The sequence below is a fragment of the Blastocystis hominis genome (assembly GCF_000151665.1).
Source record: "Blastocystis hominis, Singapore isolate B (sub-type 7) whole genome shotgun sequence assembly, scaffold_13".
NCBI lineage: Eukaryota > Bigyra > Opalinata > Blastocystidae > Blastocystis > Blastocystis hominis.
In genome coordinates, this window is record NW_013171820.1 from 433,152 (window position 1) to 486,799 (window position 53,648).

The 53,648-nt window shown below is 40.1% G+C and overlaps 8 protein-coding genes; 5 read left to right on the forward strand and 3 right to left on the reverse strand.

The window, feature by feature from the left end:
- Positions 1–1,527: 1,527 nt before the first annotated feature.
- On the forward strand, positions 1,528–17,881 carry GSBLH_T00001764001 (uncharacterized protein; the record flags this gene model as incomplete). XM_013040220.1 has 9 exons in its annotated part: positions 1,528–2,632; positions 16,093–16,205; positions 16,236–16,378; positions 16,409–16,553; positions 16,584–16,674; positions 16,703–16,914; positions 16,944–17,178; positions 17,208–17,661; positions 17,693–17,881. The coding sequence occupies 9 exons, from the start codon at positions 1,528–1,530 to the stop codon at positions 17,859–17,861; spliced, it is 2,667 nt and encodes an 888-aa protein (XP_012895674.1). The 3' UTR covers positions 17,862–17,881.
- Positions 17,882–18,240: 359 nt separating this feature from the next.
- Positions 18,241–19,001, forward strand: GSBLH_T00001765001 (uncharacterized protein; the record flags this gene model as incomplete). The annotated part of the gene is made up of 5 exons (XM_013040221.1): positions 18,241–18,398; positions 18,429–18,510; positions 18,546–18,639; positions 18,669–18,778; positions 18,810–19,001. 5 exons carry the CDS (start codon positions 18,241–18,243, stop codon positions 18,999–19,001), a joined length of 636 nt encoding a protein of 211 aa, XP_012895675.1.
- A 519-nt stretch (positions 19,002–19,520) lies between these two features.
- Positions 19,521–21,359, forward strand: GSBLH_T00007036001 (uncharacterized protein; the record flags this gene model as incomplete). Its single annotated transcript, XM_013040222.1, is given in 8 exon segments — positions 19,521–19,544; positions 19,562–19,684; positions 19,715–19,901; positions 19,933–20,068; positions 20,099–20,239; positions 20,244–20,659; positions 20,690–21,039; positions 21,069–21,359. Coding segments are annotated over 8 exon segments (1,668 nt in total).
- Positions 21,360–21,454: 95 nt separating this feature from the next.
- On the forward strand, positions 21,455–23,198 carry GSBLH_T00001766001 (uncharacterized protein; the record flags this gene model as incomplete). Its single annotated transcript, XM_013040223.1, has 3 exons — positions 21,455–21,479; positions 21,512–21,635; positions 21,668–23,198. 3 exons carry the CDS (start codon positions 21,455–21,457, stop codon positions 23,196–23,198), a joined length of 1,680 nt encoding a protein of 559 aa, XP_012895677.1.
- Positions 23,199–23,221: 23 nt separating this feature from the next.
- On the reverse strand, positions 23,222–24,753 carry GSBLH_T00001767001 (uncharacterized protein; the record flags this gene model as incomplete). XM_013040224.1 has 5 exons in its annotated part: positions 23,222–23,637; positions 23,668–23,744; positions 23,777–23,869; positions 23,900–24,232; positions 24,265–24,753. The coding sequence occupies 5 exons, from the start codon at positions 24,751–24,753 to the stop codon at positions 23,577–23,579; spliced, it is 1,053 nt and encodes a 350-aa protein (XP_012895678.1). The 3' UTR covers positions 23,222–23,576.
- A 321-nt stretch (positions 24,754–25,074) lies between these two features.
- GSBLH_T00006326001 (uncharacterized protein) lies at positions 25,075–25,593 on the reverse strand (the record flags this gene model as incomplete). The annotated part of the gene is made up of 1 exon (XM_013040225.1): positions 25,075–25,593. One exon carries the CDS (start codon positions 25,591–25,593, stop codon positions 25,075–25,077), a length of 519 nt encoding a protein of 172 aa, XP_012895679.1.
- A 358-nt stretch (positions 25,594–25,951) lies between these two features.
- On the forward strand, positions 25,952–26,542 carry GSBLH_T00006327001 (uncharacterized protein; the record flags this gene model as incomplete). Its single annotated transcript, XM_013040226.1, has 3 exons — positions 25,952–26,198; positions 26,247–26,374; positions 26,408–26,542. The coding sequence occupies 3 exons, from the start codon at positions 25,952–25,954 to the stop codon at positions 26,540–26,542; spliced, it is 510 nt and encodes a 169-aa protein (XP_012895680.1).
- Positions 26,543–39,719: 13,177 nt separating this feature from the next.
- Positions 39,720–41,765, reverse strand: GSBLH_T00001768001 (uncharacterized protein; the record flags this gene model as incomplete). Its single annotated transcript, XM_013040227.1, has 1 exon — positions 39,720–41,765. The coding sequence occupies one exon, from the start codon at positions 41,763–41,765 to the stop codon at positions 39,720–39,722; it is 2,046 nt and encodes a 681-aa protein (XP_012895681.1).
- Positions 41,766–53,648: the final 11,883 nt, after the last annotated feature.

Genomic DNA, 53,648 nt, shown 5'->3' on the forward strand with positions numbered 1-53,648 from the left:
GAACAATTGATGTCTCAACATGATGAAGTGAAAAGAATATTTAGGCAACACAGAAATCTGTTTTTGCTGTGTGTGAAAGGTAAAGATGATGAAGCACTGAATGTACTAAATCAACCTTCCCTTGAAATGTCGTTGAAAACTAATTTTGAAGATAATATGATGGTGATAGAAAGAATAGCTGACATAGAAAACCCTTATAATATTGTTCTAATTGATATGTTCTATGAAAAGCATGAATTGGAAATGAATAGTACAATGAATGCATGCTCTTCATCAATGAGTGATCACGTTTTTCACGATGACTTGAGAGTGAAATTTACGAAGAATGAGTCGATAATATCGATTAATAGAATATCAAGCACAAAACCAGTAAATCTGGTGAATATTACGGATAATGATCTATTAGTTGACCCCGATCCTATACACAACATGCAAGTTTTTGCTGAACTAAATCAAATAATACAAGGTGATAATCTATTTGAGGCGATGGATCGTTCATTTTTCGTTCCTAATAAGTCGACAGCTTTAATTGCATCCACTTCAGGAACATCGCTTAATATGACAAACTATATCAAAAATGTGATTGGCAAAACTGGAGATGGAAAGATATTTAATAGAACAGGAGGTGAAAAGATTCGAAATTACAATGCAAGTGTTGTGATTGATTGCTCTTCAATCGCGTTCAGTGAAACAAACCGAGTTCATTCATTGATCACTATTTTTTCCATCCTTCGAAATCTGAGTAATATGCAACTGCCTTGTATTGATGTGTGGGTGGCTTCTTCTAAAATCATTCGTATTGCTACAGGAATATCATCTATGGATTTGTGGGAAAACAATACTGTGGCTGGATTGTATTCAAGCTTGCAAACTTCTTGCCAAAATACTTGCTTGCCTGATTGTATTCGCTATGCTTGTAGCACTTGTAATGCTCGATCATTCCAGTCTATAATGATGATTCTAACAAATGGTGTTCTATGTAATGAATCCAGAGAAGAAATCAAATCGATTGTGAGTGGGATCGAAATGACCTATCTTGGGATTGGAATTGGCTTGTATTTGTGTGGATTTGAAGATTTGTTCCCCACAATGATTTGGAATTCAAATCCAATTCGATTATCCGAAACTTTAATGCATTTAACTAGTGCTTCAATCAGTGGAAAGCAGAATGCAGTCCCAGACAAAATAATCGATGATATAATGATGTTTGATACATTCGATAAAAAATATGATAAATTAACCCAGAAGTTATTCAATATTCCTAGTATTTATGAAACAACATTGAGGTATTTCCGATTCAAAGATGAGACAGAGGACACAATATCAGTTCCAATGATTAAAGACATAAACGACAATAGATATGATTTGGGTCTAGATGGAGCTTTTACAGAATATTCGATTCTGTTCATTATTCTATATTTGTGTCGAGGTATTAAGGATGAAAATGGAAAGGTAATTGATGAGTATATTACTGAGGATGTATTAATCAGTGGGAAAGATATTAATGGGAAAAGATATTCTCCCATAATGAAACTTGGAAAAAATAAGAATAGCGGAGGATTAATAGGAAAGGGATTTGACATCCATTATGCTTTTGATTACAAATCTGCAATTAAAGAGTTGATGAGTGGGAAATATAGAATGACTTTTATCACTTGTTCTCCTGGAGATGGAATCATGGCAAAGAAATGTGATAATAACAATGATCAATATGCAGATGCTTTTGTGAGTTGTGTTCATGAATTCAACCGGAGAGGAGGCGGTGTATTCTGGTTTCTGGAAAACTTTCCATTTACTTATGAAGCTGATTTGTACTTTAAGACATTCTATGGATTTGAAGCAGTAGGTGACAAAAACAAAACCATCCAAGGAGGTAAAAAAATGATCAGAGTGAAAAATGAAACACCGAGAGCAGGTCAGTTCATCACCATTGGAGGAAAGATTATGGATTATTACAATTTATCTCGACTGGATTTTGGAATAGTAAGCATTTTTGAGGGGAGAACACTTTGTACGTTAAATGAGAAGAGTTTTGTAGACAATGGCTTCCGTATATATGCAAGAGAAAGTGAAGGCAACGCTTCAATCATGGTGAGAGAAAAGCAGGAGGGAATGTTAGGAGGACGCATGATTATAGATACAGCTGCATCCAAACTGTTTTGGGAATTCACAGAAGAGGGCACAGCGAGATGGATAAGCAATGCTGCAGTGTGGTTGTGTAATACCGAGGAGTTCGAGGAATGTTTACTCTTTGATTTTAATGTGACATCTGGAATAAAAATGGAGGGATTCTCGCTGCCTAGATTAAAGCCTATGTCAAAACGAGAAAGTGATTATGGAAAAATAAGTCGCAAACAGATAAAATTTTGCTTGAGTATCGTAATGGATACGACAGGATCAATGAGTCCATATATTAAGGCTACAAAAGAAAACATTATAAAAATCTTACAAGAGATTAAAAAAGTTGAAAAAGAGCATCATCTTCTTGAAAGTGCAATTGTGGGACAAGTTGTGCAATATAAGGACTTTAGAGATAGTTTAACCGGTGAGCTAGAAGAATACATTACAAACGATTTTGACCGACTGAAACAAAAGCTTGCTTCTTTCAAAGCAAGTGGAGGAGGAGATACTTGTGAAGATATTCAAGGAGGATTGATTCGAGCCTTGGAACAGATAATGAGGCCGGAATACAAGGAATACAATCATCTGATTCTAATTGTAGCAGATGCTCATAACCATGAAGACGGAAAAGAAGATGATGGATGTGATTATTACAGAAACGTTACATACGAAAAGAGTTTTGCATCAGTTTGGGAAGATATATATGAGATGATAAGGCAGATTAATAGTATTCGCGTTATGTTTATGCCTGTATCAAACAGATTATTATTAAAAACTGCAGGTATTATGCAATCAGTGTTGGGCACTAAGTTGGTTGACAGTGTTCCTGTAACAACGGAAACGAATTTTGCAGAAATAATAACAAATACAACAGTAACGGAATATAAAAAGTTCATCGGTATTTCGTAAAATAGATTATTGAAGATGTTTGTTACAAATCTCAGGCAGAGAATATAAATCAAGATGTCATTCCACTGAAAAAAGAATTAATATATGAAAAAAGATGAGAATATTATGGATGATTGAAAATGTACGTAATACAAGAAGTGATTAGGAAAATGTTACGAGATCATGTACGTTGGGAATATTTGTTAATGAACTGATATATGTGATTCTATATGTATTTTCCTACACAGACGTATAAAGAAAATTTATATATTAAATATTGAAACTTCTTATTGTTTTTATGACATTTACTGATATAAAAGTGAATGAGACACGATTGAAAATACATGAATAGAGTTAATGCATATCATCTCAAGAACTAATTATGTGTTGAATCAGAATAAGAAAATATGGTTAGATTTTGTCAGGTTCAGCTCTGAATGAAACATTATGACATTCACAAGTGTTTAACTCAATAATCCATTTTGATTTGATTCAACTTTATAAGTGAATAAATAGGATAAACTGAAAACGTAGAATATATATATATAATATCACTGTATAACATGCATGTGTATCTTTTTATCAAGTATTACTTTATACGAACATTCAAAACTTAACCAAAAAACAGATAAAAAATGTTACATTGTAAAGTTTTATATTCTTCCATTTCATTCAGAAATAACTGAATGAACCTGACAAATCATCGCTTATTCCGCCAAGTGTGCATTGAGCCAGTCGAATGGATTGTAATGATGGAAGATCCATATCAATCATTTTACTCAAATTCATTCAATACTTTCAATTACTGTTAATTTTGAAATTCTTATCATTCAGGTGTTCAATATCAGATCAATATTTCCAGCCACAATGGTACTGTAAATTTACCCGAACAACTTCCATTTGTACCAGTTTAAGTGTATTATTATTATTGTAGAATAGTCTTCAATCCCAAGTCTCCTCCATAATCAATGAAACTGGATTGACCGATTTGAATCTATCCCAATGATTCACAATTCATAATGCAATATGATTTCGAGTGGTTCTTTGCTTCTTCGTTGTTTTAGTTTGATTCTTTCACTTGAATAGATGGATTTCTCCCGATTATCAATGTTTTCAATCGATTCATTTTTCAATATTGAGTGTTTTCACGAATCCGAAGCAATTATTACGAACATCAATTGATTCAGATCCAGTTTATTCTAATTGTGGCGATATTTCGAATAATCACACGATTCGTCACTTTTAAACTCATTATCTTCAAATCCATCGATTCATTGATCGTTCTGTAATATCAGGCATAGAACCAGGTGTATGACTCATGGCTGTTGCTAAATTGCACTTTAATACTGCATTGTGTCAATTATTACTCAGAATTATATAGCTTAATACCATTCATTTCCTCTCCATCTTTCCCTGTACCATCCCGTAAAGCAGTTTCAGTCTTTTCATCAATCAAATATCCTTTCCCTTCACAAACAAAGCGTTCATTGACTTCGTGATAGTTAAATCCACACGCATAGATCGGGATTCGTTTCATTGTATCTGAACGATCTGCTCTACTTGGCTTCACTTCACTTCACTTCAGTCCTTGTATCTTCACTGAAACATCGAATCACCTCTTTCAATGCTCCTTTGAATCAGATTCTTTCTACAACCGTGTTTCCATTTTCTTCGCCATATTCGATATTCCATTTTTCTTTCATCTCCTTTCGTTGTATTTCCCATAATACAGCATATGCCCCATTTTGGCATACCAGATTTCCATTTGAAGTCCTTATGTGTGATAAACAACGTTCTGACTGGATTTCCTTCCTTATCTATTTTCGAATCGATGACTGAAATCAACTCGACCATTCTTGAATCGAATAAACTCCTCTGCTTCCTTCCTTCCTTTCTTTCTCTCCAATGCTACTGTTATCCATTACTCTCATATAGAAATACCTCCCCAATTTTGCTATGCAATTCAAAGTCATTCCTTTGTATTTCCTCCGTATCGCTGAACAGTGTTTTGCTTATTATTCTTTTCTGGGATTTCAGAATGGCCTACTGAAGCATATCCATTGGATAGATGCTCTGCTCTGTGAATTTCAATTAACGAAGCTGTTCATAAGTGTAGAACATAGAAACACTCTTTTCATCCATTTTTATGAGATTAATAGTAAAACCCTATGGGATTAGCGTGTCAATCAATTTGCTTTGTTCTGTTCTATCCTAACATGATACTATACAATTCATTGATTTGTGATTGTATTCTATATTTATTCGCTGTGAATAATGAAAAGCAGAATGGGAGTGATGAATCTAGTATTTTGAGGCTTTGAATATTCCTTATTGTAACACATGTCAATTCAAATCGACTCGATTCTTCCAATAAATCGGATTCTATCCATATCATACTACGAATCGAATAGCAAAGCACTTAATTGATTACACATATCTGATTTCAAAATGTGGCTATTATTCTAATTACTATTGGTCAATAGGAATTCAAATTTGGGTTTCATTGAAAACACGATGACAATATTAATTCCCTGATCTCTGCAATCTTAATGTCTATTGTATAAACATGATGAAGTGAGTATTGGACGAAGATAGGAGAATGTTTGATATTTGAGTTGGCATACAAATAACATGTCTATTTTGTATAAACAGCTATATTAAAAGTGTTTTTTATACAGTCATACGTTATGCATCATATTGTCTATTTTCTGCCAAACAAGTAGATTCCTAAGTAGATTCTTAAATAACCAGAATTAGTGAGATGTTATGTATCATTGTAAATTCTCGATTCATTTAGAGGAGTATAATTGTGTTGAAATGAGAGTGTATTCCAAGCGATACTCATTATTCTATTCATGCTTCTCATAGTCACCTGTCAAATTACATTATTCAGTAAACGATATAGAGAATAACATTCACTTTATCGAATTCACTAAAACAACAATGAGATTGTAAAGCATTAAAACACAAAACATCGTTATTCTTCCACACATCTCCCCTAATACTTAGACCAATTCTAGTTATCCAAATACAATAGATCTGGGAATGGAACAATGTACTATGTTGCCATTTTCTCAGAAATCAATGAGTAACAGTGGATTGAATTTAATCGTCAAACTCTTAGCTAAAACAGTGAAATAGGCATAGCCAACGAAAACTATCAGTAGTGTGTTCGATAAAAGAAAGAGAATACAAGAAATGTGTTTATACTGTTACGTTACTAATGTTTATTACCTGAGAAATGAGTTAATAATGAACTGGAACAACTTCAACTCTAATCTCATTATCGACATCATTAGATTCATTATTGAGCGGTAGAACTTCAATATCAGAATCAGACATATCGAACATTCTTTCTTCATTCTCAACATTGACAACAATGGGTCCTCTTCTAGGTTCACTATTAAGTCGCATCACTTCATTATCTGAATCAGATCTGTTAAGTATATCGACTGCTGTATTCCGGCTTCTGTGTGAATGATGTCTTCTATGATGTGCATTGACTGGCAAACCTTTATTATGTGAATGAGATCTTTTATGTTTTTTCATTCTCTTATTCTCAGGATTGACAACAATGGGTTCTCTTCTAGGTTCCACATTAACTGGCATCACTTGAGGAAGAGAAGAAGATCTCTCAGATATTCTTTCTTCTCCCTTGTCAGCATTGAGATTAATAGGCTTTTTTATAGGTTCCACTCTGTGTTCCGGTTTCACACGAACAGGTTCTAGTTTACGCACAGTACGATTTAAGGAGAGATGATTTTGATTCTTTGTAGAATTTGGTTGTTTTGTTTTCAAATGCTTTTTCTCTTTTCTAGGATTCACTTTCTGATGTCTAGTTCTCGTTTTTTTAGGTCGTGTGCCGAATTTTATATATGCAACTATGCTATTTAATAGAACGGCAATAATTAAAACAATAACAGGGACCCAATAAGCAGACATGCAGAATCCATTGATTTCGCCCCATTCTCCATCCTTTTCTCCAAGTACACAAGCTCTGGTTATTTTACCCACATATAAGTCATCCAATGGGCATTGATAAACATAAACATCACCAACGTTTGTGGCTTCAAAGATTCCGTCAGATTCGCATCTTCCTTTTCTAACAGTCATTGTGATAGTTGTAGAAATATAACCGACCTGATTCTTTCCATAGATCGTGATCCTTCTTTCATAATACGTTTCAGTTGGCACTCCAGTGATTTCTCCATTCTTAGAATTCAATGATAATCCATCAGGAAGAACCATTTCATAACCCAAATAAAACTCTTCGATTATGTTACTATGAGTTGGAGCTTTAATACGAACTTCCTTATCTAAGATAAATTCATACACACTATTTTCATAATGTAAATTAGCGGGCGGCTTTAGTTTGCAATACTCAGAGTGAATTTCTCCCAATTGGCCGTTCGAGCAAATACGATATTTGTTTCCATAATATCCACCTCCACAATCACCCAAAGAATACTCTCCTTCTCTAGCAGAAGCATAACCATCAATTCCAGGACAAACGTCCGTTCCAGTAGGTTTGCAGTACAAGAGCATATACGAGCTCAAAATCACATTGTCCGATGCTGGAATATCCACTTGAAACTTGAATTGTCTGAATCCAAATGTTCCCCGAGGAATCGACCAACTATTTCGTCCCAGTTCCTTTACAGTTTCGTTGGTAACTACCAGTATATTATCAAAAATAGAAGAGGTAACCTTCATGGCAAACAGAGAAAATCCATAATGGTCTCTATTATACACAGTCTGCATACCAAAAGCATTGAATCGAGTTCCTTCCAAATTATCTACTTTCCAATCAAGAATTGTTCCCACAGAATTTATCTGGAATCCATAGGTTGTAGGATTCAAATCAAGCAAAGTATCGAAGGTTCCCATAGAAGGAATCGTTCCAATAATTGATGAATAACTATCCAACACAATCGAACATTCATTTACTCCAAATACTCCACTGGCATCAAACACAACATCATGAGAACATGAACTACTCAAACAATAGACTTCAAATGCTATTATGTTCTTTCCGTTCACTCCTCCAACAATGCTTAGAATCACATGAAACTTTGAGAATTTTGTTCCACTATATTGAGAAATGGATAATGCTTCTAAATCGAAATTCTCATTCAGATTAAATCGAGCGACCACCCTGCCATTGAAATAGGCAACGATGCCTCCTTCATACTTCACAAGAATATTCAACACTTGATAAATATCAATATCAGGAAGATCCACTTCTTTGCGAAGGTAGGTTATGATTCTTTCGTTTTTTCCAATCGCAGCCGCTTTCTTCGACGCCCATTCAGAATCATCAAAACTTACTGTATTCCAATTCCTTTCATATTCGTAACTGATCTTCCATTCAGTATATTCCATCTGGAATGGCAAATAGGAAGAGAACATCGTACTTACAGAAGCCACCCCGCTGGGAACCTGACCCATTTCAAAGATCATGTCACCCTTTTCAACAGTGAGATAATAACCAGCAGGATTCGACCAACCATCACCAGCAGAATCGAATAGTTCTAGAGTGTAGATTCCATTCTCTAAACAAATGTCTACATAGTTCAGAGAAGTAGACAACTCAAAATGATCATTCGATCTTATTACAGATCCACTTGTCCCAATTCCTTGATAGAGTTTGTAGGAGGATTGCTCAGGAAATTCATCTGTACGAACCACCAGACTGATTAACCCACGACTTTCTGTGCAAACCTCGACAGTAATAGAGAAGGTAGCTGTGGAAGTACCTCCAGTTAGCTTATTGGCAGTGATTGAATAAGTGGTAGTTCCCATCTCATTCCTTGGAGTTCCAGAAATAATGCCAATGTTAGGATCGAAAGTAATTCCATCAGGTAGAGCAGGACTGATCTGGAAATTGTAGTAATATTCGGAGTTAGGATACAGTATATCCATAATATAATCCTTGGGAATTACGATAGAATTATATTCGAGTTCGGGAATTGTCATCGATGTATCTATCGAATTCAAGTTTATCGTATTCAACTTCCATCCACACTTCGAATTATCACCTGTTGCAAAGTCCTCAAAACGGTATTCATGATATGCTATGCTGTTGGCAAAATAGATTGTGCGTGACCCGCCAATTTGACTCCAAGTAAGATCAAATACAGTAGTCAAAACTGTCCAATCATCATTTCCACTTCGAGCCTTCAATACAAACTCATGTGGTTGTTGATCATTCTGCGTGTAGTACAATTTGAGAGTCACAGAGTTGATCCATTCATGACGATCATTATTGAAAGCGATATTCAAATAGTTTTCAGTACAGGTTGATGAATAAATAGAAGAATCATAATATTGGCTAAATATAGATGAAGAATCACCATTGATTCCACTGTAACTAACTGCATAGTCAAAAACACGAGATTCAGTTTCGTCACTCATCAATCGAAGAGCACAATCGAAGATTGCTTCTTTCTGGTTTGCATCGGCAGCAACGATTCCAATAGCAATGGTATTCAATCCTTGCTGAATATAATTCACAGCAAGAGTATTTCCAATTTGAACCGTCTTGATAGGAAGGGAAACTTGACGATATATAGCAGATGAGTAGCTGTTGTTATCCGAATAACTCGAAGTAGTGATCGTGGCATCCGTCAAGCCCTTTCTATATGCTTCATGTCCATTCAAATAGACAATGCATCCATACTTGAACTTCAGAGAAAGAACGAATCCAATCGAATTGTTCATATCCAAAATAGAAAATGTCCTCTTGTACAGCTGAATCTGATTGGACGAATCGGGAAAATTGCTTTCATTTCCTTCGTTCCATCCTTCAGTGGAAGTCGATGAATACCAATCTGCTGGAATTGTTCCAAGCTTGTAATACCAGTTAGAACGAGGATGAATAGTGTATCGAGCATTGAAAGTACGAGTTGCAGCAGAACCACTTTTCATATCATATCTCATACGAAGAATCGTTTCCATTTCATTACCATACAGATAAGAATATATGTATAAATAAGATTCTAGATACCAAGAATCAGTAGTGGATCCAAGCGTCACTTCATACTTCGATCCACTGACACAAACATTTGTTGTCCAGTCTTCATTATTCGTCTGATTCGAATTGAAAGCAATAGACATAACCACTTCCTGAGTCAAAGCATCCTTGATTTCGAAACTCTCATAAGCAGCATTAAATTTGTAAGTACGAAGAATATGAAGCATTGTACCAGCACATTCTTGAACTGTAAGAATAAACGATCCAGTGTATGTTCTGACACTCATAGTCGATGTTACAGTAATCGTCTGGTTTGACACACCGACATTCGCAAATCCAGAAATCACACAAGTGGAAGAATCGATTGTAAGACCTTCAGGAAGGTTTTCCGCTGAACATGAAGAGAATCCATCGAGATCAGGTTGAATATGTACCTCTTCGTATTTTGCCCAAATAGTGTAATTGTTAGGAGTGAAAGCGATTGAAGGAGGAATTGATACGTGACAAATCATAGGATGCAATTCATATGCCGTTACATAAGTAGAATTAACACTACTAGCAATTCGGACACGATAGTGGTTAAATAAAGAAGCTTGGTAATAGCCAGTAAACCAGTCGAACACTTCGCCATCATACGATGCATTTTCAATACTAATCACATCCATCCATTCCGAATTGTCATTCGATCCTTGCCAATAGACTTCACTTGGTGCTGATAAAATCGATGTATAAGGCCAAATACGGATTGCATTAATGAAGGGTTTCGGTCCCTGAAAAGTGTAGGTTACAGTAGCAGGAAGATCGGAAGAATTGGCATAATAATAGGATAGCTTATCAAAATCAATGATATTATCCACATTTGATCCAGTATCAGATTGTACCTCGATAGACTCAGCATACATAAAGCAATTGAACTGATTAACTGAATGAGCCAGGATAGCAAGATAGGCATTGAAATCGACAGTACTTTGAGGATTTAGAAAATGAACCTCCACAGCCAGAATCGATTGTTGTGAAGCCACTTCCGAGCCAGGTCGAATGAATCCACGATAGGCAAGCTCAGAATATTGCCCAGTCGCAGCAGTAGTAGAAGAAACAGATCCATCAGGTAGATTGTCCCGATACACTTCATTCCCATTGATATAGGCAATCACTCCAGCCTTGTAGTACAATCGCACATCATAAGCAGCCATATCAGAAAGACCCACAAACTGTTTGCGGAAATACTGAGTTCCAGACATTGCAGGAATTGGATCAGAGCCAAGTGTAGCATTTATCCAAGAACTATCGGAGAAAGAGTAATCAGTCCATCCTGAAGAAGCACTTCCAGAGACTATTTTCCACGTAGCATTCTGTTCAATACCGTAATACAAAGAAAGAGGATAGGTTCTTCCACTCGCATCAACCAACAAAAATTTGAATACAGCATTCCCATATTTGCCATATATAGTAAGATAAGAACCACTGGACCAACTAGTACCAGATGTAGTGAATAACACAATAGTATACTGATTATTTAATGAAGAGGTCAAGCATTGCTCAGTAATACGAGTTTCATTGTTAATAAAGCCAGAACCAGTGTAAAGAGTAGTAACGCCAGATAAAACTACAAATATCTCATCATTCACATTTTCGTAACCAGAAACTTTTACAAATTTCATATAGGTTTGTCCAGAGTCACAAGTAATGACGCTTAGCGCAATCGAGACTAAAAGTCAGTGTTTTGTGCATATCCGTACTTAGTATACAGAATAATAATAGATACATACTGCACAATTGAATTTTGACTACAAAAGCAGAATAGATTCGTTTCCAAAGGTAAAATGGCTATTTTTAGAGATATGTCTCAAAGAAATATATGATTAAATAGCTATAGGTGTTCACTATCGATAAATCCATTAATAGGAGAAAAGGCACAAAGACTAATGACTTCCTTATTACTTAAGTAATAAATGCATATTATTTGGGATAATCGATACTACGAGGAATAAAGAACATGTTAATTAATGATTATTAAATTCATGAAGGCAAAATGGAGAGCGAATGTGGAATTCCTACCAAAAGTGAAATGAGATGAAATCAATGGTGATAAACCATAGAAGAGAAGGATATCCTTATGATCAACACAATAGTTCAGACAGGATGACAAAAGTAGATATTCAATTATCAATGCATAGTGAACCTATCGTTAGATAATACCAAACTGATATATTCAAATAGCCAATATCTGCAAAAGAACAAAAGGGGTATTATAACGAGTATGAATACAACAAACAATAGTACTGCACTTGGGAAATACAAGCAATAGCATTCTTTGGTGTTTAATAAGGATGTTTCTAGTAGATGTCCATGAAAAGCGGGTAATCGTTTAATAGAGAGAGATTCTATGTCTCACAGATATGACAATAACCAAAAGAATATCATTGCTAATGCAAATAGAGATGATTCATATATGTTGACTATATATGGAGGCAATGAATCTAAACTTATCGATAAATGCTTCATTCCTATTACTTGCTTTAGATGAGGATAGGAATAATGCTTCGTAAAACGTTAAATCGCAATATGAAACAATGCGTGGTTAAATCATGAATGTGATGGAAGAACACACTACCCGAATGAATACAACGTTGTGATTATAACAGAGACATCTGATAGTAATCACAATCACAGATATTGGGTGGAAAAGCATTCAAAATCTAAATTGAATGAATGGAATAAGAAGACCCAAAATAAGTGATGTGAATTCAATATTCGAAAAACAACAATAGAATGAAGTGGATTGGATTCATTGGATTCATTCAATCTGAAGAGCAGGGAGAAAGCGGATGGGATCTTCCTGTACACACAACTCGACATATCCACCAGCAGCTTGCAAATCGCTTTCACGAATGCCATCCACCAGCAAGGATTCACTCCACTCTCTCGCACATGCTTCCAGATTCGCATAACCGCGGGAAACGACAACACCGAACAACCCTCAATGAGAAAGTTCACCAGATTGAGTGTGGCAGGACTGGGAACCACGGCGTGGGGAGACGAAGGCAGATCACCGCTCAGTTTCTTCATAGTCGAAATGGCCTCGTAAAGCTGATTTGTCTACAGAGAAACAAACTATCCAGAAACTACGCGCGACTGAGCGAATTCACGCAGCTTTACTTCCTCGCTGGCGAAGCTGGACAAGATAGAATCGAGGGAAACGAATCCATCGCGACAAAGCTGGGCGGAGAGAAGCAGAAGCGAAGAAGGCACCACACCGTCCTACGCCTCATTCCATCGCTTTTCAATCACGTTGTGTGTCTGATAAAACACAAACTTGAATCGCAAAATCCGGGAAATCTCCTCTGTTTTGAACTCGCTGAACAGATTTCGAATCAGCATATATTTCGATGGCTCGAACTCACAAGCGTCTAGAAGCATGTCAAACACACGATTTGGATCGAGCGAGAAGAGTCCGATCGTACTCGAGATTACGGAGAGAAGAGTCGATTCGGTGAGTTTGGACTGATGAAGAAACGTTAACAACTTCGAGTAACCCTCGTTCTCTTCACGAATCAGATTGAACTTGTGTTGAGTGTAGTAACGCTGCGTGTTGATTCGCTTGATTCGTTTTGTAAAATCGTCTTGCTGCGTTAGTCGGAAAAGGTTCAATTTGTCCAGCTCCAGACAAACATTGCACAAACTCGAAGCGAATGATTCTTTGACAAACTAGAAAATGAACAAACCTTATATCTATTACCTTTTGAATCGTTGAAAGCTGAACCATAAGAATTGTTTCTTCCAAATTTGAATCCAAATATCTCCAAAACAGCTCATAGATCAACTCCGTGACAGCATCCGAATCTAGTAAAATTATGATAGAAATGAATAATTCCATACTATTTCTGTCTTGATTTTCATTCAAGAACGATAATATATGTGAGTTTCTAATTACAACCTAATAAGAGCTCCATACATATTTGAATCAAGCGTTCCTTCTTGGTTACCAAATAGGGTTATTGCGAGTATAATAGTGAGAACATCTATTATACTCAACATAGAAATCCAACAGTCTATTCAACACAACTAGTATTTGACTTTCTGTTTCCTAATTTTAGATATTTACAATATATGGTTAATGGACATGTAGAATTACAAGCGATACATGTTAATAATGCTTCTGAAAGTATTCTCTGTGAATGTTGCAAATCAATTTTATATCAAATCTATCAATACTTCAAATGGGGAATATGTTGTTGAAGTAGGATATCCTCACGAGGGATATACAATTCAAACCACATTATTGAATTCTAAATTGAATGGAAAGTCATACATCATTTCAAATGACAATTTGATAATTGTACAACTCTATTTTGATAATGGAATTGTATCAGGTCTTTGTATATTGTTTGATGAATTAGATTACTATTATTATTATTATTATTTACATTCTATTTGGATAATGACTATCGACAAGGAAGGGAACAGAATATGATGAAAATGGAAATATGATAAATAGACGTCAATGAGATGTATCTGGGAGAATGAATCGAATTTGAATTCGTATAATGGAATTGGTTAGGAATATGGATGTGATGGTCAAGGAATCGAATATAGAAGTATGAGAATTCACTAGAATGGAAAATGGATAAATGGTCACATAGGATGGACTTGATGGATTATTCCCTGTGGATTAAATGCAATGTTGGTCATTATTTGTACAATGAAACTAACAATACCTGTTTTCGAAATGAAGGATGATATCAAATAGGTGAAGACGATCCATGATGAAGAGTAGAATTATTGGAATATGGATCGTTTTCAACTCGATCAATCGATCCATTGGAAACTTTGAAGATCGGTGATTATTCTTTCCTTTTTTCCTAGAATTGATCCAGATTGGATTGAAAGAACAGAATTGGTGTCGTTTTTCATATATAGTAGTTTTACTGTAAAAGGAAATCGATTCGAATGTGTCTGTCTAAATTGTGGATTTGCCCAAACTTGAGAAATTAATTGCAGGTCCTGAGTGTTTCAAAGAATGTCGAATCGACATTTCCTAAACGATTCCATGGGTTCAAGCAGAGTTGGATATCGATTCTTCGTTTCGAAAAATCATTTAAGTATCGGAGTCGAACACTAATTTTTCTCTCTCTCTACATCGTTATCTACAACTATGGGAATAGTGGTTGTTTTCTTCGTGCATTCTACCTTCCTTCCATCGATTGCATTCATTGTTTGTATGATCAAAATAAAAACAATATATATTGTGAAACACAGTGATATTCTGTTACAAGAATCGAAATCAACAGAGAATAAAGAAGCTAGATTGTTCGATTCTTGAACTTGCTCATTTTAGTAGATAATCCATTACAGAACTCTGATTCTGTGCCACTATTGTTGAGTAGCATGCTATTAAGTAAGAAACTCTATTGCAAGTAGACAAAGGCTGAGTATCAAGAAACTCACAGTGTATCGTACATTAACCATCTACAATGGCATCATTCAATAATTACAATCACGAATTTTTATTATCCCTATTCGTCCTAACCACTATCACCATTCTTGTGTACAACACTCTGTTTCTATCATCACCTATTTATTTCATTATCAAAAGACAAATAGAATACGATCCAACCCTACAATTCCATCATTTTCACTCAGAAACAATACCCCTGCCCTCTTTTCAGTAGAAACTCTTCTTCCTCTCGTCACATTACTCCCTCTAACAACCTAGATCAATTCCTAGTCGTAAAATTCGACTTCAAGACTTCTCCTCCAAAACAGTGCTCAATATTCACAATTTTCTCCAAAACACTGCCATTTCTTACATGTACATTACAAAATTATCATCCCAAACCAACAACTGTTTTCTACTTGATAATCGCACAACAAACCCATCGGTTCGTCTTCATACATTCACATTCGCTTTCTCAACCACAAATTCATTCTTTTCATATTCTATACAACTCAAATTGGGTCGTTTCTTTCACGTTTTTATCACTATTTATATTTCGTTTTCATTTATTCATGGCTGAAGTTTGCAATACATTTTTAGTGTCATTCTATAGGCAGCTGTTCTAAAAGACAACACAGAAGTGAACAAGGTATATTTGTTGTGGTAATGTGAGTAATAACACAGGGAGCGAATGCTCGACTTGATTCGTTCGTTGGAGCTACTGCGGTTGCAGATTTGTTGAAATCGACTTTAGGTCCTAAAGGTATGGACAAAATTATTCAAAATGTGGTATTTGAGAACAGGTGCGATGTTTAGGTAACGGTGACAAATGGTTCGCTGCTTCTTACAAACGATGGGGCGACCATTCTAAAATCAATCAATGTGGATAACCCAGCGGCGAAGGTTCTTTGTGATTTGGCCCGTATTCAGGACCAGGAAGTTGGTGATGGAACAACGAGGTAAGTAGAAAGGTATTGGTAATATGAAAGTGTTGTGGTGTTTGCAGGTGAGTTACTGCGTGAGGCGGAGAAGCTGATCGATTCGAAGATCCACCCTATGGTGATTTTGGATGGTTGGCGTTTGGCTCAAAATGCGGCACGCGAAGCATTGGAGGCGTCTGCGGTGGACCATTCTGTGGGAGTGTGGAGTGTGTGTGATGGGCAGGGGAACGCGGATCTGTTCTACGAGGATTTGCTGAACATAGCCCGCACGACCTTGTCATCGAAGCTGGTGAATCGGGACAAGGATCACTTCGGTAGGGATGGGGCGTGTGTGTGAGGTAGCTCGGTTGGCGGTGGACGCGGTGCTGCGCATTCGTGAGTCGGGGAACCTGGACTACATCCAGATCCTTCAGAAGCCGGGCGGCTCGCTGCAGGACTCGTTCCTGGAGGAAGGATTCCTGCTGGAGAAATCGTTCGGCGTGGGTCAGAAGCACGAATGGGTGCATCCGAAGATCCTGGTGGCGAACACGTCGATGGACAGCGACAAGATCAAGGTGGGTGTGAGGAAGGACTTCGATGGTAGATCAACAGCACGCGCGTGCGTGTGGACAGCATCGCGAAGGTGGGCGAGATCGAAGAGGCGGAGAAGGCGAAGATGCGCGCGAAGGTGAATCGGATTCTGGCGCACGGGATGGACGTGTTCATCAGTCGCCAGCTGATCTACAACTACCCCGAGCAGCTGCTGACGGACGCGGGGAAGGGGAGCATCGAGCACGCGGACTTCGAGGGCGTGGAGCGTCTGGCTGCGGTGCTGGGCGGTTTGGGTTGGGGCAGGCGTCGAGGGTAGCGGACATCGTGTCGACGTTCGACAGTCCGGAGAGCGTGCGTCTTGGCGAGTGCGAGAAGATCGAGGAGGTGATGATCGGGGAGGACAAGGTGCTTCGGTTCAGCGGGTGCAAGGGCGGCGCGGCGTGCACGATCGTGCTCCGCGGCGCGAGCTCCCACCTGCTGGAGGAGGCGGAGCGGTCGCTGCACGACGCGCTGGCGATTCTCCAGCAGACGCTGCGCCACCCCGAGCGAACGCTGGGCGGCGGGTGCGCGGAGATGGCGATGGCGGAGGCGGTGGACCGGCTGGAGCCCCAGGTGTCCGGGAAGAAGGCGCTGGCGGTGGCGGCCTTCGCGCGCGCGCTGCGGCAAATCCCCACGATCCTGGCCAACAACGCGGGACTGGACGGCGTGGAACTGACCGCCCAGCTGCGCGCGGCGCACCACGGAGGCGCGAAGAACGCGGGATTGGACATGTAGGGACGCAGAGAGAGCGGTGAAGGGTAGCGAGGGACGCGGAATCGGAGACATGGAAGCTCTCGGCATCTACGAAAGCCTCCAGCTGAAGAGACAGGTACTTCTCTCCGCCACCGAGGCCGCGGAAATGATCGTACGCGTCGATGAAGTGATAAAGAGCGCGCCGCGTGAACGAATGCCCGACGCTGGCAGACATTAACTCTTGGGTTATTTTGGTGGACGTTGTTTGAGAAACAAACAAGCAGGAGAGTAAAGTTCAGGCTCGGGATAGTGCTGCCAAGGAAGCTGAGCCTTCTCCAAGCAGTTATCGATGGTGATTGTTCCTCAATGTTCACAAGCAGCATGAAATGGATACACTCACAAATTGGAGAGACAATATGGGAAGAACTAGTTCCAATTAGCGATGTTTCTATAGGCTGTGAAACGACTGAGAAAGCACTATCTGGAGAGGTCTTGACTAATTATTGTTGGTTGAGAAGTACTCTTTTTTTGATAACATTATGACAAAGAACCAGTCTTCTTCAGAAGTGCATAATATACGTTTTAGTATTATTATGAGCTCGGGTTCTTCCTGTATTATGCACCCACTTCAATACGGATGGGTTATTTATGAACAAATACAGTTCTACAATGAATCGGATAAGAAAAAGGGATACAAAAATTCTTTTACTTATGTTTGTAAGTTCACAAATGTAGAAGGATTCTGGTTGAATTGGAACAAGTTAGAGAACGTGACGTACCTCTCTTGCCAAGTTCTAATATCTAGTAATATGTTTTATGACGGAGAGTCCAGAGTCATCAAAAGAATTGATATCACCTGCCCAACGGATCAGCCAAAAGACATTAGTGTAGAAATGTGGAATACTGAGTAATAATGACGTAGATTGAAGGACAGAGTATCTTCAAACTCGGAGTTGAACCTCTCTGGGAAGATCCTATTAATGAGAATGGTGGTGAGCTTCGAGTGACCTTGAATGGTATATTTTATATTTCAAATTAACTTTAGTCACTACTCATAAAACGCTTGCAAAGTTTTGGGAATCGATCGTAGTCCTTATGATTGGTGGCAGTCTGATTGACTGTGAAGAGATTTGCGGAGCTCGTATTTTAGATAAAGTGAATCTATATTATGTTGTGTGATATGTAGAGCAAACCAAAGAGGAAGATTATTGAGTATCGTTTGGAGATCTGGTTCAAAGATTGGTCAAATGAAAAGTTTAAGGAAGCTCTGAAGAGCCGTGTCCTCGATATTTGTAAGGAGTATGATTATAAACCGGACATTAGTTTCGTGAGGCACGAGAAAGCCAAATATGTATGGATTGTTTGTTTTACCTATTAAAATTTGTGGGATCCCACGTTGAACTAGAAAGTCTCAATTCTTACCTTAAAAATGTCAGATTTTTCGGATGACGACTTGAATGATGAGAAGCCGACGATGTCTATGCCGAATGTAGGAAAAGAGTATCATCTTTTCATATTAGTTCTCTCACTTTGGTGCTCATGATTTGAAAGATGTCACCATTGATCTGCTTCGAGTCGGTATAAGAATTATTCTTTTTTGTGAGTTTAGTTGATGATGACCGAATAAAGAAATTACTCAGTGAATTTAAGGAAAGGAATATTAGTCCAGCGGTTTGTTTTCTTTTTACTTTGTTCATTGTAGATCAATCAGGTTATCGATTTTATTTTAGAAGGTGACGTCGATGTCAAAGCTTGGAGGACGTTTGCCTATTTAATTCGAGACCTGCCTTTGGAGGATGCGAGACGAGGATATGAAATTCTATTCGAACGTTTTCCTTGCTGTGGAGACTACGCGAAGCAGTACCTAGAATTGGAAAAGAGAAATAACAATCATCAAATGGTTCTCGATGTGCTCTGTCAGGTGTTTGTTGAATGTAGACACTTCGCCGTCTCCTCCCTTACTGCGTGAACATCGATATCTGGGAATTCTATTGCAAATACTTCGAAGACACTCTAATGAAGGGCAAAATCGGCAAGGAGTTCAGAGAAGCCTTCGAAGAAGTAATTTCCTCCTTCCTTTTCCCAAAATAGGTCGAGAAGGTGTACCAATACGCCGTGGACACAGTGGGCTTCTTCATCGATAGCGATTCTCTCTGGTGGGACTACCGCGAGTTCCTGAAGAAATACCTGCGCGACACCTCCGACCGCTCGCAGCGCAACAACCCCAACGCTCGTCTTCGCCGCTTCTTCCAGAAAGCGGTGGTGATCCCCTTCCACAGTATATAGTTCGTTAGGGAGATTTACCGCAGATTGCGACTCGATCTGGAAGGAATACACGCTCTTCGAGGAGCACAGCGTGGAAACGCACGACCCCGCGCAGAAGCGATCGATCGCGAGCAAGCAGCGCTCCGTGGTGGAGGACAAGCACAAGCTCGCGGAGGACGTGTAGAACCGCGCGGGTGGAGTGAGGCGCAGGTACAAAGAGCGCTCCGAAGTGTGCCAGCTGATCACGTGGAACCTGCTCCCCATGCGCGTGCTGACCCCCGAAGCCATCAAGCAGGTGGATTACTGGAATCGCTACATCGAGTGGGCCCGGCGCTCTGTCCGTTCACTCGCGTAGATTCGAGGCGTCGAACCCCATGCATCTCTCGCCGGAGCGGCTCTACCACTTCATGCACATGTCCTACCTCCGCTGGCTGTCCTGCTGCTATTTCTGCCCCGACGTCTGGATCTCCTTCGCCAAGTTCGAGGCCCAGTTCAGCTGGGAGCGCGCCAAGGCGGTGCTCGACAAGGCCGTCGCCGCGATTCCGCACTCGCTTCTGCTCCGCACGGCGTACTGCGACTTTTTGGAGGAGCACCATCACATCGACGACGCGCGAAGCCTCTACGAGAAGACGCTCCGCGAGTTCCAGGAGCCCGTTTTGTGGATCTTGTTCATGCAGTTCGAGCGTCGACAGCGCGGAGCGGACGCAGCGCGAAGCGTTTTCTTGAAGGGGCGCTCGGCGCTCTGCCATCCTTCGCTTTATCTCGCGGCGGGTCGATGTATCGATCGGTTCTCATGCGTAGCCGATCTGGAGCGCAACGCCAACCGCGATCCGAAGCAGGGACTCGCCATTCTGCGAGCCGGAATGACGCATTTCCAGCGGGACGTGCAGTACATCGTCGGCTTTGCCGAGTATCTTCAGAAAATCGGAGATGCCTCCAATGCCTTCGCCTTGCTCCAGCAGTCGCTCGAGCGCGTGGATGAGGCCGGGAAAGCCGTTCTCTGGGACAAGATCATTCTGTTGCAGGCGCAGTTCGCGCTCGATAGCGATATTAACCGAGTGCTCGATCTGGAGAAGCAGTTTCGTCTGCAGGTTCCGTCGAAGACAAATGCTGGAATCCTGCTGGATGTCGGGAGATATATGCTGTGGGGCGTAATGATTTGGAGGGAGATGAATGGTAGGGAGAACTTGTGTCTTTGGAGGATCGCGAATTGCTGAAGCGACGATTCCCGGATGAACCGAAGCAGGAGGAGCAGCCGTTTAAGCTGTTCGAGATGGACCAGAGTTTGTTGAGTTCGGGGGAGAGAAGAAGTGGAGCTGGGTATGACTCGCATGTTCCCTTGTGGATTATCAAGTTTGTGAGCAAGTTGCCTCCTGATGGAATGAAGTCTGCGCGTGGAGATACGGTGGACAATGTGATGGGAAGACTTTTGGGTTGGAACATTCCAAAAGTGGAAGATATCTTGATATGACTTGTTTGTATTGAAACCAGAGATATGATTGGATCGGGCCCGATTCTTGTTATTGGGACATTCGAAATCTCATCGTTTCTTCATTTTTGTAAACGATGAAATCCTACCTGATCTTTGGCAGTACTAGACGCATTTCATTTTCTCATGGCTAGTCTTGGTTGCCGTTGTTTGCGCTACTGGTTGTTTTCGATCGAATGTGGCGGCTCCCGAACATGTGAAGTCGCCTCTTCCGCAGAATTACGTTCGCTCCGGACAACTTCCCAAGAACTATGATCCGTAAGCTATTCTGGATCAAATCTCACGAATAGTCGTAATATCAATGGCCTGAATATGGTGAGTGTCAACAAGAATCAGCATATCCCTGTTTGGTGTGGATCGTGCTGGGCATTCTCGGCTACTTCCGCTGTGTCGGATCGTTTGAAACTCATGACGAAAGGAGCCTGGCCGGAGCATGATCTCTCCGTCCAGGTGGTTATTAACTGCGCAGATAATGCGGAGGGCTGCGGAGGTGGTCATCCCACGGATGTTTACCGTCTGATGAACGAAATGGGTGTTCCGGCGGAGGGCTGCATGCGCTACGAAGCCAAGAACATGGAATGCACGGACATCAACATTTGCCGTGATTGCGATATGGATCATGGCTGCGTCGCTGTGAAGAATTATACGAAGTACTACGTGGAGGAGTATGGCAACGTCAATGGCGAAGAAAACATGATGAAGGAGATCTACGCGCGCGGTCCGATCACCTGCGGAATTGCCGTTCCCCAGGACTTCGTGGACTACAAGGGCGGTATCTACAAGGACGAATCGGGCGCCGTGGAGAAGGTGCACGCGATTTCGGTGGTCGGTTGGGGCGAAGAGAACGGCGAGAAATACTGGATCGGCCGCAACAGCTGGGGCAATTACTGGGGCGAGGAGGGCTGGTTCCGCATTGCGCGCGGCATCAACAACCTGGCGATCGAGTCGGAGTGCCAGTGGGCGGTTCCGAAAGTCCCCGAAGCGAGGAAGAGCCGCGAGTTCCGCCGCCGCGAATTGCTGCTGCACGTGCGAGAGGGCTGCGTGGATAAGAGCCGCGCGGTGAACAAGGAGCACGTGGTGTCGCCGCTGCCGCACACCTATCTGAAGGCGAACGATCTGCCCGCGAGCTACGACATCCGCAACGTGGACGGCGTGAACTACGCGACGTGGAACCGCAATCAGCACATCCCGGTCTGGTGCGGATCGTGCTGGGCGCAGGGATCCACCGCCGCGCTCTCGGATCGCATCAACATCATGAGAAAGGGCGCGTGGCCTGCGGTGAACCTCGCAGTGCAGGTCGTGCTGAACTGCGGCGACGCGGGATCGTGCCATGGCGGCTGGGACGACGGCGTGTACGCCTACGCGCACGAAGTGGACATTCCCGATCAGACCTGCCAGCCCTACGAGGCGGTGGACCACGAGTGCTCGCCCGAGAATATCTGCAGGAACTGCGATCCGGAGAAATGCTGGGCGGTGACGGACTACAAGGTGTACAAGATCTCCGAGTATGGTCGCGTGAGAGGAATCGATGCGATCAAGGCGGAGATTTTCGCGCGCGGACCGGTGTCGTGCTCGATGACGGTGCGCGAATCCTTCCTGGATTATCATGGAGGCGTGTATGAATCGGATAGCAGCCCCATGGTGGCTGGACACATCGTGGAGATTGCGGGATGGGGCGTGGAGAACGGACGGCCGTACTGGATTGGACGCAACAGCTGGGGCGAGTACTGGGGCGAGGAAGGCTGGTTCCGCATTGATATGGAGAAGGACAGCGGAATCGGATCGGACTGCGGATGGGGAGTTCCGATCATCGATTTTTGAGTTGTTTGTTGAACAAACAATTGATTTTGGAAGCTTTTTGAGCTGCTGGACAGAGTAATGCGCGGTCTTTAGCATCTGTAGAATCAAAAGAGCGAGGAAAGATTACCAGAAGAAGCCAGGAAGTAGTTCCCGCTTCGCGGATCTGCTGGCTCGTCCACCACGCGAAGTCGCGATGCTTCGGAGTCTTCGCCTCCTCCACAGTTCCCGAAAACACCGACAGCAAGTGGACTCGATGGGAAAATACGTGCTTCACCGTCGAATGGAATCGAAGCGAAACCTCTGGAAGCCCTGGAAGTTCGCTTCGCAGCGCCGCTTCCATCTCTTCCTTCTTCTTCATTTCCTCCGGAATTCGCGCCAGCAGCGGTTCCAGTTGTCCGGTTAGGATGGGATCTGTGCGGCGATGCAGCCACAGCGCTCCTTCCCGCTCCTTGCTCTCCAACTACATCAAAATAACCCGTTCAGTCCGCACCACCAACACGACGTAATGTTCAGTCGGAACCTGCTTCGACTGCGCGGCCAGCGGGTACAACTCGACGCTTTCGATGGCTTTCTACATCGCAACGCACGTTGAATCGTACCGGATAATCGCAGCACACGCCACAGCTCGACTCCACGCGTTCCTCCCCGCCCTTTTTCCCCTCTGCCGCCAGTTTCGCCGCCTTGCAGAACTCCTATTCGTCGTGCTTCCCTTCCATTCCCACTCTCAATGGACAGCTGGAGCACGAGGGAGACTGCGGAGTACACACGACTGCCCCCAGCTCCATGATTCCCTGCGTGTAGTCAGAGGGAGGCGCATGCGCCACCAGCTGCTCCGCTGTTTTCCAACACCACTGGATGAATTCTTTCTGCGTTTTGATCTGGTAAACGGCGCGGAGTCGCGAGAGAACGCGCATCACATTGCCATCCACCGCTGCTTCTGGCTTGTTGAATGCGATCGACAAGATGGCTCCCGCGGTGTAGTCGCCTACGCCCGGGACTTTCTGGAGTTCTTCCTTTGTGGATGGAATTTCGCCGTTGCAGTGCTCCATGATGTACTACAATCAAGTCGAGGTAATATATCACCAACGCGAGCACCTTTCACCAGATACTGGGCGCGTCGGTAGTAGCCCAGACCGGACCAAAGCGAGTTGACTTCCTCCTCGGTTGCTTCTGACAGCGACTTGATTGTAGGAAAGTGCTGCATCCACTGAATATACTTGTCAATCACCGTGTCAACTCTTGTTTGTTGCAGCATTATTTCCGACACATATTCCGTATAGCCAGTAATGCCATTCTTTACAAAATCATATTCTTGAGCTTCTTCAGGCTTCGATTCGACTTTGCGCTTTTTCGGAGTAAAGAAACTTGTCAACGAGGACTGATTCTTTGCCGTTTTGGAAGAAGTCTTCACATCCGCAGTTTTAGAATACGGAGGTTGGTCCCCTCGCCAGGGTAGTTTTCTTCGGTTCTTTTGATACCACTGAACAATTCGGTCGGTCACTTCCTTGATTTCCTCTTCTGTGAACGCATGGAAATCCTCTGTGTGATTTATATAGTCTTCAATATCACTCCCCATGAAAGGAAATCAATATTGAAAGATTGATGTTCAACAAAGAAGAGAATCAAAAAAGTAGTTCAATTTCGCAAAGGCTTTAACTTGCTTGGGTCAACTATCTGAATCATTTTTCGAGCCATTATCCAAGAAGGATTCAAAATAGGAATCCCTCGATAAACTGACTCCGAAATCGCTAAAGGAATCTCTGTGCATCCCAGAAGAATCGCGTCGCAATTCTCTTCTATTAGCTCGTCCATCACGGAGCACACTTTGGAATGGACATACTGCCTATCAAACGTTGGAGACTTGGCTCCCCTTCACATGAGAATCTTCGAAAGCCGCTTACCATTGCTCATTAAAAATACAACTTGTAATGATAGACTGCTGATCGTCATTCAAATACACCAGCGATATGCCCTGTTTCGACATATCATCTTCAAAGGGTCTGACATGACGCGTTCCATCGGTGGACATGATCCCCACCCGCCTCAAGTGAGGATACAGAGTGCGAACGAATTCTACTGTAGCAGAGATAATGCTAACCAGCTCAACTTCAGGAAACCTTGATTTCACTCCCTGTTGGAAAACCGAAAAAACCGATGGACAATGAAAGGTGATGCACGCTACGCCGATGACGACTCGCTTGTATGTGCGAACTATGCATTCTAGCTGAGATTGCAAAAAATCCAATACAGACTCGCCTGGATTTTTGCAACTCTTTCCCAGGACATAGTCAACTCTGTTTCCGATACTTCTTGGGTAGGAAATGATAAGACTATTGAGATTGTCCTGGTCAGTCCCATTTGTGGTGGTATTCTCTAAAACGTACTTATAGCACTCAATTCCAGCCATGGGGCCCATTCCACCCACAATGACAAGAACGCTTTCATCACACACTATAGGAGAATTCATGACAGGAAATAGGAGAATAGAGATAAAGCAAAATTTTAAACCTAAAAGAACAAGAAAACTGAGGGAATAAACAAAAAGAAAATAAAACAGTGTTTTGCTCCTCATCTATTTGTTCTCTTGACCTCAATTGTCGGTGATTACCCATAAAAGGGTGTAGAGATGTTATGGAGGAAACAAGGATGGTAGAGCCATAATTCAGAGCCATCTCAATGGCTTGCCTTGCCAACACCACCATCATGAAGAAACCAGCACGAGCATTGTATCCAAACCGAAATTTCAAACTCTGTACATAAGTGGAAACTCTAGAATGTTAGGAGAAAAAATACAAAATACAATTTTATTTATTTTACTGGTGCTTTTAGAGAGAATGCCTCTGCCTGATATGATCTATATTTACTATGGTTCCGAAATGGGAACGGGAGAAGGTTTTGCTGAAGACTTGGGTAAATTTTTAACCGAAAAGGGAATAAAGAACACGGTTCTTGATATTGACGAATTCGAAGAATCTGAAATTGTCGAACAGCCCCTGTGCATCTTCTTCTTTTCGACTTACGGTAATGGAGTTCCTACACGTTTTTTCTCATTTCTTTTATGAATTTCAGGTTCCTCGCGAGCTTTCTTTGCATGGATGAAGAGCAACTGTGGTGATCCTACCGTAATGGCCAAAGTCCAGTACGCCATGTTTGGTCTTGGTGATCACAATTATCCCCACTACCAGTCAGCCTCGATTGTACTCTTTTCTCTCTCTCTCTTTAAAGTGTAGCTTGCTGACGGACTGCTTCAGAAGATGGGAGCGCGTCCTATCATGGAGCTTCGCAAGGGAGACGCTGCCGAAGACATCGATGGAGACTTCCAAACCTGGCAGAACGACCTCTATCAGAAGCTTTTGACTTTGTAAAGTGAATGATGTGAATTGCATCGAACCATGCCATGCTTCGTCCGATTTGGTCCGACTGGACTTGTTTTGGTTTGATGCACTCTGCTTGTTGCAATGTTTGTTCGAACAAGGATTTGGGAATTGATGTGGGTCGTGAACAAATACTTATTTCTGGTGCTTTCTCTGCACTTCTTCGTACGAAAGAGGCTTATAGAAAATGACGGGCCTCGACTGGGTTTTTCGGAACAGCTGGTCAACCGATATTACCTCCACCTTCTGACTAGGCTTGCTTACCTCTCGCTGAGGACGCTTTTGCGACGAGACTGGCCTTTTGGGCTGCATCTCTGCGGCTGTGATGGTAGTTACACGCACATGCAACCTTTTCTGACTCCCTTCAGGAAATTGGCAGCCATCACTACATTGTTAGCTTATTCAAGGAACATACAGATCCTTTAGCACTTTCATCGCGTCTTCTACGTTCTTATACGTAACATAACAGAAATTTCGAGAACCGCTCAAAAAGAAATGTTCTTCTGTGTTGATAGGCTTTACCACTCTGGAAACAAGTTCCTTTATGTCCTCGATCTGGGAAGATCGGGTGAATCCGTCAATATATAATGTGGTTGGCTTTTCCTCTGCCTTTTCTTCCTCTTTCTCGACTTTGGGTTGAGAAACTAGTGATGAACGGCAAAAAGCGTTCTCCCACCTTCTTCTTCATCGTTTTCGTAGTCTACGTGTGTCTCTTCCTTGTTCATCGTCTCAGCAGAGATTCTAGACTTTTGTTTGGATTATTCTCACCAACTGTTGATTCACGAATTGAATGATCCCTCTTACGCAGTTTGCATTCAATGCTACCGTTCGGTTGAATGTGGAAGATTTTGAGATTCCCTGGTCTGAGGCCATTGATATGACCGTTGAAGAGTATAAGGTGCAGAGTAGGGATCTGTCATTTTATGTCGAGCATAGGGTACGATTTATCAAAGATTAGTACATCCATCGATTTTGTGCAATTCGATAGTTCTGCAGCCGAAGCAAAATTGAAAGAGTTGCTCACATTAGACGCGTTCGACAAAGTTGCTGATTCTGTGGAACAATGCTTTGTATTGTCCACCAAATTATTGAGTGCGAGTATCTTTGTAAAGGGGTTTAAACAGATTGTGAGATTAACATATAGAGGTTTTGTGCGCCACTGTTATGACCTGCTCGACAAGGATGCATCGATCAGTCTTTTGATTCGATATCTAGATATTGTTACGATTTGCATACAAGCGGATGGATTCAACACAGACGACATGGTCTGCATTTACCCAATCGTGTTGAAAGGATTGTCTAGCGATGATGACGAATTCGTAAAGCACTCTCTCACAAGCCTACAGACGATTCTCCAACAGAGAGGAGAACGACACGCTTGCTATTCTTTTCGAATCGATCAGATTCTAATCGATCTTCTTCCAGTGGATCACTTCAAACCATTGCGATACTTGACTTTTTCATGCCTTCTTTTGTATTTACAAGGTAGATCTAGAGTTGGGAGATCATTCAAGAGGAAAAGGACGAAGAGAATGCACAGGAGAGAAAAATGCAGCGACTGAATGCAATGGCGAAGATTGACAGCATTCTTGACATCTTCGTCACACAGTTCGATGTACGAGTCGTTAGGATAGAATCACCAACAGAGCTTGGAAAATGATGTAGAAACCCGCTCAATGGCTCTCCGAATGCTCGCAATCCTTACACGAGACGAAACCATGTGCAAACAATTAGATGAAATGGGAATTCTATCAAAATGCGAGAGTTTTGTATTGAATCAAATCCATTCGCCTTCGGTGATGTTTGTTTTGAAGCGTTTTCACGATGTAGAATCGATGTGTTTCGATTGTTTACATCGCTGAGTCGCTCCGATTTGCTGAAACAACGCGTTTTTTCCATTCTATCTGCCGTGTTGAGAGATCTAATAAATCGATATCAATCCAATCTAGCCGTGATGAAAAGCGTAGTTTCTTTTGCTGATTGAATGATTTGAAAGTTGATCGAGTTGTTGGGAGGCTGCACGCTACGAAACGCAGAGGCTTGCTCGTGTTTGACAGAGCATCACAAGTTTGAATTGATTTGTTTCCGACTAATGAAAAATGCAAAGAATGATCGCAAGTTTGTTCTTCATTCTTGTCTGTTGCTTCGAACTCTTCTCTCGAATTGCCACGATAACGAAGAGGAATTGGTGAAGGCGGGATTGATGGAGTTCTTGGATTCCGTGAAATCGATGGATTCTGCAGTCAACATCGCAGTGGTGCAGCTCAAACGGAGCATTCTCAGCGTTCCCTTCACTCCATGGCGTGTTTGATTCAACAAACAGTGGAGATTACAAGTTCATCTTCAAAGAACGATTCCACACACTGACAGACCGCTTTATAACTCTCCACGATCGCGAAAATCTCGCTCTTCGTGTTGTGATTCATCAACCGAATCACCTTCTCCTTCAAGCTGATCTGCACGAACTCCTTTAACGACCCATCCACATAACCAATCACACTCTCCGAGTACACAAACACGCGATAAAACTCCTTTTCGATCAATGCACAGAAATACTCCAAATTCACATCGCTCAACGCGATCTCATACGAATAAAACAGAGGTGAGACAGCGTCATTCAATGGCCGGATGAGCTCATCGGGGTACTGCAAGCAGAGGAAATAAGCGCGCGTCGCTCGCTTTCGGAACTCTTCCATGACCTTTCGCACCGTGGACAGCGAAGCCACCGCCCAGTAAATGTCGTAATTGATGCGCTCTCCCTGCGTGTATTTGCTTCGGATCGTGATGAACACCGTCTCATAATCGATCGTAATCGGAATCAGCAGAAGCTCTCCGTCCTCTCCCGCGGGGATCAGAGGAATTTCTGGAAAGGCCTGATGAAGAGAGGAATAAAACAGATCGTAAAGAGCGTGTTTGGAGTGCGAATTCAGCAGAACAAAATGAGCTCGATGGAAATGACGACTGCTCTGCACGGCTTTCACGCTGAGCGAACTGATCACGAGCGACTGCACGTGGGAGAAGCAAATGGGAGGCGTACGCTATCGAGTTTGTTCCAGTCGATGTTCAGTTGACTCAGATCGATTCGCTTAAAAACCGCGATCGGAGAAGACGGATGTTCGAATAGAATTTCTTGCGAAGCGACTTCCACACGTGGACCGCGCGACTGAGCCTTAGGAACCGCGGAAATCGCTTACTTGCAGATCGATGACCACATTATTGTTTCCATCCACTGATAATTTGTGTTCCTCTCGGTGGTATAGCACCATTGTGGCGGCGTCGAGGGATAAATACGACGGAATCGACTGAATGAACACGCACCCCAACAAAAGAAACGCCTTTGAATTGAAAGTTGTACGACAAACGGAGTCGAATGAAGTCGATGAGAAGCCGATCGCGTGGCTGATGACTGCTGATGATGTTGTTCCCTTTCACTCCTTCTCCCAAATCGGACTTCGCCAGTTCTTCCGAAACGACCAGCGGAAAAATCGAAGGGCGAACCAGCGATCGAACGAAGAGCTTTGTGTACTACACGTTTCGTTTCCCTGCAAAATCCCACTTGATTGTCGTATTCTCGGTTGATCCAGAACAGAATATCGTCGTTATTCTGAATGCTACGCATGATAGAACGCCTTTGTGATCTACCTCTGCTTCGAATAGTCCTCGATATACACGTTATAAGGTCGGTTTCGCACACTCTGGGTGAAGAAAGTCAAGTCCGGCGAGCTCACCACCATGTGAAGCAGCGAATCACTCGGATGAGTCTCTCCAGCTTCTACTCTTTATCGAATTCGAATCGAATTCACCTCGCAGCGATCCAAACGGTTCGTGTCTACGATTTATTCCTTTGCATCCAATTCGAACAGAGTCGATTCCTCGCTTTCGCGAACGTTCTTATCCAGTCCAAAGCTGCTATCCAAACTGAATTGCGCTCCAGGCGTTCCGCTCGTTTGGGACTGCAAATCCTGATAGCGTTGACTGTGTGAAACCTACGCTTCTCAAGATTCAGAACAAGAAACGTTGGCCAAGTCGGGAGAAAAGGCGGAAGGATCGTTTTCATCACCCGAAAGAATGCCTTGAAGCGGCAAATCGTCGAAGTAAACTCGACTGGACAGAGCGGAAGGGAGTTTGGGAAGCACTGAATACAAGAGAGAAAGGAATGCAAACAAACAGAATCAACTTCGAGGATGGGACGAAGCAAAGCGCATTGCTTATAGAAACCTTGAAGCTGCTTTTGAATCTGATCGATACTGCCTTTGCATTTATTCACATCCACGGATTGAACAAAATCTATTTCAGAAATCGGCACCATTTTGATTACCATTGGTTTCGGTTCGATAGAAAATCGCCTGCATAAACCCAGGAACGATCGAATCACTCTTCTCTACTGAAAATCTGAAAATCACAGACAGGTAAATCACCAACCGAAAAAGAGGAGCTTGAAAGGGTGAAATGGGAGCAACCGAAACCAAATCCACGCCCACAGCAGCTTCGTGAAGATTGTCCTGTGTCATCTGCGTTCGAATTCGGATAGAAAAGATACGTTATAGGAAACTCGATCATCGATATAAATTGGAACGGAAGGTGTGATAACGATAATGTGGGATCCATTCATGTCAAACAATGGATTTCGTTTGTTTTGTTTGATATCCTTAAGAATGACATTGAAAGCAATGAGTGGAGAAGAATAGTGCGAAGGAGACAAAACAACTAGGTTCCATCGATTCAAAATCGTTACATTTATCCGAAGAACTCTCTCCGAATTGATTGCAAACGATGGGGACTTTGCTATTTCTCAATCTCCCACACAAAAACAAACAAATCCGAGTCAATATAACTAATAAACTTGCGGATCTCGATCTTCACGTCTTCCAAATCGTCCGTTCGATCTTTACACAACACCTATTATTCTGAGCAAAATAACCCCGATTTTTGTACTTTCACAAACGGCTTTCTGGATTGTTGCTCAATAATCGACTCCCCATGAAACATGTCCAAATCTTTTCGTTAGAAACAAACATTCAAAAACCCAACGCATCATCAGCATCACTGTTACCAAATGATGCGTGTTTCCCTGTTTCCACATTTCTTGGATCTTTCGCAGACACGAATCCGCTACGATTTCGCCTCGAAGAAACCCGCTCGAATCCATACACAAAATCTCCCTCGTTATGTGCACCACCACATACATTCGGCAGTTATTTCGATAGAAAAAGCAATTCGTTTCCGCGGTTATCACACCTCCGAAAACAGTGCGATTTCCCGCGGTCAAGCGAGTGATCTCGATTTCGCACTCATCGAGGTTTAAGTGTTGTTGCACGTACACAAACTGCCGCTGGAGGCTTAGAATCTTCTGCCAAATCTCCTGACGCGGGAGACAGCCAGCGATGATGATGATCTCGATGGAGCTGAGAGCGACGGATTCTCGGCTACAGGAACCTACCTGCACTACCTGTTGAGGGAGGAGGTTTAATGAGCGGCCCAGCTTTTCTTGGATACTGATTGCGACGTTGTTTTGAACAGCAGTGAGCGAACCAACTTCCAAATAGATCGTGGGCTTTTGGTTTTTGGAGGTTTGGAAATAGAGAATATCGCCTTGTTCGATTCCTGGAAAGCTGCTGGGGTTGAGAAGGAGCGTGGTATTGGAAAAGGTAGAAGAATGGAAGTAAATGGTTTTTTCTCCGAAAGACCGAATAACTGGAATGCGGGTCGATGTAATTGGAGATTCTAGAGGAAAGAGAGTGAAGTTTAAGGACTGTTAATGGTTTCGGTGTGCTGAAGGGTGGAAGACCACATACCCGTATCAATCTGTGTGAAAAGACGACAAATAGTATTTACTGGAGAGAGTTCATCAACAGTTGGTAGAGGTTCTTTCGTTCGGTGAATAAAACTTGGATTATTATTCCTTGGGTTTTTAGATTCCTCTTGGAGACGTAATTGTTCCCTATGGTTCAAGGAACCGAACTTTTACAATACGCGCGTTTTCGTCTCCTCTGATTTAATATTTGGAGTGGATTCGACATACAAAGGAAAAAGAATGGAGAATGTAATAGGAGTAATAAGAAGAATGTGATTGTGTGACAAACACATAATAGAAAGGAGATTTGAAAGGAAAGAGGAATAGATGATAGAAGGGTAAAAATACATGATTGTGGGGAAAACAAATGTTGAATTGCGTTAATGAGGATGGAGAAGGTTAGGGCAGTGATAGCGTCATAATATTTTAGGAGATTGGAGGTTGAGTTGCCAAGAGAGTGCGAAGTTCTTTTGGAAATAGACTTATTATGGTGTGGGATGTTGTGAAGTAATGGAATTACACAGAATATGAGTGCTATTTCCAGAAAACAGCAAAAATAAGGAGGACAGTGAGTTATCACGTAGCATTTCGCAGGTTGAATGTACACTTTTAGAATCTGTTCCATTTTCATAAAGAACAAGGAAAACGATGATGGACTATCATTATAATGTTCCATGCACTACTCTATCTGTTTCATTTCATTACTGTGGATTATATTGCAAAAATACATTCCTGTACGACAAAGGAGAAATGATGGTCATTCACGGTTCTTCTCTAGCCTATTGCCATAGCGTATTCAATAATATATTAGACACATTTCGAGATACATAAAAACAAATGGAGCTTGCTTTATGTTCTACAGGTATGGAAACTATAATTCCACTTAGAATAGACAGATTTTACACTATTACACATGGACAATAAGAATAGAAGAGGAATATTGTGAGCACATAGGAAACAGCTTAATTCGATCAACATACGATATGGATGCTTACTACTATAGTGAAATTACAAAAAGAAATACTAAAAACCTTGAAAACAGAGAACAAATGAAAACCAAAGGTTAAGCAGTGTCAATTCTATATTATCACTATATGTACAGTAAATAGATGGCCTTTTTATAGTTTGAACAAAGAACAATTACATCTATCGAACAATAACATGAGTGACCGCTTGAATATCCTTGGAAAACACATGCAGAAAAAAAAGATTATTACACGAGAAGACGCAAAAGAATAACAAAATAGAGGAAATGTACAATGTACAGTAATCATTGATGATTATAGAATAATGATTAATCTATATCCATAACTATCAGTTCAATGATTAACAGATTAAAAATGGGAGAAGACTGTGCCTCTGGCATTGAACTAACCACGATTCGTGTGAAAGGTTCTGGAAACCACAATGCTGACACATGGTGGGAATATGATGTTTCTGAACAATTTCCTATCAAGTCAGCCAATGAAACGAATGGTTCTGTTAATATCGAGGTGGACAAACCACATGAAGGGTGTCTAATAAGAACAACGCTGAAGAATTCCAAAATGGAAGGAGAATCATGCATCTATTCTAAGGATAATGTATTGATGGCGAAACTAACATTTGTGGATGGAGTAGCGACAGGACCGTGTTCCATTTATAATAATGGTTATTTGTTCTTTTCTGGCTATTTTGAAAATGGTTATCGCGAAGGGAGAGGAAAAGAATATGATAGAAATAGAAACCTGATATCAGATGGATATTATTCGAAAGGCAAGAAAATGAATAGTGAACCATCGAAAGAAATGGGAAAGGGCTATCGGAAAGAATATGATGACAATGGTGTATTGATTCGAATTTGTCAAAGAGATAATTTCGGAAAGTATAATGGGTTTTGTTATACTTATAAGAATGGCAATTTGGATCAATTGAGTTACTGGGAGAATGGATGTGAAAGTTTATACCATGGTTATTTCCAGTTATATGATGAGGTTAATAAGAAATGGTTTAAAGGCAATTTTGAAAATGGTTATCGCGAAGGGAGAGGAAGAGAATATGACAGAAATGGAAACCTAATATCAGATGGAATTTATTCGAAAGGTACAAAACAAGTAGATATTACATTAAATGAAATAGGTAAAGGCTATTGGAAAGAATATGATGACAGTGGTGTATTGATTCGTATTTGTCAAAAAGATGATTTCGGAAAGTATAATGGAATTTGTTATTCATTTAACTCAGGAAAGATAAGTCGTGTAAGTTTGTGGAAAGAAGGGAAAGAAATAGAATTGCTGAAGCAATTCAGCGATGATATCATGACGGAGTATAAGAATGGTAACAAAGTATATGAAGGCGGATTTTTAGATTCTCTGGAATTACAATATCCCAGAAATGGAAATGGAGTAGAATATGGAAAAGATGGGAAAACAAGGATTTTTCAAGGAAACTACAAATTCGATAAACGTCATGGCAGAGGATCTAAATTCCAGAATGGTTTGGCAACTAAGGAAAGAAAGTGGACATTGGGTAAAAGATCACCTACTTTCTGGTGTATTGAAGCATTCATAATAATTTATGTACTTCTAATGGTTATTGGTTATATAGTTGATGTCGCTATTGGAGTTTCATTCCTGATATTATTGGTAATACTGATAGTAATCCGATGGATACACTACAAGAGAAGTGATAATACAAAAGGGAAAAGACATGATTTGGATTTCGTAAGTGCTATGGTTTATACATGGTCAATAAATCGTAATGGAAATAATAAACTGGGTAAAAACGAAAGAAGACAGTCCTATAGAAAGACTCTTTATGGAATACACCTAATACTAATTTGTGTGTTGGGATTATTAATAGTATTTGGTGTAATTGGTACAATAGTGCAAAATATTTATATAACACCCTATATACATCTGTTTCAAACTGCATTTGTGGTTGAATCAAATAAATACAATGAAGTAAGATATATAAGATTACGATACCGACCATTATTGAAAACAATAATAATAAAGAATAATTGTTTTACAAAAGCAAGAACATTTAGTATAAATGGGTTACAATCATTGACTACATTATCAATCGGATCGAATTCATTTACTCAACATACTAATGATAATGGAGAAGATATTGATAAATCGAAATCATTCCACATATTGAATTGCAAATCATTAGAATCAATTGAAATCGATCGATATAGTTTTAGTGATTTTGGAGGTCAATTTGAATTGAATGGTTTACCCGAATTACAATCATTGATAATCGGATCAAATTCGACTGATTCCTATAATTTCTATTCATCATCATCATTTGAAATCGAAAGTATTATATTGATATATTGAAATTGTTAATATTCTAGATTTACCCAAATTATCAATACTATCAATTGGTAATGAAGCATTCGGAAATTCAACAATATTCCATTTATCCAATTTGAATTCAATACAATCATTGAATATCGGAAACAACAAATTCAATCAAGTCTCAACATTTATGATTGAAGGATTCTCATCATTGACTACATTATCAATCGGATCGAATTCATTTACTCAGAAAAAGAATGATTATGGCAATGATATTGATAAATCGAAATCATTCCATATATTGAATTGTGCTAAATTAGAATCAATTGAAATCGGAGAATATAGTTTTAGTGATTTTGGTGGCGACTTTGAATTGAATGATTTACCCGAATTACAATCATTGATAATCGGATCAAATTCGACTGATTCCTATAATTTCTATTCATCATCATCATTTGAAATCGAAAGTATTATATTGATATATTGAAATTGTTAATATTCTAGATTTACCCAAATTATCAATACTATCAATTGGTAATGAAGCATTCGGAAATTCAACAATATTCCATTTATCCAATTTGAATTCAATACAATCATTGAATATCGGAAACAACAAATTCAATCAAGTCTCAACATTTATGATTGAAGGATTCTCATCATTGACTACATTATCAATCGGATCAAATTCATTTACTCAGAAAAAGAATGATAATAAAGAAGATATTGATAAATCGAAATCATTCCACATATTGAATTGTGCTAAATTAGAATCAATTGAAATCGGAGAATATAGTTTCAGGGATTTTGGTGGCGACTTTGAATTGAAGAATCTACCACTATTACAATCCATTCAATTTGGCTCAATTGGAAATTGGTCATACAATTTCTTAAGTAGTTCCTTTGTGATTCAAGGTATTGATATGATATTGAATATTTGAATGCATAGATCTTCCAAATCTACAATCCATTACATTGGGTGATTTTGTATTCGCTGAATCCTTCTCAACAATAATTGAAAGTATTGAATGAATTCGAATGAAATGATGTAGATCTTCCATCATTACAATCCTTTCAACTCGGTATGTTTGCACTTTATGGAAAAGATGATAATTCAACTTCATTGACAATGCGAAGTAATAATGAATTGATTGGTTATGATTTGTTTTGTAGATCTTCCAAATCTAACATCACTCACTGCTAACTGGGCTAATTTCCAATATCCTCGTGTAGTGACATTGGAAAGTATTTCTGAATATTGAATATTGATAGTATTTAGATATTCCAAATCTTCAAAATGTCAACCTACCTGGTTATCCATTCTGGTTTGTTCGATCGAGATCAATTTCGAGTATAGTTTGATTGATTTGATTTGATTCATAGATGTTTCTTCCATTCTCGCTGATCTTGTCCCGATTCATGTGTAAATCTATTAATATGATCAGTGATTCGTCATTGTTTAGGAACATTTCCATTGATTGATTGATTGTTTGTTTGTTTCAAACCGATTCTTGATCACAATTCATGATTCTATAATTATCAAAATATCAATCCTGCCTGATTATTATGATGTTCTTCTTTACCATTTTAACAATGATACTGAATTAGGATTGTTGATTCAATTATTCAATCAGCCATCCAAAGCAAAGTGAATCAAATATGATTATATGAATGAATATAGAATAGAATAGAATAGATTGAATGAATGAGATCCTTGTTACTGATTTACAGATCATTGGTTGTGAGTAGTGTATTGAGATTGTCAATCAATTCTTAGATAAGATGTCATTCATTCATTCATTCATTTGATCGTATAATCATTCAAATATCCCATTGCAATTCACATTATTGGTCCACTTTATACAGATTTAACGATATTTCCTTGTCAACAATCCATCATTCATTCTTATGGTACAAAATATACATAATCACAGTATGGACTCAATTCAAATCGATGTTTGTAGGATTACTCATTCATTCATTCATTTGTTTTCATTTCGGTGTTGAATTGCTGAAATCGAATCGAATCCAACTCCAATATCACAACCAATCACATTCCCATTCATTTCGATTCTCTCTCATTCACTCTTCATTATCATAATCACGTATTACATTCATAATAAATAACTAATACATATCATTGAATGGATTAAGATCTTAAGCAATGAATACTATTTCTTCTATTCTTTTCTTTTCTTCTTTCTTTGATCCATTCATGGTACAAACCATCTCCATGCTATGCAATCTTTGTACATCCAACTCATATTCATTCAATAGATTGTGACCAATTACACAAATCATTCCAGTACTATTCTATTCACATATAGCATACAATCTGTGATAATATCTATGAATCATTCAGTTCCAACCACTATATACCAATCATTGTGCATTCCAACTAACAATAACGGAATTTACTACAAACTCCAATCATTCATTCATCGATTGGTTATTCCAGTACTAAATGTCAACAGTATTGTTTCTGTTACTCAGAATTAGTTATTTTATGAAAATGGATTTAACAGAATCAAACATTGTGTTAAACCAATGAAATGACAGAATCGTGTTTGTCTGGATTTTGTTTGTTTTGAAGCAAAACTATGCATGATCTATGTAATTCGTTTCAGGATGTGCTAAAACAGATCCCTGTGAAATATCAACATTTCAGCCATTGTTCGTCACAATTTGTGAAAATGACTCTATTTCCATTGCTACTTCATACATATGTTATTTTCTACTATTCTATTACATTCTAGTATTGTTGTTGTTTTCATTCATATTGGCCATTTCTGATTATTCCACATTTACCTATCTTATTTTCACAGTATTCTATTTCATGGAGTATACTAATAAGCCAAAATATACAATCAATCACAAATACACATTATTCTATCTTCCCATACAGAACAATAACGATGATGATAATGATGATGACAAAACATCAACTATTCACAATCAATACTATTGAGAATAACTATTGTGAAGACTCTTGTTTGTTAATACTGCTCATTCCTTCTCTCAGCTTATAACACGAACTAGCAACATTATTAGTTGTCACATTTAGAATGTGAATTCAATATGGGCTTTGATACAATTCATATCACACAATATGCACCAAAATGAAACACCACTATGCATATCTGAATATGCTAGTATTGATCAATTGTATGTTCAATATGACTGCTGATTAACAGCAAATGATTATCGATATTTAGAAGAAATAAGAATCACTATTATAATGACTACTGATGATGGTTATACGTTATTAATTGTAACAACAATACATGATCCTGGTTATAGTATTGCAAGATTATCCAACTTTGTGTGAATAGATTGAATAGGCATTATGAAACTGTAAGAAACATTATCCATTCACATCAAAAATCAGTTGTTTCGACTTATAGAGTTTTATCAAATGTTGATACTTGGATTGCCAATGATTATTCTCCAAATCAAGTGTTTCTTCTCACTATTTCTAAATCTGAAGAAGACATTGTTACTATGAATTCGGATAATCATAGAGTGTCATTTCGGAATACTTATTATCCTCGTGAATCAATCGTTTTTTGGTAACGAAATGTGTGCTTTAATCAAGTGACTCTAACATTTCAAATTGAAAATGATACAGAAATAGAACAATATCGTTTATCATAAGGGAAATATACTATAGATAAGACAGGTAATGATACAAAAAACAATGTAATCGGCGTGATACACGATTATCAAGCCCCACAATACATGTTCAAGTCTTTCCGTACATCTGCCATTCATATTAATTTAAGATATCTTAATAGTGCATCTATAGAAGTGATTCTATTTGTGATAATCCATTATTTCCTTTTTAACAAGGATCAAGTATTCGTAGTATTGATTTGATTTAGTATTTGATCGATATTTACACATCAAAATGATAACTTGAGCAACACCTATATATTTATCAAATGATATTTCGAATGGATTTGGTATATCTGAATTCCTGAGTTCTGTAAAAATAGTTGTAGGGATGAGAACGGTTTATCAAGAATCGTTCAAGAAGTCTCAACTTGTGAATTCATAGAAAGAAAAAATACTATCATCATTTAATACCAACAATCTATTCATTAATCACATAGTTACAATCTAATAGAAGTAAGTGGAACTGGAGAAAAAGCAAGAAAATAGTAGTCTTGGAAGCAGGCTTCTTAGGCAAATACTTTCTGTCTCTCTTGACCATGAAGAGAATGCCGAGAACCAGCAGAACCACACCGATGATGATCAGAACAATTCCGATCAAGAAGTACAGATCCAACTTATCCTCGATACAATACGAAGTCGGAATTGCCCACGAAGCCGTAGCCTTGTCCTCGTTCAACACGCACGTTCGCTCGCTCACTCCCTTGTAGCCAGAGATCTGCGTGCAATCGTACGAATAGCTCTCGCTCGCGGCGGTTCGCGGGAAATCGGCCATCGCCGGGCAGTGAGGCACCTCCACAGTGAGGAAGATCGTCACGTTGGCGCTGCCAGCAGAGTTGCTCGCAGTCACCACGAACTCCGTGCGATTCAAAGCCGTCGCCGAGGTTCCATAGATAGCACCCGAATCCGAGGCAATGCCCATTCCCTCAGGCAGATCCGGGGAGATCATGAACGACTCCACCGTTCCGTTGTACATAGCGCTCAATCCCTCGTAGTTCACATTGGTGGTAACCACAATCTCCTTCTCCTTGTAATCCAGATTGGTCGGCAAGTCCAGCACGCACTCGTCCATCTTCAGAATCGACAGTTCGCCATTGCTGCAAGTACGATACGCCACACCGTGGTAGTTCTCGGGGCAGGGCTCTTCGTAGCGCTCTCCGTCAGCCAGCGAGATTCCCTCCACTCCCGAGCAGCCAATCGGCGTGACCGTGATGGTCACGGTCGCCTGGGCGGAGCCCGCGTCGTTGCTCGCAGTCACAGTGAAGGTGTAGGTGTCCGCCTCCTTGATCGATCCGGCGATCACTCCGTTGTCCAGCAGCTGCAGACCACTGGGGAGCGAGGGGCACGAGAACACGTCCACCTTGTTCGACACAGAGGGCTCGATGCGGATCGCTTCCAGCGACTCGCGGCTCATCGAAGCGGGCGAATAGGAGAAGCTGGAAGGAGCCAGCAGCGTGCATCCCTCATAGTTGATGGGCTGGAACACGCCATTGACACACTCACGCGTCGCCATGCCCGAATAACCTTCAGGACACACAGCAGCCTCCGAGGTCGCTCCGTTCATCACAGCAGGGAACTCGTCCAGAGCCTCGCAGCCATTATCTTCCACCGTGATGCTGATCGTCACCGACTTGGATTCCGCGCTGTTGGTTCCGGTAATCTCATAATCGGCAGCAGGCGAAGGCACAGTGGGCGTACCCGAGATGGTTCCGTCCTCACCCAGCACCAGACCCTCCGGCAGATCCTTGTTGCATGAGATCGAAGGGAACGCTCCGTCCGTCAGCAGCGAGATCGGGGTCAGTTCCTGGTTCGTCTTCAGCACGATCGAGTTCACTCCGTAGGTGAAGAAACCGCTCAGACGCGGCGTGCAGTGCTCCAGACTGGGCTCCTCGAACTCGCCTCCCATGCAGCGAGCCATCGCGTAACCCGTGTAGTACTCAGGACACACAGCCACCGAGTACTCGCCGTGGTTCGTGGCCAGATACTCAGCCGTGGCCTCGCAGTTCACAACGATCGAGGTGAGAGAAATCTCGGTCTGCAGCGATCCAGCCGAGTTGGTCGCTGTGATGGTGTACTTGTTTCCAGTCTGCGTGCTCTGCAAAGCTCCGGAAATCACTCCAGTGGTGGGATCGAGCGTCAGATCGGCAGGCAGCTCGGGAGCCACGCTGTAGGACTCGACCGATCCGCTGACCGTGGGCTCGAAGGACTGCTCCTTCTGGTAGATGATGGTCACTTGGTTGTCAATGCCGTAGACCACAGCGATGGGAGGCAGCAGCGTGCACTGGTTGTCCTCTTCCTCCTCCAGCTGGTTGCCCGTCGGCGTCGACACGCAGTTACGATAGATGAAGCCAGTGTATCCAGTGGGGCAGGAAATGAACGCCTTGCTGCCCACGTACGCGCTCGAATAGTTGTCCTGCGAGGCGCAAATCTCAGCAGCCTTGGTGTTTCCGAAGTAGACCTCGGCCATTTCGATACCCTGCAGATTGGACTTGTAGGCCTCCAGCTTGTACATGTTGTAAGCTACCGTGTTCGTTTCTTTTTCTATAAAGTGTTCATCGGTGTCTCTAGTTCCTTGTGTAGATTCAATGTCTTGCGTCGATCTACGATCGTTCCACTATCCTGTTCTCGGAAATCGGGTTCGCCATAGAAAGCACATATATCAACAGTGAATGGAATTGCCATTTATGCCTACAAAGTGAAAAGAAAATCACAGCTATCTTCATTAAGCCATTGAAACCTTGTGTAATGAACATATCCTTGATCGTGTTGTACGTATTTTGCAGATATTGCTCGAATTGTTGATCTACATTGACAGCAAACCGTTTGATCTCGTTTTTCATGTAGTCCAAATAATCTGAAGTTAGCTCCTTACTATTAGCTATTTGTATGAAGAAACTCATCAGTTCGGGGTCTTCATTTCGATCACGATAAGCCCTGAAGAGACGTGAGAATCCAAGGTCATTTGCAAATTGAGCGAAATTAGGAATGTCGAAATTGCGAGCAAGCAAACTTGAGAAAGCAATGAAATCTTCGCGAGTATCATCGCGTTCCCAACCTTCGTTATGGTCATACTTTCTATTTTCAGATCCTATAATCAAGGCATCAGCACGATTCACCTGATCGATTGCTTGAGGTGTGATTCTTTGAGTATTTACACTTTCAGGTTGACGACCGTGCAGTAAAATCACAGGTTGAATTTGTGGCTGATTCCGGAAATATTCATATAATTGCCAAATGGCATCCATGAAATTTTGGATTCCTCTCACATTCTGCTCATACAATTGTTAATGTAACTTAATCCGGGACAGCTGAGTATCAGCAAGTTGATTACTCATTGTAGTAATCAGCCGACCAGTTTGAGCATGCCCATCAATAACTGCATTATCAACATTTGTTATCAGGTTAGCCGTCTGAGTCTGATTGTCAGCAAGTTGGCTACCCAAAGCGTCCGTGTCATCTAATAGTTGTTTCCTAGTTGCCTTTCCCTTTTCTTCAACAACTTTACCAAGAGTTTTTAGTATTATATTCATAAGCACTATTCTATTAGAAATACCTCTAAACAAAGGTGCGAATCGATTGATTCAACCAACCGTTTGTTAATTGCCTTATACTATTATAGCAACTCAGCAGATACACATTTCTGGATGAAGCTGTTTCGCTCTAGCCAATGTTGCAAGAAATGATTGTACTGCTTGGCCATAAACTCTGTCAAGTCATCGATTCGCATTTCACTTTGTGTTGGAATCAATGCTTGGATATCAGCAATTGCAGGAGGATCAGGATTATCTTCAATTCCTTTTAGAGGAGCTTCGACTTGTTGCAAATATCTATTACTTTCCTCAATCACAGACTTCTGCTGATTTACCAAGTTACCAATATTCTGGATCAAGCTGTCGTATTCTGTCGCATTACTTGTTGCCACTTCAGCATATTTAGCACTTAACAATTTGATTCCTTGGTTCGTATTTGTCAATTTAGAATTATCGTTTGCCAACAAGTTCAACATCATAGGATAGCCATTCTTCTCATCTTCCAGGAAATTGATTTGTTCTGCTACTTTGTTGATTGCTCCATAAATGTTTCCAAGATTCACCTGGATATCGAAGCTGTTCATCACACTTATCACTTCATTCAATTTGTTGATAATGGACGTCACATTCATCTCTTGAAGAATCTCCTGAATTACATTCGCAGGTTGTTGTTCGGGTTTGACCATCCATCGTCCACGTTCAACACGACCTCCAGATACCAAATCCTTGTATCCCTGACTACCTCGTTTCGCAGAGTGTGTCACACCTTTAACATATACTGTACTATTGTCGTCATTCCATAATAGATATGTTCGATCTGGATCACCATATTCTGTCACATCTTCTCGCAAACCTGCAAAATCATTGATAATCGTTGCATTATGTTGAGTAAATGTGTTGATACTATCTCCCATTCGCTGAGCTGCATTCGATATGGTTTCAGCAGCATTCTTCATTTCGTTGATGCTGACTCCAAGATCACCAGGGATATTCACGATTTTTGCATCGCCAACCTGTGCTCTCTGGTAGCGGATGCGATAGGGCGATACTGGTTCATATCCAAATGGATTATCAAAGATAGCTCGTTTCTCCATGTCAGACAACTTGTGATTCACAGACTGAACAATGATCTTGTTGAATTGTTTGTCAATTTTAGCATTGTAGACCACATTGTCCTCGAATGAGTACAACAGCACGTTCTCATTATCAATTCGCTGCATTTGATATCCACGCATGTCCGAGACGGATACACGACGACGTTCAGCAGGTGAGAGATTCATGTATGAATCAAACAAGGTTCGCTTCTGTCGCCATTGTTCGCTCCTCATTCGTTGTTGATTGAATTCACTTTCAACGACTTTATCGAAATATCGATTCAACATTTTGTCCATCATGTTTCTCGATTTCACTTTGTGTGGTTTGAATCGAATGATTGGAATTGTAGCAACGTATTCATCCATTTACTATGGGAGGAACAATGTGGGGCGACTTTGCCGTCTCCCCTACTTTACTTTGTCTCTTTCGAATAACAAGATATCGTGAATGAGATGTACACATTCGAATTCAATGAGATTGGACGGTCATTCGCGTCCGTCAGTACCCAATCAATGTAGTCCAGGTTCGATTGTTCAATCACATCGATCGATAGGTTGTCCCAGGTGATCATGTTGTTCAGTCCCATCGATACATGAATCAGGTTATCGATCAACGGACTCTTCAGACCGAATGTTTGAGCATTGATACTACTGTAGACTCGGATCACACTCATGCCATTCGTGATGTCGTAGGGTTCACTCGCTACCATTCCTGCCTCAACAACACCTTCCAACTTGAGGATAATCGTGTAATCAGGTGCGCCACTAAGGTCAACAGCGGTCGCCACATCACTATTCAGGTATGCTCGGTTGACATCGTCTACCTGGATGGAATCGGCTATCGCACGGCATTACTCGGTAATCGAGTAGTAGCCAGGACCGACGTTGTAGACCATTTCAAACCCTGACAGCATTTGAACCTTCACAACATTCATTGCACGAATGTTCCAGAGAGACGTCGTATCGATCTTGCACGTAATCGAAGTGACCTTGTACACAAGGTCACGAGGCATGATCACCGTGTTGAACGTTTCATGGTATCGTTCGTTGTTCTTCGGAATTACTGTATTGTGGTTAATCACACTCACCGGTAGTGCACGATTATGACTCATTTATTGTGTAGAACATGGAAGTGAATGCACACCGTAATCGGTATTGGTAAGGCAATCGTCGCACCAGTCTTATCGGTCAACGAGAATGACCATTTGCGACTTTTGGGTACCACGACGTTCATGTGTGCATTCTCCGTAAACTCCTCGTTCAATACAACCAACGGAGACTGTCGTCGTTCTTGCATGTTGTTCACTCGATCAAGGACAAGGCAGGTGCCAGGCGATTCTCCTTTCATAGTCACTCTGTCGATCACCATGTCGCTTTTGATGAGATTGTTACTTGTGAATTCATGTTCGTACGTTCGAGCAATGTTGAACACTAGATTCATTTATTATTTCCTCCTGAAACGGTGAATCCGATTAGCAGGTACACGTTCCCAATGAACGATAGCGGGTCACCATTTTCGTCCTTCAATTCGTACACGATGCGATCAAGCAATTCAGAACATGGTACCAACATGCGATTCTTGTAGAAGTAGTTCTTGTACAGGCTGTCTATCGGGACATTCGCAAGCAGAGGTATCGTCTTGCTTTTCACGATGTTGCAATACAGCTGTATGTTCGATAGACCGTTCGTGATATCGACAGGATACTCGGCAACCAATGGACCATAGTTGGCATAGTACACACCATCGTCGAAAGGGATACGCCATGTATGCGATTGCGATCCTGAAGCGGGAATGATCGTGCCAAGGTTGCCACTCAACGAGAACACGTAGTCTGCGTGAATGTAGTACCCATCTGACTCAGCTTTCCATCGTATGTTCAGTGCAGCCGAGTCAAAACATTGATTCATGTGCCATATCATGTCAGCCTGTATCAATCGTGATGGTATGGTCCACGTGTGCTTCACTGTGTCATCCGTGTACGTAATATCAGTCTCGGGGGAAGCACTGCTTCCCCCTTCGTCCAGTGTCATCATTCCGTACGGGAAGCGAATCGTCGTGTTAGCCGTGTACGACTCAGATTGTTCCCAGTCAACGAAGGTAGCCAATGATGGAACAACAACTTCATCATTCCCCACATACGTAACACGTGTCGGTTGTATGAATTCGATCGACACAGCACGATCGGAATACGTACTACCTTTGATCATATTCGTCACATTCAGACCATCGATGTTTGCCATCGCAAACTCGTAAGGCGATGCCAACTCGGGCATTCTGATGTAGCAATTGCGATAAAACTCGAAATAACAAGACAGATACACACCACCTGGTTCAGCGTATGGTCCGGGTATAATCTTGAAACATGGATTATCACAAAACAATATGAATCGTGGTTCTGTACCATTTCAACATCCCATTCGTACTCGACCACCATTATCTGCAATGACATATACCAAGTACCCTCCGAGAGATGCATCTACATATATCTTATTGATCACATTAGCGATCATATTCACGATATCAATAGCGCTATAATGACCTCGTTGGATTGTGAGAGGTCTTTCGCCATATCCACGTATTCCAAGTATAAAATTCGTCGTATCGATAAACACTCTCGTGTGATATACACTATCCTTGGAATACCAAGGTCCGATCGAAGAACCATTCGATGACACCAAGTCACCTGTATTTTCCGATGTGATATGCAATTCCAATTCTGGTGCATAGTCCTTCGCAGTCCATGACATGCTTTCTCTATTGTCATTCACCGTCCACGCAATCGCATTCTGGTGAGATGGAGGTAGTTCCATAGCACTCGCATATCGAGCATTGAGCTCATTAAAACATGTGGTTGTAAGAGTATTCATCTTGATCGGGGTAGACGTATCGTCCGTTATGTAGAATTCACCACTATCGAGTACTGAACCATCAGCTAAACGCATCGTGTATGTCGCGAGAGGCTTTAGCAGGAACCGATTATCATTCGTACGCATTTTCCAGTCATACGCAATGAAGGTGTTTGATCCTATATACGCATGACCACCAATACCTTGATCATTCGTCATATCAGGTGATGAATCGCTTTCAGGGTTGAACGAAGCTTCCACAGGTCGTTCGATGCACAGGTTCTGCACAGATGGAGACAGCTTGAACCATGGAGTCCAACCAAAACCATCGATCGTCGTGTCAACACTGGATCGATCGAAATACCATCCGTCTGCTTGGGCATTGAAGCGAACATGATCATCCTCGATCGTCATGGATGTGAGTGGAAGCACTTTCACCATCTCAGCACCGACAGCCTCGATGAACTCGGTAAACGTGTAGTAACCGACAGGCAATGTCAACATGTGCGATTCCCTGTCATCAGTAACAACCACGTGATTACACGAGGACGACAAGTAGTAGCGCTTCGGGTTATCCACTCCTTTCACCAAGATGTCCGATTCGAATCCGAGGATCGATTTGATCTCTGGTGCATTCGTGAAATCAATCATGTAGAAGTGATTCACCGTGATGTGGAACGCATTTTCACCGCTATACAGCAATTCGAACAGGGCATCACTAGCATTCAGTTTTGCAATGATCGTTTCGATGTCGTATGCACCGCGTGGTATCGCGATCTCTTGAATCGTAGCGCCAGCATTGATTAGCACCACTTGGTCAGTCGGCACGTTGTGCAACACGAAGTCCGTATACAACGACACAGACGAGATGTAGAACTGATCGAATGACAGAGGATTGTCCAGCTTCACTTCCTTCTTGGTAGTATTACCGAACACTTCGATCATTGAGAACTGGTTTGCAGAGGTAATCGATGAAGGCACTTCATCATACACGTCCTCAATCGTCAACTGGAGTTCGAATTCGCCGTTCAGTCGCATCATCTTGCCATCCATATCGCGGAACACGAATATCAATTGATCAAACCGAGTGATCATTGGAATGCACACGTCTTCCACAGTTCGCACGTAATCAGCCGTTGGATCGTCAATGATCATCGTGGTGAGCAGGTTGTTGTTCTGGTTGGCAATCTTCAGATCCGATGATCGCACGATCGTCGAGTAGACCTGGATCACTTGGCGATTTCGCGTGATATCAATCACGTTCGATCCACTGAACGAAGCAGGTAGAATGACCGTTCGTCCATCTAAACCGAGGATCTCACGAATGTCAGGTGCATCTGTGAAGTCAATGGTGTGAGGAGACTGAATCCAGATACAACCGAACGACGAGGCATTCGTGGATATGGAGAATGTAGTATCGGTCATGGTATTGAGCAAGGCAATGATCTCACTGATCGTGTATTAACCAGCAGGGATCGTCACAGTCTCATTATTGCTGTTAGTAATCACATTCGTCGTGTCCACATTGTTGAACATCGAACCATTATGATGAAACAGGACAGTCATGGAAGTGATGTAAGGATTCTTGTACTTGTAGGGGTTGATCCATGTGAATGAGCCGTTGGTAGGTGAGCCTTGAATAAGCATGGAGTAGTGCATGGTCTTTCTCTCTTTACAATTATATAAAGGGCAGACAATGACCACATTGGTAGAAAATAGTCGAAAAGGTTTTCGCGCTTTATGTGCCATGGTACTCGATGTGGGCAATGGGTAGCAATGGTCAAAAAGGCAGCCAGGTAGAAAAAAGGAGGTCAGGAATAAAAATGGCAGAAAAAGGGTCGAAAAAATTATCGCGCTTTATGCGCCATTTCCCTACTACTTGAAATGATGATATTTCACAGGGATCTGTTTTAGCACATCCTGAAACGAATTACATAGATCATGCATAGTTTTGCTCCAAAACAAACAAAATCCAGACAAACACGATTCTGTCATTTCATTGGTTTAACACAATGTTTGATTCTGTTAAATCCATTTTCATAAAATAACTAATTCTGAGTAGCAGAAACAATACTGTTGACATTTAGTACTGGAATAACCAATGAATGAATGAATGATTGGAGTTTGTAGTAAATTCCGTTATTGTTAGTTGGAATGCACAATGATTGGTATATAGTGGTTGGAACTGAATGATTCATAGATATTATCACAGATTGTATGCTATATGTGAATAGAATAGTACTGGAATGATTTGTGTAATTGGTCACAATCTATTGAATGAATATGAGTTGGATGTACAAAGATTGCATAGCATGGAGATGGTTTGTATCATGAATGGATCAAAGAAAGAAGAAAAGAATAGAAGAAATAGTATTCATTGCTTAAGATCTTAATCCATTCAATGATATGTATAGTTATTTATGAATGTAATACATGATTATGATAATGAAGAGTGAATGAGAGAGAATCGAAATGAATGGGAATGTGATTGGTTGTGATATTGGAGTTGGATTTGATACAATTTCAGCAATTCAACACTGAAAAGAAAACAAACAAATGAATGAATGAATGAGTAATCCTACAAACATCGATTTGAATTGAGTCCATACTGTGATTATGTATATTTTGTACCATAAGAATGAATGATGGATTGTTGACAAGGAAATATCGTTAAATCTGTATAAAGTGGACCAATAATGTGAATTGCAATGGGATATTTGAATGATTATACGATCAAATGAATGAATGAATGAATGACATCTTATCTAAGAATTGATTGACAATCTCAATACACTACTCACAACCAATGATCTGTAAATCAGTAACAAGGATCTCATTCATTCATTCATTCTATTCTATTCTATTCTATATTCATTCATATAATCATATTTGATTCACTTTGGCTTGGATGGCCGATTGAATAATTGAATCAACCAACAAATCATTGAATGAATGAATGAATGAAAGATTCTCTCTCTGTGGAGTGATTCACAAAACAACAAAGACCTTTATCACAACCAATGAACTCTCATTCTGCATCAATAATGTCATCGATTCAATCATTCATTCAATCAATCATTTATTCATGCTTTTATAACTGTTTAACGCATGATTGATTGATTGATTGATTGATTGATTGATTGATTGATTGATTGATTGATTGATTGATTGAATCGATGCCTATTCTGTATACTCTTTCATAATATGAATCTATCAAACAACAAAGCAAAGAACAACAATAATAACGACGATAATGAATTCGTTAAAATGGCACAGCAACAATAATAACAGTAATAGAAATCAATGAGAATAATAATAAGATTATGTGTTCAAAAGCAATGCCTAGAATAGAAATGAAATGAAATGAAGTAATGAGCAGCAACAACATAATAGGAACGAACAATAACATGAGTAATCATCCAAATGGATGAATTGTGAACTCAATGCAGTGTCCGATATCGAATCAATACCAAATTGATGTAGAACAAACAATGTGTATGTGAATAACAAGCAATAATGAGAATAATAACAGTAAAAGGAATAATAAGAATAAGAATATTTGAGAACAATCCATAGCTATTGATGATTAATAATAATAATAGTAATCATCATAGAAAGAGATATTGAAACAATCATATGTGTAGTTTAATAAAGAAATAAGGAAAGAACCAAATCCATGATAATAATAGTCATATTATTGGAAATATGAGTATTATTATTATTATGGATCAATCAATCAAACAATCAATCAATCAATCAATCAATAATACTTACTGATCGATTCTGGATAATAGATCAATTAGATTGTTATGTGGAATGATCGAAATGAAGAACAAACTCGATATGTGAAAACAAACAAATACCAAGAATGCATATCAATTTCAAACAATCCACATAATTGAATGAATCTATGTGAATCGATTCAGATTTCAATATAAATGAAGAGAAGATCATTTGATTGTCGGTTTGCATGGAAAGATTGATTGTTGTCACGAAACATCAATCGGATTGATTTGAAATGATTTCGTATTGTAGGTTCTGATTATTGATTAAATCATTTGGTAGATTGTTTGGTCCATTGCTTACTACAACTATAACTACTACTATTATTGTTGTTGTTGCTGTGGATGTTGTTGCTGCTATTGCTACTTCTCTCTCTTTCTCCCCTACCATTCATTCATTGATTCCAAACCATCAAAATCGATAACAATATTCCTTGTCAACAAAAGAAGAAATGGAATCAATGAAAGCAAAGAATCAAGTGTTTCCTTTATGACAATCAATGATCCATTAATCTATGAATGAATGAGTGAGTAATGAAGGAAAACAGAATGAATGAATAAATGAATAATAAGGAAAAACAATAATATGTATGTCATATGATATCGGATACTGGAAGGTAGGGGAGAAAGATGGGATGATGATGATTCAACTTCATTGATACTTCGAAGTAACAATGAATTGATTGGTTATGATTTGCTTTGGATCTTCCAAGTCTAGCATCACTAACTTCTGTATAATGGAGTTTCTGTTGTCCTCGTTTTGGTGACATTGGAAAGTGGATCTAAATATTGAATAGAGATGGTAAATAGATATTCCAAATCTGTTTCAAAATGTCAATCTACTTGTATCATTGGTGTATGTTCAATCGAAATCGATTCGAGTATTGTTGATAAATAGAATGGAATTGATTTCATATGATTTTCATAGATTTCAATTCCATTTGGTAAGTTTAAGCTTATCTTATCTTGTTAGGTGATTTGATTTGATTTGATTCATTGTGTTTCATTCGATTCCGTTTGATCATTTGATTTGATTTGATTTGATTCGTTTAATAGGAACACATTTCGATTGATTATGATTGGAACAATTCTATCTGGTTCATTTTACAATGATCTGTGGAATTTGTATTGTTGTTTCAAACTGATGGCACATGATTGATTCGATAATTGGTTAAAATGGTATACAATAATGATAATGATAATGATGATGATGATAAACATAAAACAAACAGAAATAAGCAAAACAAAACATGGAACAGTCCAAACAAATAATCACATATTTCCTTATGAGAATTGAATCAATAAGAATCGACACAATCCAATTTGTCTGGTGGATAGTGAATAATAAGATGAATGTTAGAATATAAAAAAGGAATAATTAAGAAAAAGAAAATACAAAACAGAAAAACTAAAAACAAATTAGAATCATATCATACAAAACAAAAGAAAAAGACAGAGGAATAAAATGTACAAATGTAAGAAAATAAGAAACAAAGAAAACTAAAGAATAGCAAAACAAACAAGAATAAACTAAAAATCAAAATCGAAAATGAAATAATAAAATGAACTACAATCAATTCCAAAAGTTGAAAAACAACAACAACAAATGAAAAATGGGATAATCAAAAATAGATAAGCAACATCAAAACAAAAACAAAAACAAAAACAAAACAAAAGAATAATGAATCATTGAGTATTATCCAAATTAATACTATCTCAACAAACAAATATGGATTGTGTCGATTCCTATTGATTCAATTGTATTAAGTGCAATGAATCTTGTCAAAACGATTCGATTGAAGTCGTTCGATCAAGATTCATTCGAAATATGTGATTTGTGGATTCATTGGTGTAAAATCACAAACAGCATATTGAATATACAATCAAACAATGGATTCCAAGAAAACCCATTATCGAAATACTCATATTCAAACCACAACACAAATGGTTCTCACAATATGCCTCATTATTGTATTGTGATTATCAAATGCTGATTCCATATTGACTTGTTCGAATGGGATCTAATGATTTGAATGATATCAATAATAATGATAATGATAATGATAATAATGATCAGAAAAAAAGAAAGAAAGAATGAAAGAAAGAAAGAAATAAGAGTATTGTTATGCAATACAGTACAATGATAGATTCCAGCTAAACCAATGATCGAACATAATGATTTCATGAATCTCGATCGATTCAATTGCAAAACAACCATTGAGACTACAATGTGTTTGAGTGATTGTTCCATTTGGATTCGATCGAATCAATTGTATAATTCTATCAGTCGATTGGATCGCTATCAATGAATCATTCGATCGATTCTATATCATTGATAATCGAACAAATACAAATACAAATACAAATACTACTACTACTAATAATAATAATCACGAGGATTGATGGTTGAATACTCATCATCAATCTGATTCTGATTCTGATTCTGATTCTGATTGATCGATCCTATCCAATCATTCTATTCATGATCAACAACACCAAAGTGATCTAATGGTATTCAATATGCTGAAATAGACCGATGAATCATGTGGATGATGATACAATCATAATGATAATGATAATGATGATGATGAATGGAAATCGAAAACTAACCAAATACACACCATTCATTCAATCATTCATTCAATGGATCAATGGATTGAACAGCCTTTCTATTCTTATCAGTATTATTGAGTGTGAATGATGGATTGATTCTTTACGATATTCAACATTCATTTGCATTTTGAATCAGCTATCTTTCATCCATTGATTGATTGATTGAATGAGTGGTTTGTGTGATATTGAAGAATACGACATTCCATCCAAATATCGAATTGTGAAACCACGATTGATATTACTACGAACTACAACTATCAAGTATCAAACACATCCGATTTGATTCCATTATTATCAAATTGATAAATCCATGTTTTGTGACTCATTGATAAACAAACAAACAAACAAACAAACAAACAAACAAATGATAGATAGTTGGATTGACTGAATGGTGAATCCAATATGATTTCCAATGCTATTCAATCGGATTCTATTCTATTCTATTCTATTGTAGTTTCATTGCCTTGTTTTATCCATTTCACTT